This window comes from Eretmochelys imbricata, chromosome 4 (assembly GCF_965152235.1).
Source record: "Eretmochelys imbricata isolate rEreImb1 chromosome 4, rEreImb1.hap1, whole genome shotgun sequence".
Classification (NCBI taxonomy): domain Eukaryota; kingdom Metazoa; phylum Chordata; order Testudines; family Cheloniidae; genus Eretmochelys; species Eretmochelys imbricata.
In genome coordinates, this window is record NC_135575.1 from 116,831,643 (window position 1) to 116,903,731 (window position 72,089).

The following is a 72,089-nucleotide window of genomic DNA, read 5'->3' on the forward strand; positions in this document are numbered from 1 at the left end:
CACTTTCAACCTTTAAAAATCTGACCTGCAGAGACTGTTTGCAAATCAAATTCTACACATAAGTGGTAACGTGACAAAGGAGGAGGGTGCCGGATAACAAGACAAAATAATGGTTGACAAAAGCAATCCTGACTGGTGGATTAAAGGAAACTTAAATTTGACATCAACCCCGGAAATCAGTCAGCTTTGATGTGATATGATCCCAAAGAATAAACTGGTGTATTAAAAAAAATAAAATTAAAAACTAATGTCACGATACAAACAGGAAGTGCTACATTAGAAACACTGAGCTGTGATTGCTGAACCTACTAGCAACTATGAATATTTAAAAATGATTATTACTCCTAAAATATCATCTAAACGGCACAATGACATTCATCTGCCATGGATTAATGAAGGTGAAGGATGAAGTGCTAAGAGTAATAAAAATAACATTTTAAAAAGTAAAGAATTTAACAGGTGGGAAACTTGACTTCCAGGTGATCACAAGAAAAAGGGCAGGCCAGTTCAGGGAGTGAGAACTGCAGCTCAGCCACATTTTGTGAAGTGCGATGAGGCTTTGTACAGACACAGAAACTGACAAGGGGTGCGTTTAAACACTGACCAGTCTCGTTTTCGGAGGGAGGGAGGGTACTAGGATATGCCACTGAATCACGTCTCCCTGAGCCGCTCAGTAGAGGATATCAGAGAGGGCAGAGCTGCCTGGGCCAGGCATGGGGATGCGCTGTGCTTTGGAGAAGAGGGCCCTGGGGGGCGGGAGCTAAGACATACTGGCCTGCGATGGGGGGGGTGGGATGAGGGGGAAGCCCCTCTGCCCCGCCTGGACCCCGTTCTCAACCCCAGCTCCGAACCCCCCCCATCCCGGATGGTGCCCCTCAGCCCTTCCCCTGCCTCCAGGGGCCTGGCCAGCCGGGACCACCCCTTCGGGTCCCTCCCCAGATCCTGCCCCCGCCCCCAGAGACCTGCCTCTTCAGGTTCCGGCGAGCGCCAATACCCAGCTCAGGGCAGCGGCTTCAGCGGCTGTTACTGAGCATGCTCACTTCATGTGCGCATGCTCAGAACCGGCCGGCCGGCCGTCCCTCCCCCTCTCCTCTCTCTCTCCGGTGCTTGCGGTCAGGAAATCTGGGCGACCCGCGTCGCGGCAGGCAGAGGCGGGGCAAGGATCGGAAGCGCCGCTCGCTCCGCCGGCTGGTCGAGGCGGCGCTGCTGGGCGCAGCAATGGGGCCGCGCCAGGGGAGGCCGGAGCCGGAGAGCTCGGCTCGGATGTTCCCGCCGTGGGAGCAGGGGCAACGGCCGCTCCTCCCCGTGGTCCCGTTAAAGGGCTGGTAGCAGCGCCCCTTTCCCGGTGCGAATCAGCCCTTCCCCGCAGCCGTGGCGCCGCTCCCGCTCGCTGCACCTCCCTGCTCGTTGTCTCTCGCTTCCTCCCTCCGTTCCCTTTCACTTCCGGGGTCAGAGTTGCCGCGGCTGCTACTCGGTAACCAGCTTTTGCCTGGAGCCGGGGCAGCGGAGCCGGGAGCCGGCAGCGGCCCGCGCTCTCTGAAGGCCCTCCTCCCGCCATGGCCAGTAACCCGCAGCCCCAGCCCCCTCCGCCGCCGCCCCCTCCGCCGCCCCCACAGCAGCAGCCGCCGCTGCCCGGGGCCTCTGGAGGGGGCGGCGCGGTGGAGCCGGAGCTGGTGTCCGTGATCGTTAATCACCTGAAGAGCCAGGGGCTGTTCGACCAGTTCCGCCGCGACTGCCTGGCCGACGTGGACACCAAGGTAGGGGGCGGAGGACGGGCAGGTCCGAGGAGGGAGTGAGGGACACAGACCTGCCCCGGCTCTGCGGGAACATCCCCCTCCGCTGGCTGGGCTGGTGCCGCCGCGGCTGGGGGCTGGCTCTCTCGCCGAGATGCTCACCCTGGTGAGCGGCGAGTGTTGCCGGAGGCGAGGCAGGGCTGCCCAGGGCACAGCGCCGGCGGGTGCTCGCAGCGTTGCGGAGACTCTTGCCTGGCTAGAGGGTCCGGGGAATATCGCTCCCCATGGGCAGGGGGCACATCGCAGCAACACATCAGCGCTTTGTCTCTCGCACTAGACCCCTGACATCCTCGTTAGCGACAGAACCGTGGCGGTTCCTTGTTCTACCTGCCTAAGGAATGAGCTCTCCAGTGTGCTCCCCTTAAAATCAGTTGTCAGTGACTGACTTCGGCAGGATCCTGTCATTTGTTTAGAGAGGCCAGCCAGTGGTCAGTGGTTTTAGAAGAACATGCCTCCAATATGGGTCATAAAACTGTTTTAGGTAAATAGGTTTTGGTAAATGGTCTTTGCCCATCAGAGGATGGCAGGCTGTGTCCTGGTATTTGTATTGACTCAGCAGTTAAGATCTAGGGTTTTTTAAGTTTCTCAGCTCTTGTCATTAGGAAAATGAGTTTCAAGCAGCATTTTTAATATCTGATCTCACTTTTTTTTTTTTTGCCCTTTTAGCCTGCCTATCAAAACCTAAGACAACGTGTTGACAACTTTGTTTCCAACCACCTAGCAACTCATACCTGGAGTCCTCATCTCAACAAGAATCAGCTGAGAAATAATATTAGGCAGCAGGTTCTCAAGTAAGTCACAAGTTGAGTTAATATTCTGCTGTTTTAAAAGATATTCATCCCCTAAATGAATGGAAACCTAAATAGACAAAGAAGTTCCAAAACTTCTATGAAGAGAGAATATGTGAAAAAACTTTTTCACTAGGAGGGTGGTGAAACACTGGAATGTGTTACCTAGGGAGGTGGTGGAATCTCCTTCCTTAGAAGTTTTTAAGGTCATGGCTTGACAAAGCCCTGGCTGGGATGATTTAATTGGGGATCGATCCTGCTTTGAGCAGGGGGTTGGACTAGATGACCTCCTGAGGTCCCCTCCAGCCCTGATATACTATGATTCTATGTGATATGTTGTAATATCCTCAAATGTAGGGATTCTAGCACTACTGCTACCTCATAAGTGGGTGATTCAGCAAATTACTAGTTGTCATTAGGTTTTGTGGGTTAAATCCTGGGTTATTAATAGGATTGTGAATATGATAATCCACGTATGTTAAAGCACAAGTAAGTTACTCAAAGTCATGTTCACAAAACGAGAATCCTTGAACAGCCATGATTTCTGTAGACAGCTAAAAAGTTTTGTAAGACTGCTGGTAAACGATCATATCAAAATAACTTAGAATAAGCATTTACAGTGCCACAATTTGTGTCATAAACGCATTTACCTCATTGTCCTCGGCCTGGTGTTGCCAGATACACTAATATGAGAAGCAGCCTAATGTTGCTCCAAATTAACATGTGTAGATTAGGGATGTCTTCCTGTCAACTTTAGTGACAGATGAGAAACTTGAGAACAAAAGTACTGGCTGTGTGAATAGTGAGCCTTTGCCACCTGTTGCACAAGTTAGTTGTAGGAATCAGCACTTGAGGATAGGGCAAAGACAAGTGTTTTGTAGTTAAGACTTGATAACACCGTAAATGGAAATAGGGTCTCAAGTCAAGTGTAGCCATAAACAACCTATGCAGTTTCTAGAGTATGATGAACAAAAGGTAGGCCATTAGGAAGCTAACTGGTTCAACACTTAACCTTTCCATTATATACAGGTAAGTTAATTATCTGAACTCCACTGTTTAGTAGCTGTCACCTAATGCCATACTGAGAAATCCTGGCATTGGAATTATAAAGACAATTGATATAATGCTGCCGACACATTCCAGGCTGCCCCTTCTGCATGGAAAACCCTCCTCAGACTGATTCATAAAGATAAATACCCTCTTGTCTAAGTCCCTCCCCAAAACCCACTATTACTGCAGTGCTTACAAGAAGTTAGCTAGTAATGGCATGGTAAAAGGGCTGCTGGTATAGTTTTTATTACTATCTTTCATATGCTGCAAAATTTTTTTTGGATAGGAACGGTTTATTCCTATGTGTGTTGATAGAACGTTTTGAGTACTACCTAGACACAAGTCCGCTATGGGTGTTCCTGAAGCAAGTGAAAACAATTACTTTCTGATAACTTAGTGCTTTATTGGAAGTTGTGTATGTGGAAGGAACACCCTTTAAATAAACCAGATCTGTTTAAGGTAGCTTGTGGAAATAAATTTCCATATATTTAAGTATTACAATTATTTTGTTTCAGGTCTGGAATGTTGGAGTCTGGAATTGACAGAATTATTTCTCAGGTTGTGGATCCAAAGATCAACCACACATTCAGACCTCAGGTGGAAAAAGCTGTTCATGAGTTTTTAGCCACATTAAATCACAAAGAGGAAGCAAGCCCCAGTACAGCCCCTAGTGAGGAAAAAGCAGATGCTTCCATCACACTACAAGGTATTTTGCCGTTACTCTATGTTGTCTGTTTTCTACCTGGTTTTCGCCTCTTGACAAGTGGTATTATTGATCATCCCTAGTTCTGCTGTTAACACTAAATATTTGAAGTGTCAGCAAGATGAGCTCTGTGAGAGACAACAGCCCAGGATAATGATTTGTTGCTGCTGTGAGGGGTGGGAAGGAGAGACGAACACTTATCACAATTTCGCCTCTACTTGAAGTTGCCAGGAAATCAGTCTGTCCTAGAAGTTACAGTCTCAGAGTTAAATACTGACTTTCACACCAGGATCAAGTAGGATCTAGGCTATAAAAGATGAATAGCCAGTTATGTACAAGAGATGTAACTGTCTTAATGCAGTTCTTTTGTTTGGAAAGATTTTGGGCATTTAGGCTGTCCTTAAGATACATATGCAGAAGGGACAGAATTAAGGTATTGTAATAGTCTAATTATTCAGTTTTTCCCTTAACAGATTTCTGAGATTCAAGTTTCATTTGAAAAGTCCTTCCCCTTCAAAAATAATAACCAGTCAATGTAGAAATACATATTTCCTTTTAACAAATGTTATAGAAATCTTGGTTAGCTAAAATGTTTTCTTTCTTTTCTCATTCTTTAAGGTGTTTCTACTACTGCTCCTAGTGCTAATGTAGCTAGTGATGCCATGTCCATTTTGGAAACAATAACTTCTCTTAACCAGGAAGCAAGTGCTGCCAGGGCTTCAACAGAAAATACAAATTCCAAGAACAGTGACAGAACTTCAAAAAGACTCTCATCTCAACAGAGTGTTGATGGTAGCACAGAGAGAGAGCGAAACTCAGAAGACTTCCCAGACCAAGAGAAACCCATTTGTGATCCTTCAGAAGGGAGTGAAGCAGTTGCAAAGTGTGAAGATTTAAGTGAACTCCCCTGTCCAAGTGAAGAAATCAAAAATTCAACAAAAGATGTTAACAATTTAATTCATCCAAGCAAAGAAATTCTACAGGAAAGTGATGACCAGAAAAGTAAATTGACAGATAAAGGTGACAGGAAACCAGAGACCACTGAGAAAGGGGAAAGAAAAAAAGAGAAAAAAGAAAAGAATGACAAGAAGTTTGACCATTCAAAGAAGAATGATGATGCCCTAAAACCAAAAGAAGAGAAGCAAGTGAAAGAGAGAGAGTCAGAATCAGTAAAACAGTTGGCTACTGAGAAAAGCAGCAGTAAACACAAGATAACAGAAGGTGTAAAAGAAGGTATAGAAAAGGCAACTTAAAAAGTATTGTGGGATGGAGGGACATTTTGGGTTTTTGTGGAGGTTTTCAAAAGTGGATTTAGAAAGTGAAAAGATGTTGGGCCAACAATATTGGTAACTGTAGTCCTGTTTAACGAGCCATGTAACAGTATAAAGTCAACAGTAATGCTAGCATTCCCCCTCAAAGGCCAGAACCCTCCTCTGAAAAGGTGGACTTGTAACAGAAGCCTAAATCTTGCTTGCCGTACGCACACAACGTGAATAGCTCCATTGTAGTCAGTGGGGTTATACTTGTGGTTAAAGAAAACTTTTGTCTATAATTCAGACTGTGTTCAGAGATCATGTATCGCCTCTGTGTATCAGAGTTTTTAAAATAACAATAGACTTTTCTTAGGAAATGAGCTAAACACATTGGTTTGATAAGTTGCATGATATAACTTTTTTGTTTCTTTTTTTTAAAGAACTTATTTTGGAGGATTCAGACGTGGATGTACTCAGTGATATTACTGTTAGCTCTGTCCATACTAGTGACCTCTCTTCCTTTGAAGAAGAAAGTGAAGAGGAAGCTGTGGTTTCCGATAGCACTGAAGAAGGAGAGATCACATCAGATGGTAAAAATAATATAAAAAGAATACATTTGTTAGTAATATCCTGGCTGGTGTATTTCCTGCCATTTGAATACATAATACCTTACAAAGTGATTATTTTGAAGTATATTTTATCATATATGTGTAGTGTGATAATAGAGAGAGAATATTTCTTTTGGGGGTGGAATTCATAGCATTTCTGCTGTTAGTAAATAATAATAAAAATAGATAATTTGGCATTTTAAAATAAAAAGTATTTATGTAGTCCAGTACTTTAAAATTATTTTATTTGTGTGTATTATTTCAGGATGTAGTGGTGACGCTTCATAAAAATGCCTTCTGCTTTTTGTGCTGTTTTTAATTTTTTTCTTTTATGTGAAGTTAATGTAAATGTACATCTGCACTGCATTCTTTTTTCAGCAGCATGGGGAGTGCATATATGGGTTGCTCCCCTTAGTATGGATGTAAATAGCAGTGTAGATGGTGAGGCACAACTTAGGCTAATTGAGTAGAGCAGTGGTTCCCAAACTTGTTCCACCGCTTGTGCGGGAAAAGCCCCTGGCAGGCCAGGCCGGTTTGTTTACCTGCCGCGTCCGCAGGTTCGGCCAATCGCAGCTCCCAGGGGCCGCGGTTCGCTGCTCCAGGCCAATGGGAGCCGCTGGAAGCGGCGCGGGCCAAGCAGCAGCCAGTACGTCTCTCGGCCCGCGCCGCTTCCAGCGGCTCCCATTGGCCTGGAGCAGCGAACCGCGGCCCCTGGGAGCTGCGATTGGCCGAACCTGCGGACGCGGCAGGTAGACAAACCGGCCTGGCCTGCCAGGGGCTTTTCCCGCACAAGCGGTGGAACAAGTTTGGGAACCTCTGGAATAGAGACATGCCTGAAGGGTGTGGGTATGTACCCGAGTACATATCTTAGAAGACTGTCTAAGTGCTCAAGTCCGGGTCTCCCTTATCTACACTGTTTGTTGTTTTTAGCAGTGTAGTGTCCTGCTATCTCCCTGCTGCCAGAGCCTTTCCCTGCTTTAGGAAAAGATTCTGGCAGGGTAAGGCAGCAAGGAATGACTCTGCCAGAACCCCACTGCTGGAGCTTTTCCTTGCTTCAGTGAAAGGCTCTGGGAGCTGTTGAAGCCTTTCCCTGATGCCTCCCCCCTGGTAGAGCCTTTCACTAGCATGTAACTACACACCACTGTGTGGACTCAGCCTGCTTTTCACTGCAGCGTGTAGCTGCACATACATTATGTGGCGCTGCCAGTGCTGTGTATTGTAGACGTAGCCTTAGACTGATATTCTGACTTGAACCCAGGTGTAGTGTAAGCGGAGCATTTGGGGATCAGGGAGTTGTTACAGCCCTAGGATTGCAGGAATTCCCAAAGGCTATGTGATTTTGGTGGAAAAGATAGTGGTAGGTCCAGATTTAGGATTAGTGGATGTGGGGGGGTCTTCATTTGTGGTCTTTTTCCTTTCTGTCCTCTCCTAGTCCTGGGCATCTCTCAAATTCTTTGATACGTTGAGGCTTTAGGGAATATGGAGGCTTCTGTAGTCAACAGAATTTTCTCCTGGATAGGATTGACTGCTTTGGAACCAGGAACCATTTCTGTAGTCTTCTGTAAGCCTGTCATCACTGTAAAATTTCACTGGGCCCAGAAATGAGTGGGAAGAATTGAGTTAACTAACATGACGTTGACTGCACAGTTACTGACAATGTAAACAATGACAAATTGTGTTTGGTATTGACAGTTATGGCTACATTTTGTAATGTATTTCAGGGATGCAGCTCTGTTGCATTGATAAAGTTCAAACATACTGTATGTATGTTTACTGAATAAACCTGACAAAACAAAATGATAGATTTGCTTGTGTTATTTCAACCAGAATAATACCTCAGCATTTACTGATCCATAGATGAATTTAGGTCGCTTGTATAGTTCCTATACAGAAAAAATCTGTGATTTCTAAGTCCGCAAATATTGTGCTGATTTTTTGGTATGTGAACAATGTTTGATTTTTACAGACGAGGCTTTACCAATGCAGTGTATCTGCATCCCAAAAATACATGTGGGGATTGTCTTCGTTACAAAATTTAGCCATAGCTGATGTAATGCTGTACACAATTTGTCATGGCTAAAATGATATATAAAATGTCTTTAACTATGTTAAATGACTCCTTTGTAGTATCACAATGGAATGAATTTTTAAATCTAATTTCTTCTCGCAGTTTGTTTATATTTTGCGTTTTCATCTGGACAATGAGAATGGATTGATCACTTCTCATACTTTAGTAACATTTGGCTGTAAACATTGAATTGGAATCTCTTTGAAACCATTTTTTTTAACAGAAACATTTCTGTTGGTCTTAGATTTTATGGAAGTTTGTTTTTACAACACTTAAATTTTACCATAACAATGTCACTTTAATTTATGTCCACTTTTTTACTGATTAGATGAAGAAGAGAAGAACAATCAGAGTAAAACAAAGCCTCAGACTAATGAGATTTGTGATGGAAAAGCCAAACCTGTGCGTCACGCATACGTTCACAAGCCTTTTCTGTACTCCAAGTACTACAGTGATTCTGATGATGAACGGACTGTAGAGCAACACCGTCAGTCTATTGTAAGTTTTAATACATTCACTATTAACATTCTAACTCCATCTGATTGTTTTCTCAATACAAAAATTATTCCCTTTATTTAGTTGTTTTTTCCTGGAAGCCGCTGATACTTCTATAGACTGTCTCCAGCACCATGTGATCTGTCAACATTTCATGGCAGTGATCCATTGACAGTCATTTGAGAACTACTGGCTTACCGAACTATCCAGGTCCTACTGTTTTACAACCATCTCTGGCTGATAATGTCAGGTGAAGCACTGAGTGTGGATGGTGTCTTCCCAACATCTCAGCAAAGGATGGGTTCTTTCTTGGTTAACAGTAATTTGGAGAAGAATGAAGTGAAAGAGACTGCACAGATGTGGGAGTCTGGGGCTAGCAAGCTGAGTGTACTCTGCCAGTTGAGGGAAGGGGAAAGAGAAGAAATCCCATATCTACCTACCACCACCTATCAAGGTGGATTGCACATTTCTTTAATATAACAAGAACTGGTACCTGTTTGGCCCCAACCATCTTCCTCGCTCCTCTTCCATGTAATGCGGTTAGTACAGCCATTCAGCTGCAGTAATTCCTGCTGTCTCTGACTAGCATGAAGGGGAAGAGATGTTCAGGTGTACATGTTGGCCTGGTTGGAGGGCTGGGATCTTCTTTTTATGTTTTGGACATATACTTGAAGCAAGTCTCATAGTCTTTGTGCCTGTTTCTTCACCTGTAGAATGGAGTAACACCTTTCCATCTCAGCCAGCAAATCTACTGAGTTTCTCATCCACTCCCATCCCCTAACTTTTCCAGGATAGATTGGCTTGCTGGAGTTTCATTTTATGCAGCTTGCCTGGGTTTGTGCACCACAATACCGCTGGGTTAAACTGGGCTCTAGGTGTGGCCATGTAATTCTTATGTACAACAGAGTTGAGGGACGAAAGAAAACAAGTGTAAAGCTCTTTGAAAGTGGAGGTAGCCTTGTCTGGTGGACTGAAATTGGGGTTGGGAACCAGGAACATCCTAATTCTAATGCTGGCTCTGACATGGGCTCATAACATCTGTGCCTGCCCATTCTCCATCTGTAGAATGGGGATAAAAGCTTATAGGCTCGGGAAGGGGTTAATATAATCTCATAGAAGGATTTTATGAGGTTTACTTTTAATTAAAGTTTGTACAGTGCTTTGTAAACTATAAACAGCCTATTTGAGTACTTATTGATTGATTATTTTTGCTCTTATACTGAAACGCTGAATTCTGCAGAAGTGTAGAAATTTACTGGTATAACATTTGATTTTTTTTAACATAACTTTCATCATTCTTCATTTGATTTAAAGATACAAATAAATCACCTTTTTCATTGTTTTTCTGTCTTCAGGCCAGAGAAAAAGAAGAGAGACTCTTAAGGAGGCAGATTAATAGAGAGAGACTTGAAGAGAAGCGTAAACAGAAAGCTGCAGAGAAAACAAAGTCTCTGAAAAGTGGGAGTCAGGGTGCTGAAGGTGATGTTAAAATTACAAGTTAGAATTGGTTGTTTTAACCAAATAAGGTGAAATTCTAGTTCCATTGAAGTCATTGGGAGTTTTGCAGTTGACTTCAATATGGCCAGGATTTCACTCATTATAACTAAATACTGTAGTAACTAAAATATTGTGAAAAATTCCATTTGTAACTTTTTCATGTCCACAGTGACGTTCCTGAAATCTAACAAAAAACAGGATTAGTAATTCCCAAACTGTTTACAATGTCCCTTACAAAAATAATAAAAAGACATGCTTCTCAAACACTGTAACTGTTTGTTGTATATTTTAGGTAAAAGTGGCCTGAACTTGGAAGAGTCTTCGACAAAAGATTTTGAACTGAAAGTTACCGGTACCAGCATTAAGGATGTTCTTAAAGAACAAAAGTTTTTAGAAAAAAAGGTAGCCCTGAGCAGGAAAAGAAAAAGAGATTCCAGGTATTCCTTATATTTGTTTTTAAAGAAATTCGATTAATACGTACTCACTTTTGCTTATAAAAAAAACTTCTCTTCACTTTTGCAGTCACCACATACCCGTTATAACAATTTCCCCTTAAAGCATGCAAAAATATTTGTGGGAAGCAAGCTTTATTTGAGAAAATAATGATTGATTTTTTTTTAAAGATCTTTATTTTAATTTAACATGGGTTTTCCCATTTATCTACTATACTCCTAGTTTACTGTATTGATAACACCCTGGCAGCCAGCTCCTGCTATGTTACAATATAATTAAAGTGTGTATTCTGAATGCGTCTGATCACCTTTCTCTTATGTGCACTTAAGTGTGCATTTTTGTGATCCTCCTAATGTCAGACTTCCAGTCCCCAGCTCACCACCTCTCTCTCTTGGTTTCTCTCTCCAGTCCTAGGTGCCTCTGAGCACCGTGGATGTGGGTAGAGTGAAGTATGCTGAAGTGAATTAATGGCCTTCCGCTGTCAATTCAATTGATAATGCAACCAAACTAATTCATTGCCTGATTGTGAAAGGTTAAAGAAATATACATAAACTTTCAATTTAAAACTTTCAATGAAAATAAAAGTGTGGGTGTAATTGAGGTTGAGAGATTCACCACTTGATAATCATGAAGTGGAGATTGAAGCCTGAGATTTGTACTTTAATTCTTTCCCCTTGGTCTTTTGCCTTACTAATTGTTTTAATATAACTTATTTGTCTATTAATATAGTCATAGAACTATAGAAATGTAGGACTGGAAGAGACCTTAAGAGGTCATCTAGTCCAGTGGTTCTCAACCAGGGGGCCACGAGCGGGTTTCAGGGGAGCCACCAAGCAGGGCCAGTATTCAATTTTCTGGGGCCCAGGGCAGAAAGCTGAAGCCCAATCCCATGGGCCTGCAACCTGGGGCCCTGAACCCCACCACCCAGGGCTGAAGCCTGAGCAACTTAGCTTCGTGGGTACCGGGAAGTTGCCTTGATTGCTACCCTCTAATGCTGGCCCTGGCTTTTATATGCCGAAAAACAATGGCAGAGGTGGGCCATGGAGTTTTTATGGTATGTTGGAGGGGGCCTCAGAGAGAAAAAGGTTGATCTAGTTTAGCCCCCTGTGCCAAGACAGGACCAAGGATTCTTAGACCATCCCTTATGAGTGTTTGTCTAAAACCTCCAATGATGAGGATTCCACAACCTCTCATAGAAGCCCGTTCTAAAACATAACTACCCTTATAGTTATAAAGTTTTTCCTGATATCTAACCTAAATCTCCCTTGCTGCAGATTAAGCCCACTACTTCTTGTCCTATTTTCAGTGGATGTGAAGACCAGTTGATCACAGTTCTCTTTATAATAGCTCTTAACACATTTGAAGACTATTAGCAGTTCCCTCCTCAGCTGTCTTTTCTCAAGCCTAAACATGCCCAGTTATTTTAACGCTTCCTCATGGGTAAAGTTTTCTAAATCTTTTATTGTTTTTGTTGCTCTCCTATGAACTCTCTAATCTGTCCACATCTTTCTTTAAGTTTAGCACCCAGAACTGAACACAGTATTCCAGCTGAGGCCTCACCAGTACCAAGCAGAGTGGGACAACTACCTCCTGTGTCTTACATATAAACCTCCTGTTTTAATACACCCCAGAATTATATTAGCCCTTTTCGCAACTGCATTGCATTGTTGGTTTATATTCAATTTGTGCTCCACTATAACCCCCAGATCCTTTGCAACAAAACCACACCTAGCAAGTTTATTCCCCATTTTGTAGTTGTGCATTGGAATTCTTTCCTTCTTAAGTGTCTTTATTGAATTTCACCTTGTTGGTTTCAGACTAATTCTCCAACTTGTCAGGGTTGTTGTGAATTCTAATCCTGTCCTGTAAAGTGCTAGCAATCCCTTTCAGCTTGATTTCATCCACAGATTTTATAAAATTCCCTCCGCTCCACTATCCAGATAATTAAAATTTTAATAGTACTAAATCCAAGACAGACCCTTTTGGGATCCCACTAGATGCGTCCTCCCAGTTTGACAGAAAACCACTGAAAACACTCTTGAGTACACTTGAGTCTTTCAACCAGTTGTGCACCTGCAGTACGCTAATTTCATCTAGACCACATTTTCCTAGTTTGCTTATGAAAATGCGACTGTGTCAGAAGCCTTGCTAAAACCAAGATATATCATGTCCACAGCTCCCCCCCAGCTCTCCCCTATCCACTAGGCCGGTAACCCTGTCACAGAACAAATTAGGTCAGTTTGGCATGGTTATTTCTTGACTAATCTGTGTTGGCTATTACTTATTACCCTATCCTCTAGGTGTTTACAAATTGATTGTTTTATATTTGTTCCAGTATCTTTCCAGGTATTGAAGTTAGGCTGGCAAATATATAGTTCCCCGAGTCCTCTTTTGTCCTCATTTTTTAAGATAGGTACTTATGTTTTCCCTTCTCCTATTCCCGGGGACTTCACCCATCCTCCATGAATTCTAAAAGGTAATTGCTAAGGATTCTGAGATTGGTTCAGCTAGTTCCTTAAGGTGTATTTCATCAGCCCCTGCTGACTGAAATACTGACTCACAACCTCCGGGATAGCTCAGTGGTTTGAGCATTGGCCTGCTAAACCCAGGGTTGTGAGTTCAATCCTGAGGGGGCCATTTAGGGATCTGGGGCAAAAATTGGGGATTGGGCCTGCTTTGAGCAGGAGGTTGTACTAGATGACCTCCTGAGGTCCCTTCCAATCCTGATATTCTATGATTCTATGACTTGAATGCATTTAACTTATCTAAATATTCTTTAACATGTTCTTTCCCTATTTTGGCTTGCATTCCTCCCCCCCAATATATGGTGCAGTGCAAACTGGAATGTGTTATGCATCCTTGCAAAGAGTATCAGGACAGTCTCCAGACTTGCCTTGATTTTTAAGTCTTGAGACATACATAAGAAGCCAAGTTTGTGGAAGATCAATTCAGTATTTTAAAAATTCTTTTCTGTAGAAAGCAGTAGAGTAAGGATACAGAGAGGACATTTGTTTTCGCCTGTGCTATGGTTCTCTTTGCTCATCTGAGTTACAGGGGACACGTAGTCATACTTAACAGTACTAATACTTGTGTAGTACTTTACATTTCAAAGCACTGCACAGACATTAATTAATCTTCACAGCACATCTGTGAAGTAGGTAAGTATTGTCCACATTTTGCATATGGAGAAATAGAAGCTTACTGTGTTAAATGACTTGCCCAAGGTTATGCAACAAGTTCTTGTTAGATGCTTTGGTGTGCAAATGTCTATTTTCTCTTAGTTCAAAACTGATAGACTAAATTGTTACGACATTTTTCTAATGCTTTGACTGACTATTTTAGGTATGTTGAAGATAGTTGGCAAAAGAAATATGAGCATCCTGAAGAAGATTCCAAAGAAACACAAAAGACAAATGAGGTTTGTGTCATAGATCAGCTAGTAAACTTTATTTTAAATTTCATATCAAAACATTTGTTTTACTATACAGAAATTATCAGATGTCTCTCTTCTGTTCATTTTTAATTGGAAAAATGATTATCTGTATATACTAAACTTCCCTACTACTAGATTAATCTTTATGAATTATTTTTCCCTCTAATTCTTTCTCTTGGTTTAATTTTCTAGCCTTGTTGTTTTAGTAATGCTGCTTCTTGGCTTTTTAGAAAAGCTAGTGTAGAAAACCTTTGTAGTGTTACAATAGGTAGGAGTTAGGTAGGTTATATTATCTCTGTATTTGACATTGATGGAATACTGTGTCCAGCTCTTGCATTCATACTTCAAGAAAGACATTGAAAAATTGGAGAGGGTTCAAAGAAGAGCTATGAGAATTATAAAAGATTTGGTAAGCGTGCCTTATAGGAGAAACTCAAGAACTTTAATTTGTTTAGCTTATCAAAGAGAGGGTTAAGGGGTGATTTTTTTGATCAGTTAATGGGTGGGGAACAGAAATTTGATAACAGGGCTCTTCTTCTAGCAGACACAAATACAGTAAAAGCTGTGTTCTCTTTACCAACTGGAAAGCTCTCTAAACCAGCATTTCTGATCTTCAATAGGGTTGCCGGGTGTCCAGTTTTCGATCGGAATACCTAGTCAAAAAGGGACCCTGGCAGTTTCTATCAGCACCGCGGACCGGGCTATTAAAAGTCCAGTTGGTGCGGGGCCGGCAGGCTCCCTGTACGGCTCTGAATGGCTGCCCAGAAGTGGCGACATGTCCCTGCTGCAGCCATGGGGGCTCTGTGCGCTGCCCCCGTCCCAAGTGCTGGCTCCGCAGCTCTCACTGGCCACGAATTGTGGCCAATGGTTGCTGCGGGGGCTGCGCACAGAGTCACCTGGCCGCGCCTCCACCTAGGAGCAGCAGAGACATGCTACTACTTCTAGGGAGCCACCGAGGTGAGCACTGCCTGGATCCAGCATCCCAAAACCCCTCCCACACCACAACCCCCTGCCCCGTGCCCCCTCCTTCACCTAAACTCCCTCCCAGAGCCCGCACCCCCTCCCACTGCCCAGCCCTGAGCCCCCTCCCATGCCCAAATTTCCTCCCTTTTAGTTTACTAGAATTTTTGACTTCCCAGCACCCCCATTCCGCCAACATGTTGGATAACAGCGCTTTTACTGTAACAAGATTTACAGTAAATTGAAGCTTGACAAAATCAGACTGGAAATAAGGTACAGTTTTTAATAGTGAGAGTGATTAACTGTTGGAACAATTTACCAAAGGTTGTGAGATTCTTCATCACTAGAAATTTTTAAATCAAGATTGGATTTATTTTAAAGATAAGCTCTAGTTCAAACTGGAATTAATTCAGGGATGCCTGCTAATTCTGATTATTATTTCATATTTTTACCTATTGGGAGGGGGAAATTAATTTGGGGTTCTTACAAGGAATATTGTGTAACTAATTATTTCAAAGATCTAAATTAAGGTGATAAATGATTCCTCAGTGTAGTAAATGTACTGGTGATTTTTTTTTGTTGTTGTTTTAGACCTGTGAAAAAATCCCTTCAAAGGAGCTGAAGCATAATCATGGAAAAAGCGAAGTGACTAAGCCTGTTAGAAGAGTTTCAGAGTCAGTACATTCAACTGAGGAAAGCAAAAATGATCCTAAAGTGGAAAGAGAACATAAAAGAAAAACATCTACCTCTCTTCAGATAGAAGGAACGCAGCAGGACACAGAAACAAAGGATCCCAAAAAGCAGCTGGACAGAGCTGAGATTAATACTGATGAACTGCAGAGGCAGAAATATGCCTTTAAAAATGAAAAACATCTTAAAAAAGATGATACAGAAATTCAAAATTTGAGAAGTGTTCCAAAGAAAGAACTGAAATCATTTAAAGATAAAAATGAAAAAGAAAGAACTCTTTCAGAAGATAAATTGTTAGTAAAACATAAATATAAAGGAGACGGTGTACATAAAATAAGTGATGATATTGACCTTCATTCTTTTGAGAGAAGCTTGAAAGGTGAGGATAGTGTTCAAAAACATAATCAACAAACAAAGGTTCCATCAGATGATAAATTTGAAAAAAAAAGTAAACACAGAAGTGAAAGGAAAATATCAACGACTAGCAAAGATGGAAAAAATGTTTCTGAATACACGTTAAAAAATGAAGAAATGTTGCGTAAAGAAAATAACAAAAAAGACAGACACATTTCAATAGAAAAGTCAAGAGTGGAATACAAGTCCAAAAGGTCATCAAGTGATTCTAGGCCACAGAAGGATTCTCAGGGTAATTCTAAGCAACTTGTTTCTTCATCACAGAGAAGGAGTGAAAGCTATTCAGAAGATAAAAATGAAATAGAATCAACTAATTCAGATAGTAATTTAAGGCAAGAAGATAGTATTCACAGAGATAGACGAAGATCGAAGAGTTTCTTAGAAGACAAGTTTTTGTTAAAGTCTAAATCTAAGAGTCACAGTAAACAATCCAAACCAATTGAAACAGAATTACAAGAAAGTTTTACAAAACACGAGACTGTTCAGAAACCAGACAGAGATAAGAACATGGAAGAGAATGACACAGATAAACAATGCAAATCCAAGAACGAAGATAAAGTTTTTGAAGAAAGCATTGTTGATTTTGAGCTAGAAAGTGGGATGCATTCAATTTATAGTTCACAAAAAGACTTTAGCCACAGAGTTAAGTTACAAGCAGGAGAAAAGATATCTGTAAAAGAGAAAAATAAGAGTGATAAAGACTTAAGTTATTCTAAATTAGAAAGAAAGCTGTCAGTAGAAGGTCACAAAAGCAGAAACTTAAAGCATAGCAATAAGGAAATGAAGAAGAAGGAAGAGAGTAACAAATTGGAGGACAAAGATACTAAAGAAATGGACGGTAGCCATGAAAAGGTGCAAGGGATTATGATTATGGATAAAAAGTCAAGTAAGAAATTGTCTTGTGAAAATAAAAAAGGAAGCTTGTCAGCCCATGAAATGACAATGGAAGAGGAAAAATTAGCAACTGATATATTTGTAACCAGTCATATTCCGTCCACTCAAAAACCAATCAGGACTAGTGATGACTCATTACATTCTGAACAAGGAGAAGAGCCAATGGAAGTTGATTCAGAACAGACATATGCAAAGGTACATGAAGCATCTAAAATTGAAGAAAAAAGCAGTAGTAATTCACTACTAGACATGGACTCTGAAAATACTGCAAAAGAAAATACGAACCTACAGAGTTCAAAAAATGAATTAAGAAACAGGTTGGCAGATTTCGAAGCATGTGTATCAGAGTTTCCAGCTGACAGAAATTCTGAACAAACCATTGAACATGAAAAAAATCCTGTTAAAGGAGTAGATGCACTAGATACTGTGTCCAAACAAGCTTCTGAGGAGCAGGGACCCATTAAACAGGGGGCATATCAAATGAACATTGTGTATGAAACAAGTGGTAGAATTTTACTTAATGCTCCTATTAAGGAGCAGACTTCAGAAGATGCCAGAAAACCAAAAAATTTAAACAATAATGTCAATCCCATTGAAGAAAGTGTTTCTTTAGCAATTAATTCATCCAGACAAGATGCTTCCCATAAAAAGTCCATGGATATATGTATCTCAGACTTCACAGACTCTTTGCCTAATGTAGCTAAAGAGGAATCTCATACTTTAGATAAGATTTGTTTAAATAAAGACTCCTTTATTTTAGACAAAACTGAAACACAAACTGCAAACATGAAACAACAGGGTAGCCCTGTGCTAGGTTGTGTTATGAAAGAAGGTGAGGTCACCATGATAGACACTGAAAAAAAAGATGGTGAGACTCCTCTAGTTGGTGAAGAAGCAGTAGGAGAGAACATGGGTGATGTAAGTATACAAGAAGGTTATGATCAAGTGACTATGGTAGATAGTGTGCAAGGAAGAAATGCATATAATGTAACTGGTGGAATAGAAGGCTTGATGACTGACCAAGCTGCAGATCATGGAGGTATAAGCATGAAAAAATCTGTCTTAATGAACCTGGGGAAAAAAGAAAATGATGAAAACGTAAATATAGGCCCTGCTGCAAAGGAAGAAAAGGGTACCATGGTGGACGTGGTCAAAAAGAGTGATGGACACAATATGGGTGACGTTGTAGAATCTTCTTTGTTGCTAGTGCCAATGAATGTTATAAGAGTTCCAGAAGAAATAATTAAAGACTCTTTTATAGTTAGTGGAGCAGAAGAAGGTGATGGCATAATAACTGACACTGAAGATAAAAATGAAAACAATGTAGTGGGCACCAGTGCAGGAAGTGTTGATCACATATACAACCGGCTAGAAACAACTGAGGCCACTGCAATAGGAACTAGCACAGAGAAAATGATTGCGAGCACTGTAATGTCCACCAGTAGAGGAGACGGGAAAGGTGAGGGTGCTGTAATACATTCTGAAAAGGAAAGTGATGCCACAACTACTTGCTCAGAAAAAGAAAGTGAGGTTACTTTAATCTGCACAAGCATAGAAGCAGATGAAGGTTTCACGACAAGTATATGGGCGAAAAGTAATGAAGGTGTCAGTTTCAGCACAGAAGCAGATGGTGAGTGTACTGTTGCAGCAGCTGAAGAAGGTGGCGGTGTTGTCACTGGAGGATTTGCAGAAACGGAAAGTTTTCTGACTAGTACAAAGGAAGGAGAAAGTGGTGAGTGCAGCATGATTTATACAGAAGAAAATGGTAGAGATTCAGTGAATGCAGGCAGAATGGAAATTGAGGATAACGTGAACGGTGCTGGGACAGAAGAAAAAGATGACGCTGTAACTAGTGCAGGCTCAGAAGAGAAGTGCAAGACTTCAACTTGCAGACGTATAGGCAAATTTGAAGGTTCTGTTACCTGTATAAGTGAAACTGAAAGTGACGGTGCTGTAACCAGTGCAGGCACAGAAGCAGGTGAAGGATCCATGAGCAGCAACAATTCAGATGAATGCCAGAGCAATGTAACTGGTGCTGGCCAGTTAAAAGACAGTGAGGGTGCTGTGACTTGTACTGGTGCAGAAGAAAGAGGTCTTGGCTTCATAATTGGCTCAGTGACTGGTGTAGATGCACAAGAAGACAGTGCTGTAACTGGTGCAGATGTCGAAATGGTCATGAACAACAATACCATGACAGGAACAAGTCCTGACAAAGGTGAAGATCCTGTAAATGGTGAAAGTACAGTGACCAGCACAGGCATAACAGCAGAAGATGATGCTGAGACTGCAGCAGTCTGCACAGGACTGGAAGATAGCAATGAAGGTTTTGCAGTTGGCTTAGATATAGAAAAATGTGAAAGTGCAATGGACAGTACAGGAGCAAAAGAAGAAGCTACTATCGCTATGATCAGCATAGGGCCGTGTGACGATGAAGGCTTTGTGACTAGCACAGGTGCAAAAGAAGAGGATGAAGAAGGTGAGGGTATTGTGACCAGTACAGGAAGAGGAAATGAAGAAATAGAGCATTCTTCAACTTGTGCAGGAATAGAAGGTGAAAGTGCACTCATTTGTATAGGGTCAGAAGAAGGTGAAAGCTCCATTATCTGCATCGTTGCAGAACAAGTAGAAGCTGAGTCAGGTATGGCTGCCACAAATATAAATAAAGATGGGGTTGACAGCAATACTGGTGCAAAGAAAGAAGCTAATAGTGGCATAATCTGCGAAAGTGCAAAGGGGATAGTTGAGAGCAGCGTGACAAGTGCAAGTGTAGCAGATGAAGACGCTTTGACCCCAAATACAGAAAAAGATGAGGATGCCATGATGTCTATAGATGTTGAAGAGTATGAGGGTCTGATGACTAGTGCAGTGACAGAGAAAGATAAGGGTCAGTCTGCTGCCGCAGCTGAAGAAAAGAATGACAACAGTGCCAATGGAAATCATGGCAGAGAATGTGAGGGTCCGATAACCAGTGCAGTCACAAAGAAAGATGAGAGTCCTGCTGCTTCTACTGATGAAGAAAAAGCTAAAGGTGACGTGATCTCTACCAGTACCGTAGAAGAAGGTGATGCTCCTATGCCATGTTCAGCCACAGAAATTGAAGAAGGTTCCCTCACTGTTGCAAGAACAGATGAAAATGAAAGCACTGTGACCTTAATAGAGAAGGAAGAATTTGAGGCTCCCATGCCTAGTACAGCCACAGAATTCAAAGAGAATACATACACTGCCAGCAGTAAACAAGCAAAAGATGAGTGTACAATGATTTCCACCAGTATTGTGGAAGAATTTGAAGCTCCCATGCCCAGTGCAGCTATGGAATATAACAGTCAGGTCACTGCTGCAAGAACAGAAGAAGTGAATGAGAGTACTGTGTTTTGTATAGATATGGAGATATATGAGGTTGCCATTCCCAGTGCATCCAGTGCTAGAGATGATGATGAAAATCATCCAACTGCAAGTGGCAAAGAAGAAAAAGATGAGTGTGCTATGATTTCCACAAGTATAATGGAAGAACAAGTGATCCTCATGTCCAGTGAAGCCTCAGAGGATAGGATTCAGCATGTTGCTGCAGGCACAGAAACAAAAACTGACTCTGCCATGATCTCCACAAGTAGGGAATATTTTGAGGCTCCTGTGCCCAGTGCAGCCACACAAGATGAGGATCAACTCAGTGCTTCAGGAACAGAAGGAAGACTGGAGGCTGCCATGATCACCAGAAGTGGGACAGAAGAATGTGCGATAGTCCTGATCAGTGCAGCCACTCAAGCTGAAAGTCAACTCATTGCAGCAGAAACAGAAGAAAAAGATGAGGGTTCCATGATCTCCCCAAATGCAGCAGAAGAATGTAAGGTTGTTGAGACCAGTGCAGCGAGAGATGAGCAGCGTGAGCTAACTGCTCTAAACACAGAAGGAAAAAGTGGTGGTTCTATGATTTTTGTTAGAAAGGTGGTAGAATGTGAGGCTCCAATGCTGAGAGTTGCCAGCAGCAATGAAGATCAACACATTGCTTCAAGTATAGAAGATAAAGAGGAAGGTGCTGTGATCACTCTCAGTACTATGGAAGAATGTGACAGTCTTTTCACCTTCTCAGTCATAGAAGAAAGTCAGCTCGTTGCAGCAAACACAGAAGTAAAAGATGAAAATGATGTCATCTTTAATAGTACCAAAGAAGTTGAATGCATCCTGTCATCTACAGACCCAGAAAAAAGTGATAGTTCTTTGCCTGTGGGTGGTAGAGAAGGAGATGAATGCATATTTAGGGGAGAAGAGGAGATTCATGAGGATGTTGTGATGGGAGAATCAGCAGTAGGTAGGATCACAGTAGACACTGAAGTTGCAGAAACAGCTGAGACTACAGTGAACTTCATAAGTGTAGATGAAGCCCTCTGTATGGAGATTAGTACAGAGTCTACAGTCATTGTTGGCCCTTCTACAGAGATAGATGCAAGTGATGAAAGAGCTGAAGAGTATATTCCATATGTGGAAGTTACATCAGAACCTTGTATTCCTTCAGAAGAAGCAAAAAGGAATGATGATTTTAAAAACATAGATTATAATGTTAACAGTAGCTTATTAGAAAATGACTTTTCTGAAGCAAGGACTTCACCTCCTAGAGCACAAACGCTTCCACTAGTTTCTAAATATGAAAGCAAATTGACTGTAAATACCAAGCAGGGTGAAATAACTGTAGAAGCAAAACTGGGAGAAAAGAGTGACTTCCCCGTGTCTCATATGGATAAACAATTTGAGAATGATGGCAAAAGGAACACCGTGGAAGTAGATGATTCTTTTCAACAAAATACAAGCATCAATTCAGGTAAGGTTTTCTCTTTCTCTTCCCTTCCCCACCCCCTCTGATTTATAAACTGTATGCACCTAACATACTTTTGCAGTTCCTGAATCTACATATGTAGGGGAAATTCTGTTGAAACGCCTTATAATGGTCTGTCTGCCTCTCACATTAAGTAATGTCTCTTTCCTGTCTGCTGACTTACACAGTCACAGAGGCTCACAATACAACCGCTCAAATATTACCTTTCAATATGGGATTACAGATGTTATGAATGAGATTAATGCATGCAGCAACTGACAAGCATTCAATAAAGTCTCAGCACATTCTTATAATTCATACTTTTAACAATGGTAACACACATCTGATTCCAGCTATGTATTTGTCAGTGGTCAGTTGAGACATTGTGACCTTGACATGAACTGTCACCTGGTCTACCAGCATCACAATTACTTCATTGCAGACCCAGAAGAAATTGGGCTGTAAAAGAAAGAAAGCTCTCAGATATACTGTATCTTCATTAATAGTAAAGGAAACAGAAAATACTGGTCAAGTAATTTTTTTATAAATGCTTTCTTCTTCTCTGTCAGGTTTTCTCACTAATGAAGACAGAAGAAATACATTAAACATTGTAAGACAAATTTAGTTTCCAGAAAATATGTCAAATTGACAAACCTGAAGACTGAAGTTCACTATGTATAGAATAGGGACAAGCATGGGCCATGACAATGCAAACTTCCACTCACTGCCCTGCAGATCTTCCTCAACCCTGTCTCCTCTGGGGAATACTGGGTAGTTCAATCTTCCTATTCAATTTTTGTTCTCCTCTGAAACAGCCTACATTGATGCCATTTGTACTCATTTTATTTGGTGGACTGTAACCAGTGAGTCATTTCACATAGATCATCAAGCAGCCTTCAGGTGGTAATGACTTTTGGTTAATAAGATTTTCAAAAAAGGAGTGCCTGAAGACTTCAGAATCCATATTTAAATATCTAATTAATTGACCTGATTTTCAGAGGTGTGGAGACCCTGTGGCTCCTATTTAAAGAGTGTGTCGGAGGGGAGAATCTTCAGGATATTACAAAAAGACAATCATTGCATAAATTGGAGCTATTGAATGGTAAACCTCTCTGAAAATCTGGTCATTTATTTGGGTGCCTAATTGTGGACTCAAACTCTTAACTTTAGGCATCCTTTTTTTTTTTTTTTTAAATAAAACCTTGATTTACATCCCTTAGTGCATCTCCTGAGCTATCTAGTGACTCATACAGTTTTAATGTTCTATTTAGATTTTTACATAATGAAGTCTGTTGATATTACTAACAGTATATTTAAAATAAAATGTTCAATATCTTCCATAATTTTCAAAATCAAGCAGAGAGAAACCTGGGATCCAGTGTTCTCCACCCCCAACTCTACCATCAAAATGTAAAAAAGTGGATGGGAGAGTGAACTGTATTTTGTGGGGGACAGATTATTTTCAAAATGATTAATTCATTTCATCACTGGGGTAGCTACATCCAAATACATCAAGTTTATATGATGTTCCTGGGGAACAGCAGTCCTATTGCAGTTCTATACAAATTAATAAAATAATTGTTAATCTACTTATATTTCATCAGGCAAGAAAGAAACTTTACCAATCTTAACTGAAGATCTGGAACTGAAAACGAACTTGAAAACTGAAGAGGTATTTCTGGTATTTTGTAGCGATAACGTTCTCTCCTGTGTAGTTGTCCACAATCTTAAATTGAAATTTTCTTTTTTATATTTATTACTATTTACATAGAATGTGTGTGCAACTAAAACTGAATTTTAATCTTGCAAGCTTTTAAAGGGACATTCTCCAGATATTTAGCTGCAGCCTTTCAAATGACTCGTATTTAAATTGCACACATGCACCTTCCACATTATTCAGCAGTAGAATCTGTTGCCTGTCCCAATGGTGTACTTCCCCCTTTTAAATGGCTACATAATGTCTCAATCTGTGCTTGGTTGTTTTTTTTTTTAAGGGTTGGAGTCCTATTGTGAATATGCTTATTATGATAAATAGTTCTCCTGAAAATACTTATGCATACATAAATTTTATGATCCTTAATATCCATTAGTTAAGTATTTTGAAATGAACAGATGCTACTGATGTTCATTTTCTCTTCTCCACCTTTTTGCGCTGAGCTGCAAAATCACTTGTTTTAAGAGAAATCCAGGGAAGACTGGAAAAATTGACTGTCTAAGGAAGATATTTTTTACTGCCACAACAGCTACATACTCTGGTGATAGCTACTTTAGTGGTGTATCTTCATCTATAAATTTTTCTAATCTAGATTTATACTAAAGTACCTTCAGAGAACTTCACTTACAGGGAGAATAATCCCTAGAAACTGTATCTGGAGTTCAAGTGATTTCTCTTGAGATCTCTACATTACAATAATCCATTATTTCTGTGGCAGATTTAACAGTTAAGTAGAATTTATGGTGCTGTGCTTTTGGGTGATATAATACTGCTAATCCCCACTACTAAACTAATATGCTGTATCAATATTTGATTGAAAAGCTGTTTAAAATCTTGTAATTCAAAGATCCCTTGACTGCTTTGCTGAGGCTATACGGTGATACCTGTTACTATGGATACGAGACAGTTTTTTCCCCATAGACCTGAAGTATTTTGTTTCCGTTGTATTCTGGTTTTAGCCACAAAAGTCTAGAAGTCCAACAAGGCAAGAACTGCATGAGGAGCCCCATATTGAAGAGCGTCTAAAAGGTAGATTTATTTTGTTGTGGCTTAGTACGCCTGTTTGGTCAGTAGTGCAACCACTCTTGAAATATTTTGTCCAGTTCTCAGGTCCACAATTCAAGGAGGATATTGACAAATAGGAGCGGCTTGAGAGAAGAATCATGAGAATGAGTAAAGGATTGGAAAACATGCCTTAGTGATATACTCTCTGTTTAGCTTAACAAAAAGAAGATTAAGAAGGTGACTTGGTTACAGTCTGTTGATACCTATATTGGGAACAAAAATTTGATAATGAGCCCTTCAGTCTAGCAGACAAAAGTGTTTGTGGGAATGGTTGGAGCTGAAGCTAGATAAATTCAGACTGGAAATAAGGTGTAAATAAGATAATTAGCCTTTGGAACAATTTACTAGGGATTGTGGTAGAATGTTCATCTCTGGCAATTTTTAGAAAAAACACTCCATCTTAGAATCATAGAATATCAGGGTTGGAAGGGACCTCAGGAGGTCATCTAGTCCAACCCCCTGCTCAAAGCAGGACCAATCTCCACTTAAATCATCCCAGCCAGGGCTTTGTCAAGCCTGACCTTAAAAACTTCTAAGGAAGGAGATTCTACCACCTCCCTAGGTAACGCATTCCAGTGTTTCACCACCCTCCTAGTGAAAAAGTTTTTCCTAATATCCAACCTAAACCTCCCCCACTGCAACTTGAGACCATTACTCCTTGTCCTGTCCTCTTCTACCACTGAGACTAGTCTAGAACCATCCTCTCTGGAACCACCTCTCAGGTAGTTGAAAGCAGCTATCAAATCCCCCCCCCCCCCCATTCTTCTCTTCTGTAGACTAAACAATCCCAGTTCCCTCAGCCTCTCCTCATAAGTCATGTGTTTCAGACCCCTAATCATTTTTGTTGCCCTTCGCTGGACTCTCTCCAGTTTATCCACATCCTTCTTGTAGTGTGGGGCCCAAAACTGGACACAGTACTCCAGATGAGGCCTCACCAATGTCAAATAGAGGGAAATGATCACGTCCCTCGATCTGCTGGCTATGCCCTTACTTATACATCCCAAAATGCCATTGGCCTTCTTGGCAACAAGGGCACGCTGCTGACTCATATCCAGCTTCTCGTCCACTGTCACCCCCAGGTCCTTTTCCGCAGAACTGCTGCCTAGCCATTCGGTCCCTAGTCTGTAGCTGTGCATTGGGTTCTTCCGTCCTAAGTGCACGACCCTGCACTTATCCATATTGAACCTCATCAGATTTCTTTTCGGCCAATCCTCCAATTTGTCTAGGTCCCTCTGTATCCTATCCCTGCCCTCCAGCTTATATACCACTCCTCCTAGTTTAGTATCATCCGCAAATTTGCTGAGGGTGCAATCCACACCATCCTCCAGATCATTTATGAAGATATTGAACAAAACCGTTCCCAGGACCGACCCCTGGGGTATTCCACTGGACACCGGCTGCCAACTAGACACGGAACCATTGATCACTACCCGTTGAGCCCGACAATCTAGCCAGCTTTCTACCCACCTTATAGTGCATTCATCCAGCCCATACTTCTTTAACTTGCTGACAAGAATACTGTGGGAGACCGTGTCAAAAGCTTTGCTAAAGTCAAGAAACAATACATCCACTGCTTTCCCTTCATCCACAGAACCAGTAATCTCATCATAGAAGGCGATTAGATTAGTCAGGCATGAGCTTCCCTTGGTGAATCCATGCTGACTGTTCCTGATCACTTTCCTCTCATGTAAGTGCTTCAGGATTGATTATTTGAGAACCTGCTCCATGATTTTTCCGGGGACTGAGGTGAGGCTGACTGGCCTGTAGTTCCCAGGATCCTCCTTCTTCCCTTTTTTAAAGATTGGCACTACATTAGCCTTTTTCCAGTCATCTGGGACTTCCCCCGTTTCCACGAGTTTTCAAAGATAATGGCCAATGGCTCTGCAATCACAGCCGCCAATTCCTTTAGCACTCTCGGATGCAACTTGTCCGGCCCCGTGGACTTGTGCACGTCCAGCTTTTCTAAATAGTCCCTAACCACCTCTTTCTCCACAGAGGGCTGGCCATCTACTCCCCATGTTGTGATGCCCAGCACAGCAGTCTGGGAGCTGTCCTTGTTAGTGAAGACAGAGGCAAAAAAAGCATTGAGTACATTAGCTTTTTCCACATCCTCTGTCACTAGGTTGCCTCCCTCATTCAGTAAGGGGCCCACACTTTCCTTGGCTTTCTTCTTGTTGCCAATATACCTGAAGAAATCCTTCTTGTTACTCTTGACATCTCTTGCTAGCTGCAGCTCCAGGTGCGATTTGGCCCTCCTGATTTCATTCCTACATGCCCGAGCAATATTTTTATACTCTTCCCTGGTCATATATCCAACCTTCCACTTCTTGTAAGCTTCTTTTTTATGTTTAAGATCCGCTAGGATTTCACCGTTAAGCCAAGCTGGTCGCCTGCCATATTTACTATTCTTTCGACTCATCGGGATGGTTTGTCCCTGTAACCTCAACAGGGATTCCTTGAAATACAGCCAGCTCTCCTGGACTCCTTTCCCCTTCATGTTAGTCCCCTAGGGGATCCTACCCATCCGTTCCCTGAGGGAGTCGAAGTCTGCTTTCCTGAAGTCCAGGGGCCGTATCCTGCTGCTTACCTTTCTTCCCTGTGTCAGGATCCTGAACTCAACCAACTCATGGTCACTGCCTCCCAGATTCCCATCCACTTTTGCTTCCCCTACTAATTCTTCCCGGTTTGTGAGCAGCAGGTCAAGAAAAGCTCCCCCCCAGTTGGCTCCTCTAGCACTTGCACCAGGAAATTGTCCCCTATGCTTTCCAAAAACTTCCTGGATTGTCTATGCACCGCTGTATTGCTCTCCCAGCAGATATCAGGAAAATTAAAGTCACCCATGAGAACCAGGGCGTGCGATCTAGTAGCTTCTGCGAGTTGCCGGAAGAAAGCCTCATCCACCTCATCCGCCTGGTCCGGTGGTCTATCGCAGACTCCCACCACTATATCACTCTTGTTGCTCACACTTCTAAACTTAATCCAGAGACACTCAGGTTTTTCTGCAGTTTCGTACCGGAGCTCTGAGCAGTCATACTGCTCCCTTACATACAATGCTACTCCCCTACCTTTTCTGCCCTGCCCGTCCTTCCTGAACAGTTCATAACCATCCATGACAATACTCCAGTCATGTGAGTTATCCCACCAAGTCTCTGTTATTCCAATCACGTCATAATTCCTTGACATCACCAGGACCTCCAGTTCTCCCTGCTTGTTTCCAAGGCTTTGTGCATTCGTATATAAGCACTTGAGATAACCTGCTGATCGCCCCTCATTCTCAATATGAGGCAGGAGCCCTCCCCTCACAGACGTTCCTGCCTGTGCTTCCTCCCGGTATCCCGCTTTCCCACTTACCTCAGGGCTTTGGTCTCCCTCCCCCGGTGAACCTAGTTTAAAGCCCTCCTCACTAGGTTAGCCAGCCTGCTCGCAAAGATGCTCTTCCCTCTCTTCGTAAGATGGAGCCCGTCTCTGCCCAGCACCTCTCCTTCATGGAACACCATCCCATGGTCAAAGAATCCAAAGCCTTCTCTCCGACACCACCTGCGTAGCCATTCGTTGACTTCCACGATTCGATGGTCCCTACCCAGGCCTTTTCCTTCCACGGGGAGGATGGACGAGAACACCACTTGCGCCTCAAACTCCTTTATCCTTCTTCCCAGAGCCATGTAGTCCGCAGTGATCCGCTCAAGATCATTCTTGGCAGTATCATTGGTGCCCACGTGGAGTAGCAGGATGGGGTAGCGATCCGAGGGCTTGATGAGTCTCGGCAGTCTCTCCGTCACATCGTGAATCTTAGCCCCTGGCAAGCAGCAGACTTCTCGGTTTTCCCAGTCAGGGCAGCAGATAGATGACTCAGTCCCCCGGAGGAGAGAGTCCCCGACCACCACCACCCGCCTCCTTCTCTTGGGAGTGGTGGTCGTGGAACCCCCAATCTCAGGACAGTGCATCTCATGCCTTCCAACCAGCGGAGTCTCCTTCTGCTTTCTCCCCCCAGACATATCATCTGGTCCACTCTCTGCAATGGTACCTGTGGAGAGAGCATGAAAGCGGTTAGTTACCTGTGTCTGTGTTGCTGGAACCCGGACATTCCCCCTTCTTCTTCTTAATTTAAAAGATCTGTGCTCTACTTCAAATAGGAATTCATTCAGAGAAGTCCTATGGCCTGTGTTCTGCAGCTGGACAAACTAGATTATAAGAGTGGTCATTCCTGTCCTTAGTTATGCGTCTCTACGTTTTTATGATGACTGGTTTACATTTTCATATTTGTGAATTTAAGTACTATCTATTAATTCCTACACAGATGAAACGTTTTAATTGAGACTATGCACAGAGAGCTTGAACCAAAGGCCCCTGAAACCCATTTGAAGTCTTTCCATTGATTTTTTTTTTTTTTGCATCAGTCAGAGAAACTAGTCAACCTAAAACTGCCTTATGTCAATCATCTTGACCCATTGCTTTAGAAATAATACCCAAGGAAAAGCAGTTTAAGTTAATAAATAAATTTTAAAAAATCAGTAATATCACAGGGGGTTAAAGATCCCAAGCTCTGCCCTGTGGTGAAGTCAGGTGATCAAGGATCACATGACACTGCAGAACCTCCTATAAGCGTCACTTCTGTTCACTTACTGGAAGAGACATGTGAGGAGCAGGAAGGCTCTGGTAATAGAGCAAGGATTGTGGCAAGCTAGGGAAGCTTGCCAGAATTTAGGCATAGGCCCTAGAAGGAAGACACTGGAGGAACCTGCACAGCTTGGTTTGGGAAGAATTGCAGTCTCTTGAAGCGTGGCTGCAAAGAATCCTGCTGACCAGGTGAGGAACGATTTGAACCTGGAAGGGCCAAGAAAACTTGCTTTTATTATGTAACTAGAATGGTTCAATAAAGCAGACCCCAAGAGGAGAAGTTAATGGAAACTTCTGGGTGTGAATTAACTGAAGAGTGAAGGGGGGAAACTGAGCCTGGGGTGACTGTATTGCCATATCGTTTGGTGGCCAGCTCTGAGCCACACTTTTCAGTGGAATAGAATAAATACATTGGGTTGGGGGTTGGAAACATGCTATTGTAACATGACAAAAGTGGCTTATCCTATTCATTTGTACTGAATGGAAATAGCCTTTCTAAAAGGTTAAATCAGAGCATCAAAGTACATCAGTAATACACTAGAAATTTGCTTCATAAATCTTCAGACTTCTATTAATGCTTCTATTAATTGCTTGAGACAACCATTTCAGAGGTGGTTTTTCTCTCTCTCATTTCCACCCCCTTATTTCCCATGTTGGCCTCTACGGAAGATTTCTAATTGCATGCAGGTTACAAACTGTTAATGTTCTCAAAATGTTGTCAGTATTCAGGTAAAATACAGCGACCTTCCCAAAGGGATGTAGGACTAAACTTAGAATGTCCTTGTTTTTAGTGTTTTAACAAGTCCTTTGCAGAGATGGTACTAGTAATTGCATTTCTATTTTGGCTGAGTCACAGTGTCTTGTTAGTACTGGCTTCAGAGGAAGATTTCATGTGTCTTCCCTACTAGCCAGAAGATACCAAGTTCATATCCATTTGCCATAGTTTGAAGAGCATTCATAAGTTGAATGATGGGAAAACTGTATTTTCTCAAGTTAAAGGCTGAGTTATTTTTAGGACTATGTGACTTGTTAGAAATCTCTTCCACTGCAAATGTTTCTGCACTCACTTAATTCCTTCTCCAAGCATTATTTTCAAATATTTATTGCAGTTGTTTTGTTATGCCTATAAGGCTGAAAAAGAACAGTACTACCTAGAATGTTTTTATATTTTTCCTGTCTTTTTGTTGGGGTTTGTGCTCCAGGTAGTTTTGTAAGGACATTTGCCACATGACTTAGAAACGGAGATCATCTTCAATTATTGCAACAACTAGATAACAAGACTAAGTTGAATTACAAAAGATAACAGGGATAACACTGTGCATGGCACTGTCCAAGGAAATTAAAGACACAGTCCCTTCCCCTAATAGTTTAGAGTTGAAGGCCTAGAGTCAGTGAAGTGTTATGGCTAGGTATACAGTTACCCCCTCCCATGTTGATTTTGAAGCCAGCTGGACCCGTAGGTAGGATTAGAACTCAGGTGAGTTAGGAGAGGTTAGACTAGATAACCTTTGCGGTCCTTTCTAACCCTATGATTCTATACTTCTACGTGAGGTAGGGAAGGATAACTTGACAAGGGGAGCAGAGAGGTACATTTACCTAAAATAGAATATGGGGGTTTAAGTCAATTCTAAATATAGGTAAGTAGGTAGATATAGACTTTAATATCTATCTGCTTCCATGGTGTTGAGTAACATGGCAGAGCCTTTAAGCCCTCAGCTAACCTACTCCTATAGCTGAATTTTTTTCTGCTTCTATTTGTGTTCTTCCACCACTTACCAAAAAAAAAAAAAAAAAAAGCCCTTCCTCAAAAACAGAATAAAAGTAGCCATAATTATTAACATGATTCAGGCCTAAAGATCCCAATCCTACCAGGATCTCTGCAGGGGCATACCCACTACGCCTATGTGGATCCCCATCAAAGTCAGTGAGACTCCTCATAGGACAGAAGTCTGCCTCCTTGGAACTCATTACAAGGGTTAGAAGGAAATTAGAAATACTTTTTTTTTTTTTTTAATTACCAGTACTTATTTTGAAAAATCATCATCAGGCCTCACATGACATTTGATTTGTCCAGGAAGAGTTTTTTATCTGCTGATCCTAAATTCTTAAAAATTGTTTATTTTGAAAATAAAATGATCAAAGGAGAAATGGAACACTTCACAAGTGTGTATGAAAGTCTGATTATGTGGTGCTGGTTAATATAAAAAAATGTGCAATCGTGGTATTGAAGGTTTTGACCAGTGCTTCATAGAGACCATCATGTCTACTACTTAGATGGCAAGGTCACAGTGTACACTGGGTGATTGCCACTCATGCAGTGCTTAAATTTTGTGTAGACCTGTAAGGTTCTAAATTACAAGATCTGCAAATTCCTGCTGACATGAGATTAGGTATAAATGGAATTATAGTTTTAGTCTTCAGGGGATCAGATTTACCCAGACAGCTTTAAGGATGTAAAAACTTTTGCTTCATAAATGCATATAAGGAAATAGGCATTGTTCAAATATGCATTTACACAAAGGTTTTTAAACCGTGAATACTGGCTGCAAGGTATTATCTTCAGAGGACCAATTTTTCTTTCGGTGTTTTTCGGGTTTTTGTTAGAATAAATGGACACAAATCAGATGTCAAGAATTATAACATTCATAAACCAGTCGGAGAACACTTCAATCTCTCTGGTCACGCAATTACAGACATGAAGGTCGCTATCTTAAAACAAAAAAACTTCAAATCCAGACTCCAGCGAGAAACTGCTGAATTGGAATTCATTTGCAAATTGGATACTATTAATTTAGGCTTAAATAGAGACTGGGAGTGGCTAAGTCATTATGCAAGGTAGCCTATTTCCCCTTGTTTTTTCCTACACCCCCCCCCCCCCCCCGACGTTCTGGTTAAACTTGGATTTATGCTGGAAATGGCCCACCTTGATTATCATACACATTGTAAAGAGTGTGGTCACTTTAGATAAGCTATTACCAGCAGGAGAGTGGGGTGGGAGGAGGTATTGTTTCATGGGCTCTGTGTATATAATGTCTTCTGCAGTTTCCACAGTATGCATCCGATGAAGTGAGCTGTAGCTCACGAAAGCTTATGCTCAAATAAATTGGTTCGTCTCTAAGGTGCCACAAGTACTGCTTTTCTTTTTGGGTTTTTGTTTGTTTTTACTGGTCTCAGGCTACCACGCTAATTTGTCCTTTGAGATTGCTGTACTTTTTAACATGCACTTCAAAACACTTAGTTACTCAGTCATCCAGACACACAGTACTTAGTTTAAAATGTGTGGACTGAACTGGCTAAAGTAGTCTTTCATAATGTAAAATGTTTCACAAAAGAATCCCTTTGTTGTGTAAATCATGTTAGATATGACACATATGCAAGATTTTAATGCTTTGTTGTTCTGGGTAGAGTTTTTTTTAAATAATCTCTTTGCTGTGTTTGGTATAGTTCAACATACGTAAAAGGAAGTTGTTTAAAAGACAAATGTGTATTCTGTCACTGTTGAGTATGAACAGCAGACACAGTAGTTTAGTAGTCCAAGATTCCAAGGAATGTAAACATATCATTGCTGTTTGAGTGGCTAGGATCTAACTCTTCAATTGACAGTGCTTTTAAAAATTGAAAAATACCATTTTGCAATCTAAGGGTGTAACCGTATAAAGTTTGACTGTGGAATACTTTTAAACAGATTAACAGTGTTGCCACCACAGATCATTTAAATTATGCTGGATACTGGCTCTTGTATCCTAAATGTAGGATAGGAAACTTAAATTGCGTGGAATGCTCTTAGTTGTTTTAAACTTTTAATATGAAAATATGAAGTCGGTGCTTCAGGGACCAGATTTTCAAAAGTGCTCAGCACCTACAGATGGTAACAGCTTTCAAAAAGATTTCAGCTCTCATTTACACATCTGTTCAAAATGGCCAGATTTTAAAAAATGCTCTAGACCCCAGCCACTCCTATAGTTCCCTGTCAGGAAGCAGAGGGTCAGTGACTTGTACAAGAGCACAGAGTGAGCTTTATCTGATCCAGAATTAGCACACCAGCCTTTCTGGCTTCTAGTCTTGTGCTCTGATTTCTAAACTATGCTTTTCTCTCTTTAGTATATTACAGAAGTGACACAGTTGGATCTTGGTACTGGAATTATGTAAGCTTAGGTTCCCCTACTGAGCCTGATGCTGCAGCATGTGTTATGTACTATCCCATGATCCAGCATCCAGCTTTGTGATTTTAAATATATGGCGTGAAATCCTGATCCCATTGAAGTAAATAGCATTGCACCCATTGATTTCAAAAGGGCCAGGATTTCATCCATTAATATCTAAATTATATGTAGCCATAAAACACTAATGATTTTAAACTACCTTACCCTTTAGAAATCAAAATTATATTTTTCATTTTTTTAAAAAAAACCATTGCATTAGATAGTACATGAACTTCACATATTCTGGAACCTTTTTGGATACATCATGAGGCGACACGAAGCTTCTTCTGGACTTTTTGATTTCCATAAAATCGGTATTCTGTTTTATTTTAACAGATTTGCCCCTGAAGAATGCTGCTTTGAAGAAAGACCCTATAGATGTAAGATCTTGTTACGTTTGCTTTGTTTTACGTTTTGGATTTACATTGAGCAGTCTCTGAAGGGAAATAAGAGAGACGGGGTGCCTTTTATTGGACCAGTTTCAATAATACCTTTTATTGGACCAGTTTCAACAGAAGTTCAACCTCACGCATCTTGTCTTTCTAATATCCTGGGACGACAAAATTGCATACCGCAATGTAAAGGGAAATGTTATTTCTAGTATATACAAGGTCTGTGTATAATTAAGTTATGCAGCTATGCAAATTGATGCATAATTGCTATTTTTCAATTTGCCACATAATTGTGCTTAGAGTACCTCAGCTCTTCTTTTCTTACCTTCACCATCCAGAGCTTGGTTCTTATCTCTGAACCTGTGCACTCAACCTGATAGGTGTTGAGAGCATTGCAGATGCAAGCACACTGAACTTTTCAGGAAAGAGGTTTTGTTACATTACTTTGCAACAGTCTGTGGCCATTTCAGGACCAGTGTTGACAGATTGAAATGAGAAACTTCATTAAATCTCCTCAGCAGGAGGAACAGAGAGGAAAAATGGGGATGATAATTGAAACTTTAAGAAGGCCGGGCTTTCTGATAATACTATGTGTTGTGATCATACAAGGATTTGTAGGTTGATAAATATAATAGGGTGTAGTTGAAAACATTGCAGATGTAAAATGTCATAGGGTATTAAAGGCATGTACTTTATAACACAAAGCTGCTAATCCAGATGACAAAGTAATTTATTAAAGTATAAAAATTAATAATCTATAATGTACTTAAAAATGTTAGAATCACTAAGCATTTACCTGTCTGAGCTATTACTAGAGAATGGTTCTTTCTGTAAGAATTATTTCCCAGTCCTGAATTATTATGGTGATTTACTGCATTTATGGTCATCCTAAAACTGCTATTTATAAATTTAGTATCTGCACCTGTAGCTGTGTGCTCTCCCATTAATGCCGATTAGTATGTAGTCCATTCTATTACATCCTTTTCAAAACCTATAAAAATATGTTTTAATTGAAGCTTGAAGGAAAGCTCTCATTAAAAATATGGTAAGTAGAAATTCTGGAAATACTAATAGTTATTACAGAGCTAGACTGGTCTTCCATCATGTTGCTGTTCTATGTTAGTGTAGGTATTAGAGCTCTGAGAACAAACTTGTTTGTGTTCATTCAGTTCTTTCCTTCTACGGCATATTCTATTTTGAGAGTAGCAATTGGGGAAAACTTTCTCTTCTTTCAGCCTTCATAACTTCAATGAATAAAATAAGTGTATTAACTTTGCAATTGTGATTTACGCTTAGGTGGAAAACTCTGACACACAAAGAGTTGAAGAGTGTAGCTACAAAGAAAGGAAATCTAAATCTCCAGTAACCACAGATAAAGAAACAGGTAAGTAAGTATATTCTTACGTATACTGTACACCAGAGCTGGTTAGAAAAACACTGACAGAACCATTTTCAGTTGGAAAGTGTAGTTCCGTGAAAATTGAAAAGTGTCAATTTTGCCAAAATTTCCTTTCAAAGTAAAAATGAGCGGGAGGGAGTGTCTCAGCCTTTCTGGGACAAACATTTTTCCTTTCGAAATGACTTTTTGCTTAATATTTTTTTTTATTTTGTATTCTATATTATTTCAGTCAAAGTTGAAATAAAAGTTTCAATTGACCAAAAACAATTTTTTCCTGGAATTTTCTTTCATGGAGGATTTCAGTGTTTTCAGGTTTTGTTCTTAATTAGAACAAAAACAAATTTTCAAAATCTTGCTCAAAATGGAATTTCCATTCTCCACACAGCTCTATTGTATACACATGCAGCTAAACAAAAAGGGAAGTTCCATGCTAAATGTGTTTGTGAAATATATTTCTCTTGCTGATTGTTTCACCATGGAATTACTTAAACCATGACTTAATTTTTAATTTTTGACTTTGGGATATACCAGCAAAGGGTAATTGTATGATGCTGTTTGGGACCAATAGTTCAGACTAATATACACTGTTTATTTCTTTATAACTTTCAGCTCTCAGTTGCACGAGAGTGGCTCAAAAATCACTGTCCTACCCTCATTTTTCTCTTCAGAGATATTACTGAATTATCTGATCAGATAGGTATTTCAGTTGTTTTTACTATTGGACATTTTGAATCCAAAAAAGTTAGGCCTAAATTTTCAGGAAGTTTCATCATGCAGTTACCATAGTGTATACTGAAGTTGGGTAATTCTTTGCATTCACAGAACTTTTATGCATGCAAATCCCCCAAAATAAAGCAGGAACAGCACAACAGCAGTGTACTGCTGTAAGCGAAGAAGATTTTACAAATCTCTTTTCATTCCCATATATTGCATTGAACCGTTTTCTTATAATTGGCCCACAGGTGATTAGAATTCCCTGCACACCCAGATATCTCAATGTTAATCACCTCTCTGCCCCCTTTTTTGTTTAGCTCCCTCCCACGATGCCATAGGTGGTACTAGTGACCATTAAACTTTGGTCAGAGAAATCAAACTCGACTTCACATCCCTTCAAAGCCCTATTGAAGGCAAAGCTGTTATTGAGTTATCCAGTGTAACTTCTACAGTACAATGGCAGTCTGTAATGAAAAAAATCTCTCACACAAGAGTATTGTACAACTGTTAATTTTGTGGTCAAACTAAGGTCAAACATACTTTTTTGGCATAAGAATTATTCTTTACATACTCTTGCTTTTTTACATAATATAAGGGAAGAACATATAGGTGAAATACTGAACACCAGAAAAAAAAACCTTACCTTTCCTCTAGATTTTCCTTACTGCTAGAATAGGGAGACAAAAATAAGTCTAAATGTACCCTTTATTTTCCTTCTTGTGTGTGAATGTTAGTGATCATAAAAGGCACCTCTCTGATATCCCCACAGAGTGAAGTCCTCTGTATATTCACAGAACAGGTATAGTAAACGCAGCTACAGTGCCTTAGAACCCTGATTTGGAGGGATTATCATTAGCAGGATAGTTCAGTCTCAGTGCCCAATCACTAGACCTGTCCCCTGGGACTGCCAACAGATGTACTGCGTCCACTGGGAATTGGACTGAGGAAAATCAATCACAGTGTAACTTCAGAATGAAGATTTAAATACTTAATTCTGTTCTACTCAGTCCAGCTCCAGGCAAGATGCAACATACAGTGCATAAATGCTCTTCATCGCTACACTTTTCTCTGAGCATTTTATATCCAATATATGCAGTGTATACTAATAACTTGATCATTTATATATTTATACCTTTGTGTTTCAGCACAGGAAACTTCAAATACTATAGACATGACAGCAGCAGCAAAAATCCAGATTGAAGTAAAAGATCAAGAGGTAAGCATGCTTATTATATTCACCTTTTACAGACTGAAGCAAAACATACATAATCATTTTACTTCAAGACCTTGGGTTTCCTGACCCAGCATTCTAAATGGAACATGAAGTTGGTACATATACAGATACTTTTGAACTACCAGTGCCTGGGAACAGGATTGCCTCTTCTGTTCTCTCATGTGGCAAATCTGACATACTCCCACTTTTTAATTACAGATAGAAATACCTGATCAGGAAAAAGTAAGCAGCATGCCAGGAATGGAAAAAAACCAATCGCCTACTCGAGAGGGTGAATCAGGTAGCTAAAACAACTGTAGACACACTCATATTTATCTTCATAAATCTTGAGGGCTTTTTATACTTGTGTGTTCAAATTTGTGTCTATAACCTGTGGCTCATGGGCCAGTTTGGTAACTTAATGACAGTGCTCTGCACAGCCATGCATAAGGCTCAGGTCTGATTTCCAGTCCTAGTCTCTACCTTCAAAGGTTGATTTGGTTCCAAGAAATTTGTGGGAGTACCTGGCACTGATCATTGATGAACTCTCTCATTAGGGAGTAGCACAGGCAGATTAGAGACACCTGATTCCTGCAGGAGCAGAGACCTCCAGCCAGGACTTTGTTTTGTCCAGCCAGGACTGGAGCCTTCCCTTCACATTGCCTCTGCAGGAATTGGGTGTCACTGGTCCTGAGGCAGCGCAGGGAGCCCTCTGCAGCTGCGTTATCATGGTCCCCCACACTCCCATGACAGCAGGGCCACAGAGGGCTCCCTGTGCTGCTGCAGAAGCCATTCATCAGCATGTAGCATCCCCTGGAGCTGGGGGCTCATCTTTCTCAACAGCTGTTTGGATAATAGGGTTTCAGATAAACAGGAGAATAATGTATATTTTTATTTATTTATTTATTTATTTTTATTTATTGAGACTACCTTCTTGTTCTCCAATATCTCCATTTTTCATTTAAACAAAAAAGTCAAATATAGCCCTTATGGTTGAGAAAATAACCTTGAAAACATGCACATGACCCATGCAGTACTGTCTGCTTGAGTTTGCAGAGAGTCAAAAACAATTACTCTGACAAGTGGGCATCGCTCCTGTTCATCTCCATGGACTGTTAACTCAGATGTTAAATGTCAACATCGTTACGTATTTCACTGATGTTAAAAGCAGTTGAGAAAGCAGAGGGATGTATTAGGAAGACCTGCATAATCTGTTGAGTGGCATTTCTTTTTGGTGTTACGAGTGGATGGCGCATAGGGGAGTACCACTGCCTCTTTGTCCCCAATCTGATCAGTGGAGTTGAAAGGCCAGAGTGGAGGAACAGAGCCAGAGTGCATCCTCATCAAATGGCAGCCACTCCCATAGAATCCAGCAAGGAATCCCCATTTCCATCAAGGGAGAGCCCAGTCCAGCAGTACCCATAGATATAGGTGCATCGTACTGAGAGGGAACCAACTCCTGCAAGCCTCAGGATCCCAGCAGAATAAACACGATCATATTTTGAACATCACAAAATCTACTGCGAGTGGTGTCTCATTTTGGCATCTGAAGTAGGTGGAGCTTAGCTTGTTGGTAAAGCTTGAGAGAATATCACTATTTTTTTTTTCCCAGTTCAAGCCCCGATGGACAGGGCATAGGGGCTTGATCTGGGAGGTGAAGTTGGGGGGAGACAAAGAGGGAATAGGCACTCCACTCTAATAATATCCCCCCAAATGTTTCACCTGTTCAGTCAGAGCATCTACTGTCAGAATCTATATGGGAATATCCATCTAAGAACTGTGATCTGCCCTGGGTAATATTGATTAAGCCCTGCCTCAATTACCACTGAAGAGTTTTACAAAAAGAAGATATTGCACCTCTTAACCATAATTATTTTATATACGCTACATATTAATGACATTAGAAGAGTAAAAATATGTGAATGATATTGGACTAATGGAAATTTTCACTTCCTCTCTTGATGACACTAAACTGGGAGGAGAGGTAGATAGGATACAGAGGGACCTAGACAAATTAGAGGATCAGGCCAAAATAAATCTGATGAGGTTCAACAAAGACAAGTGTAGAGTCCTGCACTTAGGACAGAAGAATCCCATGCACTGCTACAGACTAGGAACCGAATGGCTACACAGCAGTTCTGCAGAAAAAGACCTAGGGGTTACAGTGGACGAGAAGCTGGATATGAATCGACAGTATACCCTTGTTGCCAAAAAGGCCAATGGCATTTTGGGTTGTATAAGTAGGGGCATTGCCAGCAGATCGAGGGACGTGATCGTTCCCCTCTATTCGACATTGGTGAGGCCTCATCTGGAGTACTGTGTGCAGTTATGGGCCCCACACTACAAGAAGGATGTGGAAAAATTGGAAAGTGACCAGTGGAGGGCAACAAAAATGATTAGGGGACTGGAACACATGACTTATGAGGAGAGGCTGAGGGAACTGGGATTGTTTAGTCTGCAGAAGAGAAGAATGAGGGGGGATTTGATAGCTGCTTTCAACTACCTGAAAGGGTTCCAAAGAGGATGGATCTAGACTGTTCTCAGTGGTAGCAGATGACAGAACAAGGAGTAATGGTCTCAAGTTGCAGTGGGGGAGCTTTAGGTTGGATATTAGGAAAAAACTTTTTCACTAGGAGGGTGGTGAAGCACTGGAATGCATTACGTAGGGAGGTGGTGGAATCTCCTTCCTTTGAGGTTTTTAAGGTCAGGCTTGACAAAGCCCTGGCTGGGATGATTTAGTTGGGGATTGGTCCTGCTATGAGCAGGGGGTTGGGCTAGATGACCTCCTGAGGTCCCTTCCAACCCTGATATTCTGTGATTCTATGATGACTGCTTTTCTTCTATTGCTCCAGAGAATAAATGAATTTGTCAACATGATTCATTATAAATATATTTGAATGCAAACATATGGCATGTAAAATAGTTTTGCTGTTTAATCTGGTTGGAGTGCAGTTGAGGTCCATGTTTAATTTAGTGTGTCACATCTATGAAATTGAGGTTGTTTTTTATGCTTTTTAAAAAAAACTATGAAGTAATATGGAACTGAAAGTCTCTTTTCATTGTTTCATGTATTTGCTCCTTCAAAGAGAAGGGCTTGATTTTTTTTATTTCCCCCTTCCCCCCCCCCCCCCCCCCGATTTACATTTTTGTAAATCAGGGACAACTTGGCTGACATCAGTGGAATTACACTGATGCAAAACGGGTGTAAAGAAGAAGAGGATCAGGCTCTCATAAGCATAGACAGGAGCATTTCAGTTAAACATTTAAACTGTTTTGCAGATGATTATCCAGTTACTCAAGATTTGAGAAAAGGAAACAAACAGAGTCAGTGCTCCAAAATAAAAGATAACAAGGTATTTTTATCCATTTTCACTGTTTTAGTCAAAAAGATATTGAGAGAATTTGGTGTCTGATGCTGTAGATATGTGTTTGATTTTTGGAGGGGAGTGGTTTTCATAATTACAGTAATTGTAAATGCTTACAATAATATTTTAACGGTTAAATTTTACTACGTAAAGATTCAAACTGTTCAAGCCTCAATTTTGAACTCTTCCAAAATTTTGAAGCTGCTAAGTGTCACGCATCAGATGTGACATTCACACATTTGGCAGCTCTTCGCACCTTCCTTCATTTCAATATAATCTGCCTGCAGCAGAATCTTGTACATCTGGCTGGTCAGCAGACATACAACCTCAGTTCCCTCTCAACCATTGCAGGCAGCTGCTGCTACCAAAGATTCTGCTTCCCCTCTCTCTGCTCCTCTTGTTGGTGCCCTGCCAACTTGGGTCTCTGGAATTGGGGGAAGGGGAAGAAGAGGAGGAGGCTGGTGCTATATATTGCAGGCAGAGACATGAGGAAATGAGGGAGAAGGGGCAGAATGGAGGAATACTGAAAGGGAGGAACAGAAAGGTGGGTTAGAATGGGGAGTAGGGACAGAGATTGGCAGGAGCTGAAAATGAGCAGGATTTAAAGGCTGAAAGAGGATTGGGACATAATTGTGGGGTGACTGGAGAGGGACAGCTTGGTGAAGCCTATTTCAGGTTCACTGCCCCCTAAAATCTTCTTCCTATACAACACTCCTAGGCTGTGCCAGCCTCTTCTACAGTCCCACCCACAGTCCAGGCTATCTCAGCTTATCCCCCTGAAGAAAACACCCCTTCTAAACTCTCCTTCCAACATCCCATTGTCCATTGGTTGCCCCAGTCCCCTGCTTTTGAGGTTTAATGGGAATAGGCTCCTGTCTCCCTTGCATGTATGGCTATGAAGGACCCTGAAGGGGAAACCACTAGCTATTTTTCATCATCAAGAAATGTCACACACAGAGCTGAACACCACCTGGTTACTGTGAAATTTGTATAGTCAGTAGGGAAAATACCAGGTTATTTTTTCTTTCCCGTGCATCTGATAGAAAAATAGCCATTATCTGAGTGTGTCTGAGTATATTCTGTGTGACCAGATTGCCCCACTACTTGGTACCAGCATTCAACTGATGCTCTGTGTTTGGTAAGAAAAAAAAAAAGATAGCATGTACAGCAGAGGTCCCACAGTAGTACGTCTTCTATTGACCTTTCATTAATCTGCAAATATTAAGACAAAATTGGAGGGATAAAATGCTCTATAGAGGAATGAGCCCATGAGATTTTGTTTGTTTTCTCCCCCATTGACTTTAGTACTAAAGTTTTAATAAGGAATTAAATAGCCATGAAGAATAAAAATAGTATTTTACATTCATATTTTTTAAGAGTAGCTGGCAGTGACCTTATAGTTGTAATAAAATACCTCTTTTTATTATTATTTTTTCAAAATAATTAAGGACGTGACCTCTGGAGATACAGCTGAGGTATCCAAAGAAATCATTAGGAAACACATACCTCTTTCAAGTGCTGTGGAAGAAAAAGGTAATGTAAATATAAATTCAGGGCAATTTACTGAAACTGTACACAGTTAATTTTTTTAATTAGAATATGTCTCTGAGAATGAGAATCTTTATTTCATAATTAAATATTTGCTTATCTTCTCCATTAATAGAGTTGTCTATAAAAATGTTAAGTGTAGCAGCCATTGAAAAACACATGGTTGGCTTCTGAAACTCCCAAAGAGTTGATTTGGGGCCCCTGGAAGACCTGTCCAGAGAAGGTGCACAGGAATGTAAGCCAGCCACTGCTTCTGCTCCATTGCATGACCTGGAGTCAGAAAATGGGCAGTTTGCCAGAGAGATGGGAGGGTCAGGGCACTTCACTAGTGAGGCTCTGTGTAAATCTGGCCATAAATTAAAGCTGCCTTTCCTTGACAGAACCACAACCTGCTCTCCCAGAGAGGAACTCCCCTTTCCAATACAGCTGCCTGTAGGAGTAAAGTGTATAAATTGCATTGACTGTGGGTGACTTAGCCCTATTAATTAATTTATACACTGTACTAAAAAAAATGATATAGTGTCCTATGAATTAATGTTGGCTTTGACTTCCTCATCTACCTTCCTTTGCATAGTGTCTATACACTAACAAGGGATTGATCTGTTTAATGGCTTCAATTCTCAATACCAACAAACCTGCTGACAAATCTGAGTTTGTTTTGCAATTAACCACCTATTCAGCTCACCTCCCTACTTTCTGGTTGGTGGGTGTGGGGAAAAAATTAATAGTAGTATCAATAAATGAGTTGACTTTGGGGTTCTTGTTATAATAATATGGGTCACCCTCTCAAACATTGTAATTCCATTACTTTAAAATCCAAAATCCTGTACAGTAACTCCCACTTGTCTAATGAAGCAGCCTAAACAACATAATACAGCAAAAATTGTAAGACAAATACTACCTGATGTATTAATAATATTTTTACTGACGTTTAATTTATAGTACCCCCAGGCATATAAAGTAGTTTTGAGACAGTACAGAGACTGTGGCCAGTACTTTTTGTTTCTAAAGCAAAGATACGCAGTGAAGTTGTGTCTTTGACTTTGTATTTTGTGCAGATGAGTTAACCAGCAAGCAGGATACTTGTGAAAAAGCAAAGCAGAGTCTGGAGTCTAATTTAAGTTCTGTAGAGGCAAGTAGTCTTATCCATCTTAATTCATTGCCATTTGAAAGTTTAGCATTAAAACAAAATTACATTTTGTCTTTTACTTTCTGACTGCAGCAATAAAAATAATATTGACTTCACCACAGCCATAGAAGAAAACAATGATTTGATCACCTGGAGCATCGTAGAGTGACTGACTAAATAGCCACACCATAATGTCCAATCCAGAATATAAGCCATAAGTAGTGCTGTCATCACCTAGAGTAAAAAATGCAGGAGAGAAGTCATATGACTTGTGAGGTTTTCTGGGGTTTTTTTTGAAGAGAGTAATCTAAAGAGAGACATGGTATGTGCTGGTGCTGTATGTGTAACAAATTGCATTTAGCATGCAACCTTGACCACTTCATTTGCATTCCTCCAAATTAATCCATCTCTACCAAGATTACTCCCAAAAGGCAAAACAGCCACGGGTGTTTTTTTTGTTTTTTGTTTTTTTTAAACATAATCTGGCAGAACATTTTTCTTTACTTCCCAGACCCCAGCCTCACAAAGGCTGGATTTCTCCCTCCAAACTACAGTGGCCTGAAATATACACAAAAGTAAATTCTGGACCAGTGACAGGTTTGAGATCTGATATCTCATGACTCTTCAGAACTATAAATCACAGTAATTGTTGCTATTTACTGTTAAAAGCCAAGAACTGTCCCTTTCCAATGGTATAAAGACTCTATTTCTAGTCAGGTATCAGGGCACAATATCTTGACATATTGATATATGGAAAAGCTATTGTAGGCAATTTTCAGAAGTTTAAATATATTTGTATTTTTCCCCTTCAGAGAGATGTATAGTTGAATTTATGTTTGTTAAGGCAGCAGCCTGGCTTTACAAACCGAGGGGTGTGAAAAATAGTACTTGTCTGCAAAGTATGTGGCTGAGAAATGTAAGTTAATTTACTGTATGTGAAAGGTGCATTGATTGACTGTCCTGGAGACTGCAATCACTACCTAGACACAGCACAGGTAGTGACAGTGCAAATTTACCCTACAACACTCCTATTGTATCAAAACCCAAAATTGGAAGAAGCATCTCTATACCTGTGTCTACGCTATGAGTTAGAGGTGGGATTCCGAACTCCTGTGCACACATTTGTGCTAGCCTGGGAAAAGCGAAAGTGAGTATAAATAGTGTGGCCACAGTAGTAGCAAGACAGCTATTTCTATTTGCACTAGCTCTTATCAGACTAGTGCACGTATGCATACACAAGCTGAGTAGCACACCTCTAGCTCGTAGTATGGATGTAGCCTAAGAGTACATCTGCATTGCAGCTGGCGATGTGAATTGCAGCTTGTGTAGACACATCTGTGCTGTCTGTACTCTTGCTAACTTGCTAAAAGGAAAAGTGAAGAAACTGCAGCGCGGGCATAAGTGTGGGCTGCATGAGCAAATACGGACCCAGAAATGTCGAGTGGGCTTGTGAAGCTTGCACTGCAGCATCCTCTTTCTTTTCCTTTTAGTGAGGTAGCTAGGCTATAGCTAGCATGGGTACATCTGCACAGGCTCCATTCAAACCCTCAGCTGCAAGGGTACCATGCATACCCTAGAGCTGAGAGGGAAGTAGGTTTCTTTGCTCATTCACAGCTTGATCTAAAGTCCACTGAAATCAGAGGAAAGACCATCTTCGGCTTCAATGAGCTTTGGATCTGGTCCTCAGTCTTTGGTCTCTCTCCTGGAACTAGCAGCGAGGTGCCAGTTGTGGTGGTGGTTTTGGGGATCTGGCCATCTGTCCAGTAAAAATTAGACTGACCTGCACTAACTTATTTCACAGAGGCTACAATACAGCAATCAGATGATGATTTTTGTTACTTACAACCTGGGCTAGATTCAAGCCAATAACCTAGAGGTAAAAGATTGCATTCTTTACCAAAGCTTTGAAATATGTAGACCCCAACTAGTGCTGAAGTGTAAGTTACATCGGCAGCAATTCTTACTCAAGACATATGTCTTTAAATAATAGAAAAAAAAAATCTTATTTTGATCATCTGAATGGCTCAGCTGTTTGCAGACTTTTTTGGCTATTATGATTTGAAGGCCGTTCTGTATGTCATTGGAAAGATACTTTGTACTAGAAAAGGTCTCAGATTTCTCTTGAAACCATGATAGTATGGTCATTCTTAATATTGAATGAATACCTGCACTACTTTAAAACCTGATGTTACAGTAACTAAAGCCTGCTTCTCCCCCCACCCTTTTTTTTTTTTTTTTTTTTTTTTTTTAGGAAAATCAACCTGTAATAGTTAAGCGGAAAAGAGGAAGGCCTCGTAAATACCCTGTTGAAGCAGTACAGAGTAGTAAGTACTATGCGATATCTTCATGGAAAATGTGAAAACGTTAATGATTTTTCTGAATCTACTTTTTTTTTCTCCGTCAGGAGTGGATTCAGAAGCTGACACGAACACTGGGAATGTGAGTGTCTGAATATTTTATTTGGATTTACACATTTTGGTCATTTTAAAACTAATTTTTTTATGTAACTTACCATGTAAAAAACAAATCAATAAATATATAAACTAGAAATTATTGGTTGAGGGTATGGTCCTGAAAATATAATCCAATATAGTAGTTGATTTCTGTGAGCAAAAAGGTATTCTAACCAATTGACCGCAGTAGTAGTGTCCAGCAGTTTAGCAGTGCTTTTTTTGAATCCAGCATTGTAGATGTAAATTCTCGTTCAAAAATTGTAGCAGCAATGAAAATATCAAACTTTTTACAGATAATTTTACACACCGACTCAAATACTGATTGCAGACATTTGTATGCTGTTATTACCTATGGTGGGGTTATTTTGGTCTAAGTATAAGGAAAGGGGGAAAAGACTTAGACAGTTTTGCCCCCTTTCCCACCCTATTAGTTCCAGCAGTGAGCTCAACGTATATAAGTATTAAGTGCCTAATATGTAGGAGAGATGATCCAGTAAAAAAACTGGTTGTATGATCCCTGTATTTTGTCGGGAGTTTCAACATTTGTTTGTATTTAAGGCCGTTCTGTATGTCATTGGAAAGATACTTTGTACTAGAAAAGGTCTCAGATTTCTCTTGAAACCATGATAGTATGGTCATTCTTAATATTGAATGAATATCTGCACTACTTTAAAACCTGATGTTACAGTAACTAAAGCCAGTTTGTATTTAAGCTAATAGGCCTAGTCAGAAGACAGATATATGTAAATAGTAAATTAATAGCTCCCTAGGTAACCCTCTAACTTCAAAGAGTCTTTGCTGTCAATTTTATGAATATTCTAACCCGTACAACAGCTGCTAAAGAAGATACCTGTTCTGTTGAAAGCATTTTTGCTCAGTACAGTCCAGTCAAATTATAGTGTGGTGTGATGTTGAATCAGAACTTTTACTCCAAGTGTAGCTGATTGGAAATTTTCTGACTCGGAATTTCCCAAAGGTAAATGCCAAGTCACCAAATCTGAAATGGTCCACAGGAGTCAGGCAGCCTGAGGAGCCAGTTGGCCCGGGAGCCATGTGAAACCCAAATCCCAATCTTCCTGGCTTCTTAGCAGTCCGACAAGCAGGCTGCTGAAGAGGCTGAGAACCCCAGCTCCTGAGCTTTGAGGCTGCCTGCTTAGCCAAGGTTTCTGGGCTCCCAAATGCCCTTCAGCCTGCCTGGCAGAATTGTATCAAAGCAATTTTTCAATAAAGCCCTTTTTGGATTTGTTTTGCTGAGCGTCTTTCATTGTTTTGTTTTCGTTCCGAATCAGAATGAAAACAAATTTGGAAATCCTCCATGAAACAGAATTACTGTTCTTCATCTAGCTCTAATCGCACTCAACATTTGTTATTAGATGACAATTTCTAACAGCCCCTTTATAAGGGAATGTCCTGCATCTTTGTGTAGTGACTCACATTGGCAGATTTATCAATCAACATAAATTGGGTCCAGAAGGAGCTGGGTCTACCCTCCACCAGAAAGTGTGTCCCTATAACGTGAAGCCTTAGTGGTTGGAGATAAGAAAGGGGAGATTGCTTCTCATCCATTAATGCTACTGGGGATAAATGCATACTTCAAAGGGAACTTTAGACTCCTTATTGCAGACTCTTAAATCCAGTGGTGAAAGCAACTGTTTTTGTATTCTTAGCATAGCAGATTGTAGTTATGCAGTTTTTCCTCTATCCAGAGTGAACACTAATTTGTGGCTGTAGTGATTTTGTGAGTTTCTTTAGTAGTGTAGATTTACATAAAATTACTGTACTACACCTTCCTTTCCTACATATCATTATATATTAAATTGCCTTGATTGTGCAAAGTTAGTTTTCAGAAATGTGTGTAATCTCGGTTGTTTTCAGTAAGCAGTAGCATTCCAAGGTGTGAAATACATGTTTCAATAATTGACGTAAATTGATTTGTCCATGAACTAAGCTCACAAAAAATTGTTCCAAACTCTGTTGTCCAGTCATGCATAGAATAAATGCAGACCAGTGTCACTACAAGAAATTAGATATAAAATATTCTGAATGTCAGTCAGACTTTTCTGTTGTTTCCGGTTCTGGAAACATGTTTTTATATCAATGGAAGTAAATCTTAGTGCTTGCTAATCCATTGCTAGGTTTATCTAGTTCTATTTTAAGAAATGTTTGGGGCTTTTTTAATTTTAGGTTCAATTGTCTCCAACTCTTGCTACTAGAGGAAAGTTTTCTCAAACAGGTAAGCAAATAAATCATCCATCTCCCTTAACAGATCAGCAGGAAAGAGAAGGGGGGAACCTATAAAAGCTTACCTTCCAAAAAGTTCTAAAGTGTCCTTCCTGAGCTTTGCCTCTGCATTCAACCGTCTCTCCTCTCTGTAGAAACTAAGTAAATGAATTGGTAGAAACATGATGTCCATCCCTAACACGAGTTTTAGATAGAACAGAAAGATAGCAACTAGGTTATTCTCTTTTGATCCTGGTAGGACTTATTTCAACAGTGCTGCTCCTGGCGTTAAGTAAGAAATAATACACAACAGAAGATGTTGTTATGCTATATGTACATACACTGTGTTGGGGGGCACAGGGCAGAACTTCACAGAAGCAGTGACTACTATAGTAAAACTGACTCTCAACTGCTAGTTTCCATTTTTGCTTCCATCTCTTTCCATGAATCAGATACCAAAATTGCAAATATTAAGGTAAGGAGGTTAAAATATAAATAGAAAAATATGTACTTACCCTATCTTTGCTCAACTAACTTCACTTTCTATGGAAATTGGATCAAAAGATGGGTACAGATAGACCAAGGGAGGTATACAAAGCAACATTGGGATGGTATTGGTCAGTATGATAGGCTGTTGTCTCAGCACACTAGGAGCCTGACCACTGTCTAGTTTTTTGTAGGCTTCAGAGCCAAGAAGAGTTTTTATGAAGTGATTTTTGTTTTACTTCCCTTGGCCCAAGTAGTATTTTCAAACATGTATAACTATTAAATAAAAACGGGTTTTTTTTTTTTTCCAAACCTAACCAAGGCATTACACTTCAGTGAGGCTAGTTCCATGCTATGTTTGAAACATCAAAGTCTGGCTTAAAAATAGCTATCTCATGGGGGTTCATTGTGGGGAGAAACTTAGCGTTCAGAATAGGAAATAGGGTTTGGGGGCTTTTCTGTACAACAGAAGAAAGAGAAACACGGTTGATTCAAATTTCCCTTAACCCTCCCAAAAATAATCTTCTTTGGGCAAAACTTTAAGCATGGAAAATGTCTCAAGAATTTTTCAGAAATTTATGAGCACATGATACTGGATTTATAACTGAAACTGTTTTGCACAAATTACTATAGTGGTTGTTACTGGATCAAGATTTTTTGGGGATTATTACACAGGTTCAGGGTAGAACTTGTTTATATACTTTTATTGAAGCTTTATAGCAAAGCTATAGTATCCATACTATATGGACTAGATGACCTCTCGAGGTCCCTTCCAGTCCTATGATTCTACCATTCTGTATTTTAAAGAGAGGTTATATGTCTTGTGGGGTACTTTTTAACACATCTGTGTTTTTGTAAGAGGTTTTACGAAATGTTAATGTATTCATAGTTTAACATAGCAAAATGAATGAACTCTGTTCACATTTTATTATTCATTTGTTCATTAGAAGTTTTATTTTGCATGAAATACTTTTCTTAATGGAAGGACTAATCTCATACATTTTTACCTGCATAATTATATTTAATATAGGTATGTATGTGAATGTTAATAGTTTTCATTCACAATTCGAGCTTTTTCATTAATTTTATTAACTTAACTCCAACACACTTAAATGTGTGTTTTATTACACGTTTCTGCTCATACGAACTGATAATTTGGATAGTTAGATGTCCTTTCTACATATGCTATGACAAATAAGCAGATGGACTAATAGGATGATCAAGCTTTGTCCAACCAAATTGGCAGAGTCGAGGCTTGGGAGTGGGATTTTCTCATGCCGTGCAGACAGCAAAGAGAACTAGTAGTTCTATAGAGGGGGAAAGAAAGACAAGAATTTGCTTTTGTTATGAGCCTCCTTCTTCTTTCTGTTATGAGGGATTTCTATCTGCACCATTATTCAGATGATGCCAACTGGCAAAATTATCAGCCAGGAATGGAGTAGACTTTGTTCCAACACAGAGCTGAGCAGGCCAAAGTTAGAGGTTGTAAGCACCCACTACAGTGACAGCAGATATATAGTTTCCCTTTCAGGCCTGGGAGCTGCTTCTTAGGACAGTTTGCATGATGGAGATTGTATATGCATTTTTGAAACATGCACCACAGTCCTTCAGAAGTATTAAATGAAGGATCCAGTCTACCTTTACATGAATAGTCCCTTTTGATTAATGCAAGAGTTGCAGTCAGACCCTAAAACTCTATCCTTTTCTGTTGCTGCCATCCTCCTCTGTTAGATTGCAATTGAAATATTTAAATAACTTTGCTTTTTCATTAAAGTGGAATGGCATTTACTACTGATTTTAAATCAATAATTGCAGTAAATACAGTGTCATGTGACCTAAAAGTCTTAATTTTAAAGACCTGAATATTTTTAATGAATAGATCATCTCTTTTCAAAAACAAAAAAACCTGTCTTTTGTTTGCAGTTGGTTGGCATCCCTGCTGGAAAGAGCACTTTTAAATGTGTTTCTGACTACTTTGGTGATGTTTATACAAAGCCAACAAACTGAGTTTGGAAACTTTTTTTAAAAAAGATTGATTAGTAAAGGGATTTGAAGTTCAGTTTTACATTTAGGTAGAGTTCTTACAGTGTTTCTTCTTTTTAGCTAAAGACACGTCTAATAAGAAAGAAACAGCAAATGTAAGTTCAAGCATTTTTACTGAAAGCCTCTAAGCAGTATACTGAAAAATGGCCCGCTTTCTCACATTTCATTAGTCCTGTTTGCTTTCATTTCATTACCTCAGGAGGGTGAGGCAGGGAAAGCAGAGATGATTGTGCGTCGAAGAGGAAGAAAGCCCAGATGTTCTGTGATTCCATCAGAGGAAACTGGTAAGACATGAAATTGTGCTGCTCTTAACAGACTGAAGAGTTTATTGTGCTTAGGTGTACATAAAGTTGTAACAAGATCAACTTTATTATGTTTTCCTTTCATTGGGGAAAAAATCATTGGGTTACAGCTAGTGTAAATATTATGTAAATTGATGTAATCTCCTGTCAGAATTGGTACATCCCAGATGCTTCTATAAACCCCGATGAATTTTGTATGAATTCTGGCTGTGAACTGCAAAAGTAAACTATTGAGAATGTGTGTTTTGAGAGATTAAGTCAAACAAGTGTGAATTAAGTGTTGAAGGATGAAGGAAACGGAAAATTACTTATTCTACTACAAGTCCCATTTTAAATGCCTTTTCTAAACTAAGTGTCTTTTGAAGGGCCTTTCATGAAATTATAACACATGTAAAATTTTTCATGGACAGAAATACTGGAGCCGGAAAGAAAACGTCGGAAGTTGGCATCTGCTGCTGAAGAGGAAACAAAAGAACAGGAGGAAGACGAAGATGATGATGAAGATGATGATGATGATGAAGATGATGAAACGCATTCTGGAGCCACAACTAGATCAGCCACGAGATTAGAGGCTCAAAAGTAATATTCAGCTAGCTAGTATTTTTAAAAGACATTGCCTCCAATGTTCTATGACACACACAGTTAACTAACCTCTCTTTTTAAAAATAAGAGTCTGATATTGAAAAATCTGTCAGCCCTACAAAACAGGACAGTAACATTAGTGTTAAAAATCCCAGCTCCTCAACAGGTTGACCTACAAAGTGCAACTCCAAGGTTGCCTCTATTCTACACAACCTATGTCACCATTGCTATGCCAGCATCGCCCCCAGCATAGACACAGCCTACACTGACTGTTTTTTCTGTTGCTGTAGTAACATCGCCTCCCCAAACACCATTAGTTATGTTAACAGAAGCACTCTTCCATCCACATAGTTGCATGTATACTGGCAATTCACACCCTGACCAATGTAGCTATGCCAATATAATTTTTCCATGTAGACCAAGCACAAAGCAATGGCTTTCTTTGCAATTGAACTCTTAGTATTTTGTGCCATCCTCCACTCACTCTGGAAATTGACATGCTTTTCACTTCTCACAGGAATGAAACTGGCAGGGAGAATGATGGGAGTGGTAAAGCATGTTTACCAGTAACTGGAACAAAGATGATGTTGGGTTGCATGTATTAAGAGCTGAGATTTTAATATTTTAAAGTTTATCTTTTTAGCTACAACACTTAAAGTTGTGTGTGCGTGGTGTGGGGACTTATCCCTTATAAATATTGTACCTCATGTCATCATAACGTGAGCTCTGGTATCATCTCTAGCCCTTGTAGATGTCCTGAAGTTGACATTAGTTTAGTCCTCTCAAATTTTCATGGTATCTAGTGACCTTTTGCTTTATGAAGTCGGAGACTCTGAATCACAGTGCCTGGCTTTTTTCTGTCATGTGCTGTCATATTACTCAATGGTAGTCAAGTTAAGAAAATGCAATAGAGGAGAGAATATTAGTTCCTATCAGATATAACTACTATCTAAAAACTACATATTCAACCACCATAAGATGTAAAGCCCTACCCCTTCTAGAGGAGAGCAGCTAGACATGTGCTGATTCACATGCATAATGGCTGCATCCCATCTGTTTGTTACATCTTGGATTTCTGATAAGGAATTGGTTCTAGCAATGAGTGAGCTGTTACCTTTTGAACTGGCACCCATGCAGTATGTGTCCCTGAGATGTTTAGTGGTCATAGAAGGATCTGTTCTTGCCAATATTAGGGTGCTGCAGTTAATAAGTTCATAGATCTAAAATCCCCTTTTATCCTTGTGTAATAATGTAGTGTATAGGTATACTGATAAACATGGCTCATCTAAAAGCTTTAATTCACCCTGAAAAAAGTGAATCATGAAGTGAAAAAATGACATCATGGAGGTGACAAGAAGAATTTACCTGAGTCAGCAAATTTCTGCAAGGACCATGCTATGGATGTAGAACTTGATGGCTACTATAGTGGTCATAATACCACACACACCCCAGTGTATTCTTAAACTAGCTGCTTCCAAGATACTGTGTGTTGTGGCAGTGCAAAGAAAATTTTCAGTATGGAAAGGCCTGCCAAACTACTCCAATCCAAATTGTAGTAACCCTGTTCTTGGGATAAGGAGCCCAAATAAAGGGAATGGTACTTGGTCTCTCCAGAAGTCCAACTTTATATAAAAGTCCTGCAGATGCGGTCATGTCCAAAATTGGAGTATTCCAAAAGGTAGTTCTGATTCAAGCAGACAATTACAGTCTATTATTACATCAGCAAACTCGGATGGACAGTCTCTCTTCTCAAGAATCAAGAAGACCTGAAGATTCCTAAAAGACACTTATTTGTATCAGGCATGTAAGAACTAATTCCAGGCCCTTCTTCCTAGCCCTCCTGATAGGGATTTCTCCCAAGTTTGGAGCCAAGAGAATCTGGGTGATCTAGCAGGCAAACAAGAGGCCTCTAACTCCGTTCCATGCCATTTTTCTTTTGTATTTTCTTTTGTACTTCGAGAACATGAGAAGAAAAGGAGACAGCACCACAATTGTCAACTGCCATTTCTCTTCTAAGAATTATAGGAAAAAATGAGGACACAGCACCAATCTGCAGTGCTAAAGCAAGAAGTTTTCATTCTAGTGACCCCTTGAGATTAGAGAGAAATCTTATTTCTTGATGCCAAAAGTTAAATGGTACCAAGAGTACTGCCCGAGAGACCAACCTCAGTCTCTGTCAGTGCTGATGGATGATCTGGTGCATTCTAGGGGCTGTTCTCAGTGCAGTGAAACAAAAGTTCATTTCTAGTCTTTCTTATGTTGATGCTGAGCATAGGATTCCCATGGAACCATAGAATCAGATGTCAGGATCTTCTGAGTTAGTCAAGCCCAATCTTGGTTCCATTTTCAGTGACAACGTACTTTGACACCACCATCTTCATTGGGATTCTAGTAATCACTATCTTGGCTTCATTTCTGAGGACATCTAATTTTTACCTTTAGGGGACTCAACTGGTGCTCAGACCACACCTTTAACAGCGGTATTCTCTGGCCCTCAAGATCTTGTATGCAGAACAAAAGAACAGTCATACAATTGTTTGTCTGTGAATCCCCCAAGAGGAGTTATCTATACTGCCAACATCAACACACCCAAGACCAGATACTTGCTTGTAACTAAGATCTTCAGGTGTTTGTTCGTGTCCATTCCACATTAGGTGTGTGCACACTGTGTCCACCATTGCCAGAGATTTTCCCTCAGTGGTATCCATTGGGCCAGCTCCAGTGCCTTCTGGAGCCACGTGCTCATGCACTGGTATAAGGGGCACTGCCGGCCACTCATCTTCTTCTCAGTTTTCCTTCTTACCGCCCATGACATTGCTGGAACTATCTCTCTTGCTTCAACAAGGCTTCTTCCCTGGGGATTTTGGTCTCTGATTCCTAGTTGTTGTTTTAAACATAGCTTTAGTGTATATAGAAATTGTAGTTTAGAGGTAGTGTAAATAGCGTAGCTAGGGACTAACTATCATCGAGGGGCTTTGTTCGTCCAATTGGCGGGGTATGTCCCAGTCCCCAGGCTTCAAACCTTGTGCCTCCTGCAGCAAACCTATGCCCATGAGCGACCCACACTCAAGTTCTTTGAAGTGCTTGGGAGAAACTCACATGAGGGAAAAGTGCCAGATTTGTCAGGACTTTAGACCCCACACTAAAAAGGACAGAGAAATAAGACTCAAGGTTATCCTAATGGAAGCTACTCTCAGACCAGCCTCAGAGCAAAGCTGCTCCGATTCTGCACAGAGTACTTCGGCTTCTATGCGAAGCGCTCTGCTGGCACTGTGCTCTTCCCCACACCGTTCACCATCTCCCAGTGCAAAGGAAGAAGCACAAAAAGCAGCGCACTGACAGCGGGTGCTCGCCAGTGCAGAAAAAGGACAAGCATGGGGAAGGCAGCACAGTGTGACCCGCGCCATGGTCACCGAAGGAGAACTCTTCGTCTGAGTTGGAAGGGGAACCCCATGTACAGCCTAAGGGCTTGTCTACACTACCCGCCGGATCAGCGGGCAGTGATTGATCCAGCAGGGATTGATTTATCGCATCTAGTATAGACGCAGTAAATCGACCACTGAGCGCTCTCCCAGACTCCGGTACTGCATCAGAACGAGCAGCACAAGCAGAGTCGACGGGAGAGCGTCAGCTGCTGACTTACCGCAGTGAAGACACCGCAATAAGTAGATATAAATATATTGACTTCAGCTACTCTGTTCAAGTAGCTGAAGTTGCATATCTTAGATTGACGCCCACGGGGTAGTGTAGACAAGCCCTAAGAGTCACCCCCCCATACCCTGTGCATAATTTAATATTAAAGATAAGCACAACAATAATAAAGGACAAATCTCAATTCTGGGTTTCTTAAGATGTATTCTTCTTTACTCCCAAACTTGCAGATGTCATTTTGCATTGACAGTATTGAGCCACTTGTGGCAAATGCCATATAGTTTAATTTCCTGTACTTATTACATATGCATGCTGAATATGATTTGATTATTTTGCTGTATTCATTCATCATTTTTACAGAAAGTTTTCTGTTAACGTTTCAGAAAGCAGCCAAGCAAACCAACCACCCGTGCTGCTTCTAAAGGAAACAGCCCAAGTCCAGTTTCTCCTAAAAAACAGCAAAATTCAGCAGTGAAAAAGAGGTCGCCTAGTGAAGCAAAAGTTAGCAAGTCTCCTCCGTTGGCACAGTAAGTATGAAAATGGAGGCATCTTTTACTGTTTGTTTTGGATGTCATTAAATGGATCCTTTTTTCTGCATCTATAATTTACTACAGCACTGAACTGCAAAGCAAAAAGAAAAGTGGTTTTTGCCTTTCTCTGATATCCCAAAACTGTTTCAAAGGACTCTTCCCCATTTTTTTTCCTGTGTATTCTTTTACATTTGAAATATCAGGTCTTTACTTCCCATTCTGTGCTGGAGGATCTTGGAAAGTACTTAAGAGAGCCTGAGCAACAATGTCACACAAGGCTTTAATCTGAGCTGCAATTCTTTCTGGAATGGAGAAGATGCTGGGGCCAGGACAACTGCAATTTAGGTTTCAGTAGCATGTGACGTAATCAGGTTCTCCAAAGATATTCCCTCTTTCTGTCTGACGAACTTAGGAAGGGAGCCTTTGAGATTCCTAATATTTCAAGTTTTAAAAAATAGCACTGGAAGGGGAGGGAAGGAAAGCATTTTTTCCCTTTTTAAGTTTGAGGCTATCTCTATGTATGATACGGGAGCAATAAAGGGCACAAATAATTATTTACCTCTACAGAAACCCGCTACGGTATTGTTTACCTCTACAGTATTCCTCCATCCAATGTGTGGCATTGGGAGCACGTACGCTGCTTAAATAACTTTGCAGCAATAGTGGCAAGCACATATTGGATACTGACAGTTAGAGGCTGCATTTCAGTTTATATTAAGTACTTTGTGATGGCCAGTAGTTCAGACTGTGGTCATGTGTGGTTAGGGCTAGGGCATGATTGGCCTACACGTGCATGCACAAAGGGGAGTGGGTAAGGTGCCTTCCCATTATGCCCTTTTCTGCACAAGAGACACGAGTCAGTTGCTGTTCTTTTACTGTCTTGAGTGAAGGAACTTGAACCCTGCTTATGTCCTCCTGGGGCACAAGCCACGCCCGCCCCCGCCCCCTTCCCCCCAAACAGTGGGGAAGAGGTGGTGGAACCATGTCCCTTTCTATCTTCTCTGCAGCAGCCAATAGAACTGGCTGGCTATTGAGGGTGAGTATATGTAGCATCCTTCTAAGGTCTGGTGAAGTGGGGTATACTCCCCCTACATGCTGTGCAACTGAGGCAGGTGGTGTACACTGGGGAATTGAGACAGTATCTCCTGGCATTTCCCCTTGGGATGGAAGAATGTGACTCTAAGTGTGCCTAAAACCCCTTTGAAAATATAAACTATTTTAAAAATTCTAAGCATAATTAATAATTGTTACAACTTCTAGGTTAAAGATGCAGGCTAGCAAGCGTAAAAGGGAAGCCAGCCCACCAGCGGTACGCAGAAAAGGGCAGCCTAAAGTGGACGAAACACCATTAAAGAAAACAAAGCGATAATTGTTACCATCTGATAATATTCATGGAAAAGTTGAAAGAAAAGAGAGTGGTCTCTGCTTCTGTGTTTTTGTTTTGTTGTGTAAAAGCAAAGGGATTTGCATGTGCTCATTTCTGAGCTCTAAGTTAATAGATGCAGAACTTAAGTTACATTTTAAACAATTTTATAAACTATTGTTTATACAGAATATTATACAGATTAAAAAAATAAGTTTACTTTGTATCTGAAAGGAAAACAAAGTAATTACAGATTTTAACACTGACTCAGAAAGTTGGGATTTCCCAATGTGACATGCTAATGCAGATGCTTCCACTCCACCAGGCACCAAGGGCCTACTAATATTCTTTGTATATAAACTTGTAAAAATAGGTTGTATTTTACTCTGTGTATGAATCTAATCAATGATGAACACTTTATTTATTGTATGGAGGGGACTGGTCTGTAAACTTTAGTATATACCTTAGGTTTTATTAATGATTATTTTAAATTCTATGCAGCCATCAGTAGGAGTCTTTTTTTCAGGGCTGTCTAAAACCCGAAGTTCTCTGAAATATGCTCAGACAATTGGTAAAGTATTCTCTCGCATGTATTAAAGTAGATTAGCATAATAAAGGGGACTCTCTCTCCCTGTTCTGTTCACATTCATAACTATGTATAAAATAGGGAGTGTCATCTTTCCAGATTAACTTTCCATCTCTGAATTTTTGTACCAACCTTAAAGTAGTCAATAGTACTAGCTTAGGTTTACTCAGACCATTTCAGCCAAAGCTACTCTGAAGTACAACGAACTGCTATGTTTTATTTCACAACTTAACTGTTCTTTCAGTGTTTGTCTGTCAATGAGGAGGGACCCATAGAAGTGATATTTAACTTCAAATAACTATGGAGCTTCAGCATTTTATGTTACATTTTATACACAGGTATTAAAAAAGTAGAACTTGGTATTATTGCCAGAATCTTTTTTTAATGTATATTAATACTACCGTAAGAGCAAATGTTCAAGTTAAGTTTTACAGTTAAGCTTTTCTTAAGATCAAATTTGTCTCTTGCAATGATATGATGAGTTGCCAAATAATCTGAGATTATTTTAAAATGTTTTGTTCATATTCTTGTTTTATAATTAAAATTAGCATTCTGTTTTGTTTTTTTACTCGTTATTGTAAGGCGCATATTTGTCAGATATTCTACTTGATTTCTTACTGAGATTTTATATATAAATTATAAAATGTTTCCCAAAACCTGAGTTGCAATATTTGTTATATCTTTAAATTCCTTACTTGTGTCACTGTATTTGTTTGTATTGTATTTACAATTGACTTGGATGGACTTACTCACATGAGTAATGGTTTGCATAATCAGTCCCTTTTTATAAAGCCCCTGTATCACGCCATCTAGGTATCATATATTTACTACAAAAATAATTTGGATAGCTCATTAAGTGAATCCATGTCCTGAAATTAAAGAACTCCTCCAGTGAACTGATTATGTTATTCAGACTTACCAAATATCCTTAAACTTTTTAAGGTCTGTCTTAGGCCCCAGTTCAGGAAAGCATCGAAGCACATGCTTAAGTTGTACTGAAGCCAATGAGACTTAAATACCTGTTGAAAGTTAAGCACATGCTTAAGTGCTTTGCTGACTAGAGATTGATTGACTGACTGCAGAATGAGGGCCGTAGTGCCTTAAAGACTGATGCAGTGATGCTCTGGCACAGCAACAGAGGAAGCAAGTTCCAAAGGCAAGACTACCCTCTGCCAGTTCTGGCAAGACAAATTCCTAGTGTGGCTGAAGGGAATTTGCTGTGGAAGATCGTAATACAAATAAAAAGCTTCTAAATTCATACTTAGAACCCCTAATTGCCCTCAGTTTAGAACATTCAGACCTTGTCTTCATTAGCAATTTTAACAATCCCTACATTCCAAAGGGTTGTCAATAAAAGATCACTTGAAGCTGCCATTTCAACAATCCCATGTGAGCTGGTGGAGCAGCAGCTGGTGAAACCTGCTGTCTCTGCATAGCAGGATCCAACACAGGAGGAAGCAGCATAGATCACGTAGGTGATGCACAAAGCATCTAGAACGAAGTTCGTTGCTGCCACTGCAGTGTTTGAAAAAGCAGAACCTCCTCAGTTGCCGCTTTTCATGCCAGCAGCTTCTCCGGTAAGAACATATTTTCTTAGTGTGTGGGTTATTTTAAATAGCCTGTGAGATCCACTCCCATATGAAGATGTACACTTAATCCCATGTGGTGTGTGTTCAGAATTTTGTTTGACCAGTCTGAATGCCCCCATGCTCTCCTGACTTCCCTCAGAATTTCCCATAAATGTAATAAGAAGCTAGCCCGGAAGGCAAATGCCTCAAGCATCTAAGCTGGTCATGACTGTATCAACAAGTGCCCACTTGGGTGTGGGTGTCCACATAAAGACTTGTACTTTTCAGACCACTAATACTTCAGTAAGCTTTACACTCTTGCTACATTGATCTCCATCACTGAGGTCTGCATTAAGAAAAGACAACTTTACTCCCAAGCCATCTCATCTGTCCTTTGTTTCTGGAAGCAAACTGCTGGGCTCTCTACTTTCTCCAGACCACTTCATTAGTCACAGTCTTGAGTCCAGGATATATTGTATGGCCTGTTGTCTTCCTTCCAACACATGGCTTCGGCTGCATTGACTTCAGTGGAGTAATACCCACTTATACCAGCAGGAGTGAATTTGGCTGGTAGCTTTTAATTCTCTTCCTATCAGAGAGTATGTCTCCACTTTAGGTTTTTTCAATGCACATGTCTTTAAGTGAACAGACTGGGTCAGACCAATGGTCCATCTATCCTATCTTTTGGCAGTGGCTGGTGCCAGATGCTTCAGTGGGAGTGAACGGAGGAGGGCTATTTATTGATCCATCCCGTCATCCAATCCTAGCTTCTAGTAGTCAGAGGTTTAAGTATGGGGTTGCATCCCTGACATCTTGGCTAATAGCCATTGATGGAGCTCTCCTCCATGAATTTTATCTAATTCTTTTTTTACCAAGTTATACTCTTGGCCTTCACAACATCCCCTGGCAATGATTTCCATGGGTTGACTGTGTGTTGAGTAAAGAAGTACTTCCATATGTTTGTTTTAAACCTACTGCCTAGTAATTTCATTAGGTGACTCCCCACCACCACCACCTAGTTCTTGTATTACATGAAAGGGTAAATAACACTTCCTTATTCACTTTCTTCACACCACTGATGATTTTATAGACTATCTTCTCTCTTAAATCTTCCTTTCCAAGCTGAACGGTCCCAGTCTTTTTAATCTCTCCTCATATGGAAGCTCTTCCACACCCCTAATCATTTTTGTTGTCCTCTGCACCTTTTCCAATTCTGATATCTCTTTTGAAATGGGACAAACAGAACTGCTTAGTAGTCAAGGTGTGGGCATGCCATGGATTTATACAGTACATTGTGATATTTAATCATCTTATCTATCCCTTTGCTAATGGTTCCTAACACTGTTAGCTCTTTTGACTGCTGCTACACATTGAGCAGATGTTTTCAGAGAACTATCCAGGAGGACTCCAAGATCTTTCTGGAGCGGTAACAGCTAATTTAGACCATTCTCTGTGTATAATTGGGATAATGTTTTCCAGTGCGCATTACTTTGCATTAATCAAGATTGAATTTTATCTGACATTTTGTTGCTCAGTTGCCCAGTTTTGAGCCATCCCTTTGTAACTTTTTGCAGTCTGCTTTGGCCTTAACTATCGTGAGCATTTTATATTATGTGCAAACTTTTTCATAAGTGATCTGGAAAAAGTGGTAAATGTTGAACAGTACAGGTGCCAGTACAGATCCTTGGGGAACCTCGCTATTTACCTCTCTCCATTGTGAAAGCTGACTATTCCTATCCTTTGTTTCCTGTCTTTTAACCAGCTACTGATCCGTGAGAGAACCTTCCCTCTTATCCCATGTCTCCTTACTTTGCTTAAGAGCCTTTGGTGAGGGACCTTGTCAAAGGCTTTCTGAAAATCTAAGTGCATCATTATCCCTTGACTCTCCCTTGTGCACAATTGTTGGCTTTCCTGAAGCATTCTAATTAGGGCTGTCAAGTGATTTAAAAAATGAATTGCACTGTTAATAGTAGAATACTATTTATTTAAATATTTTTTGATTTCTACATTTTCAAATACATTGATTTCAATTACAACTCAGAATACAAAGTCTACAGTGCTCACTTTATATTTGTTTGATTTCAAATATTTGCACTGTAAAAAAAAATAGTATTTTCAATTCACCTAATAGAAGTACTGTAATGCAATCTCTTTAGCATGAAAGTTGAACTTACAAATGTCAAATTTATAATAAAAATAACTGCAAAAAAATAACTGCATTCAAAACCAAAACAATGTAAGACTTTAAAGCAGGGGTGGGCAAACTACAGCCCGCAAGCTGGGGATTGCCCCCTGTGGTGCCACAGGCCCCATGCTGCTCTCAGAAGCAGCCGGCACCATGTTCCTGGGGCCCAGGGGGCAGAGGGCTCCATGCGTTGCCCTCGCCTCCAGGCACCACGTGCCCCTCCTAGCTCCTATTGCCCGCGAACAGGGAACTGCAGCCAATGGGAGTTTCAGGGGAGGTACCTGGAGGTGTGGCAAGGGAAGCGCACAGAGCCCCGTCTCCCCCCACCCCAGGGGCCATGCACCCCAACTCCCTGCCCTAAGCCCCCTGCCACACCTTGCACCCCTCCTGCACCCCAACTTCCTGCCCTGAGCTTCTTCCTGCAGTCCACACCCCAACCCCCTTCCCTAAGCCCCCTCATGCACCCCTCCTCTGCCCCCATCCCTTGCCCTGAGCCTGTTCCTGCACACCACACCCCACCCCCCTGCCCTGGCCCTGCATACAGTTTCCCCACCCAGATGTGGCCCTCGACCCAAAAAGTTTGCCCACCCCTGCTTTAGAGCCTACAAGTCCACTCAGTCCTACTTCAGCCAATCGCTCAGACAAACAAGCCCGGTTATATTTGCAGGAGAAAATGCTGCCCGTTTCTTGTTTACAATGGCACCTGAAAGTGAGAACGGGCATTCGCATGGCACTGTTGTAACCAGCATCACAAGATATTTACATGCCAGATGAGCTAGATTCATATGTCTTCATGCTTCAACCACCCTTCCAGAGGACATGCATCCGTGCTGATGACTGGTTCTGCTCAATAACAATCCAAAGCAGTGTGGACCGATGCATGTTCATTTTCATCATCTAAGTCAGATTCCACCAGCTGAAGGTTGATTTTCTTTTTGGTGGTTCGGGTTCTGTAGTTTCCTCATCAGAATTTTGCTCTTTTCAGATTTTGGAAGGCACTTCAGATTCTTAAACCTTGGGGTGAGTGCTGTAGCTATTTTTAGAAATCTCACATTGGTACCTTCATTGCATTTTGTCAAATCTGTAGTGAGTGTTCGTAAATCAAATGTGCTGGGTCATTATCCAAGACTGGTATAACATGAAAGATATGGCAGAATGTGGGTAAAATGGAGCAGGGGACATACAATTCTCCCCCAAGGAGTTTAGTCACAAATTTAATTATTACTTTTTTCACGATCATCATCAGCATGGAAGCATGTATCTGGAATGGTAGCTGAAACATGAAGGGGTATATGAATGTTTACCATATCTGGCACATAAATACCTTGCAACGCCGGCTAGAAAGGTGCCATGCAAATGCCTGTTCTCACTTTCAGGTGACATTGTAAACAAGAATCAGGCGGCAGCATCTCCCATAAATGTAAACAAATGTGTTTGTCTTAGCAATTGGCTGAACAAGAAGTAGGACTGAGTGGACTTGTAAGCTCTGAAGTTTTACATTGTTTTGTTTTTGAGTGCAGTTATGTAACAAAAATCTACATTTGTAAGGTACACTTTCACAATAAAGAGATTGCACTACAGTACTTGTATGAGGTGAATTGAAAAATACTATTTGTTGTATTTATCATTTTTACAATGCAAATATTTGTAATAAAGAAAGTAAGCACTGTACACTTTGTATTCTGTGTTGTAATAGAAATCAATATATTTGAAAATGTAGAAAAACATCCAAAAATATTTAATACATTTCAGTTGGTATTCTATTGTTTAACAGTGTGATTAATTATGATTTTTTTTTTAGTTAATTGCATGAGTTAACTGTGATTAATCATCAGCCCTAATTCTAATAGACTGGTGAGGCAAGATTTCCCTTTACAAAAGCCTTGTTGATTCCTCCCCATCATATCTGATAATGTGATGATTCTGTTCTGTAGCTTCAACATAGACATAGTTTGACTGCTGTATTAGGGGGCACATGTTGAAACCTGTTTCACTGGCTCTCCCCCCACCTGGAGTGGTACCTGGACTGCTGGTGCCTGGAGGAGTGGGGGGAGAGGGAGGATGGGCAGGCTTAACGGGGGAGCCCCTGCTGCTCCTGCAGTGACCTGAGCGTGGGAGTTGTGGCACTCTGGCACCTCCTGGTGCTGCTATGGCAGCCTTCCTGCTGGAGCTCGCCACTATCCCCTGCCCCATTGAGCTCCCAGCTGTTCCCTGCCTCTCTTCCCCTGCCATATCCCATCCCCTAACCCCCCCACCCCACCTACTTCCACCATTTCCTGCCCCCCACCCCCACCATGGGCATTCACCATTGTACAGGAAACAGGACGGTGGCCATGCAGGGCGCCAGTAGACGGTGACAACAGGCCCTAGGACCTGGTGGGAGGTGCCATCCAGCTGCAGAGGCCACCATCAGCAGGAGAAGCAGCTCTGTCCTGACAGGGACAGGGACCGAATGAGACGGAAATGTGCTGGGGGGGAGGCGCAGGATGGAAAGGACAGAGCCCTCCGACAGGCCCAGCAGAGCAGCTCAGCACTAGCAGAAATCAGGGGGTAGGGGTGGACATTGACCTGTGACCCCAAGTGCATCCTGCCATACCTTTCCTCTGTTTGGGGGCAGGGGGAACAATGCCCCGCTGCACCTATAAGCTGCACCCATGAGCTTCAACCAATTGCCCGGTACTGAAATTAGATCCTGTAATTGCCAGGATCACCTTTGGAATTTTTTTTAAAAATTGGTGTCACATTAGCTCTCCACCAGCCATCTCAGAGAGAGGCTGATTTAAGCAATAGATTACATACTACACACAGTAGTTCTACAATTTCATATCTGAGTTCCTTCAGAACTCTTGGGTGAATACCGTCTGGTCCTGGTGACTTCTTATGGTTTAATTTAGAGTTTTTGGAACAAAGTGCCTCTATTGACATCTCAATCTGGGACGGTTTCTCAGATTTGTCCCCTAAAAAGAATGGCTCAGGTTTGGGAATCTCCCTCAATCCTCTGCAATGTGAATACTAATGCAAATAATTCATTTAGCTTCTCTGCAACAGCCTTTCCTTCCTTGAGTGCTCCTGTAGCACCTTGATCATTCAGTGGCCTCACTGATTGTTTGGCAGGCTTCCTGCTTCTGATGGACTTAAAAAAAAATTGCTGTTTAGTTTGTGTTTCTTCTGCTAATTGCTCTTCACATTCTTTTTTGGCCAGAGCCTAATTATACTTTTACCCTTGACTTACCAGAATTTATGTTCCTTTATATTTTCCTCAGCAGGATTTAGCTTCCAGTTTTTAAAAGATGTCTTTTTTGTCTTTAACTGTCTTTTACTCTGTTAGGCCATGGTGGCATTTTTTCTTTGGTGGTCTTATTGCTTTTTTAAATTATTATTTGGGGTATGCCTGGTGTTTTTAAAACATTTCCATGCAGTTTGCAGCATTTCATTCTTGTGACTGTTCCTTTTCATTTCCATTTAACTACCCTCTTCATTTTTGTGTAGTTCTGCTTTTGGAAGTTCGATGCTACCGCGATGGGTTTACGTGATATTTTCCCCCCTACACGGGTGTTAAATTTAATTACATTGTGATTGCTATTATCGAACGGCTCTGCTATATTCACCCCTTGGACCAAATCCTGAGCTCCACTTCAGACTTAATCAAGAATTGCCTCTCCCCTTGTGGGTTCCAGGACTAGCTGTTCCAAGAAGCAGTCATTAATGGTGTCTAGAAATTTTATTTCTGCATCCCATCCTGAGGTGACATGTAATCACAGTAAGTGCTTATGCAGCTTCCATACTTCTGCTCTGTGCATCCATTCTAAGCTCTCCACAAATTTCTTTAGCATTGTTTTAGGGGGTGGACTTATTTTAATTGATTCTACACAGGCTACGGAGGCATTTCAGACAATTGCTGTAATGACAACCCCTCAGGTCTGTTTACAGTTCTTCAGCTATTCTGGCAGCTTGTACTTTAAATTCACAGGAAACATCCCTATCAGCTAGCCTGAGTTTCTGCAGCTCCTTGAAGTCCTAGCGCTTGCTTCCTCTGAGGAGTCCTAGGGTGTCCTTGTACCATCTGTTCACTTGACACTCCATCCACTCCTATAACATTCTGATTTTTTCCCAGTTCTAGCCACACACAGATTCACCCTTGAAACAACTTAACTAAAGGAGGAGATGGATTTCCCATCACTTTAAGTCATTAAACCAAAATTAGGGGTAACATTTTCAAAAGCTTTTAAGTGATTTTGGAGCCTAAGTCCCTTTTTAAAAAGTGATTTAGACACTTAGGAGCCAATGAGTCTTGGCTTTAGAAAAATTTACCTTAGATGGCTTTCTAAAAGATAAGCTCCAGCTCAGTTCACATTGGCAACCCTTGATTAGGGGGTCAAATATTTTGTGATCCCCTTACAGTTACCCTTCAAGGTCAAGAATTTTCTGTCAGCATCTCAAAACACCCACACATTAGACAGACTTTTATCCTTGTTACTATAAATTAAGAGTAAGGACGGGGGCAGGGGTTCAGGGAGCAAGATTTCCTTTGCTTTACATTGTAATACACATTTTAAACAGCTCATAACCTACCAGTTGAGTAACATTGCTCTAGCTCCGTCAGAGGTTATGGGCTTGATGCAGGAATTACTGGGTGAAATAATCTCTGATCTCCTGCATAGCTCCTATGTTATGCAGGAGATCAGACATCATCATCATCATAATGGTCCTTACCGGCCTGAACAGAATTTTAGATTTTTAAACATACAGCAAATCCCAGTCCCTGCCCAAGGAATTTACAATCTACAAGACAAGCTGTAATAGGCAGATATGACAGAGACAGGATAACAAAAACAATAGATAGATAGGATGTATATATTCTTAGCCAGTCAGGGGCAGGGATTGTAACTCACCCCCAGGCTTGCTATCATCAGATTGCATGCATATGCACTTTCTGTGATTACGCGTGCAGTTGTCATCCTCCAAATTTGGCTCTTCCAGGTGAGCTGAAATACTTCATTTTAAAAAAATACATAAAAAAATCTGTTAGAGAGCCCAAATCTCCAACCTATGTAACCCTTCTGCCAGGTACAGTCGACAGCAGTATTTAGGGGTTCCTCTTAGCAGTACAAAGCAGCACCAGCTCCAGCCAACACCACCCTGGGCACCTCTAAGAGACAGTACTTCCCCACTCACAAGCACCAAGTCTGTGTATTACTAAAGGGAAAGGAACCAGCATGAATTTGGGAATACACCACCAGCACGATTCAAAGTCACGGAACCGTCAGCAAACACCCAATCCACAGAAAACTGGGCCATGTCCTTTGCCTCAGTTTCCCACTTTGCAGTGTGAAAGTCCAGTGAACAAATAGCCCTTTCACACACCACTTCCCTTTCCCGCACCCCACTCGCAGCTGGTTGGCCTTGGTCAGCGCAGACCCAAAGTTTAGAGGCGTGTTTTGAGGGGTTCACACCCCACCCCGAAAAGGGGCAGGGAGCAACAAGCAACGAGGCTCCCCTGCTGCCACTATCTCTGCTGACCCTGGCCTCTTGCTGGTGCTGTTATCTCGGTCGCCACTGGCTACCCAGTGCCACCTTTGCTGCTTCTGCAATACTGTGTTCTGAGGTTCCTCCATTTAGTCCAGCTATCAGTGATTTCACTGGGTAGTGGAACTTCTCTGACGCTCCCTCTTCACTGTAACACTGTCCCCACAACACGTCTAACCCTTAGCTCACAGACCTGCTCATCAGCGAATTTAGCTCGAATAATCACGGAAAGGAAACTAGGGGGCTCAGTTAAGTCTCATCAGTTCTATCTTTAAACACAGGAAAGGGAAGGGTTACATAGTAGTTCTTCAGACACACTCCACAGCTTCTGAAAGAAACATCTCCGCCCACCTTACTTTCACCAGGATTTGGCTTCCCTACCCCCAGCTCAGCAAGTGCAATTCCATTTAGGGTGACCCCCTCAATCAGGGCATGGCAAGTACAATTCTGCTGCCCTTTACTCGTACAATAAGGATAACAAATTTCATTACCCCTGCCCTCGGTACTAAAGAGGATTATAACCCAAACCCAACCAAAACTGAACATTTTGGAAAGGCAGTTCCATCCGCTGGATACCTGGGCAGAGCAGGTGGGCCCCTGCAAGTACTGTCTGCTCCTCTTTCCCCCAGTTCATCACTAGAAGTCAGGGGAGAGCGCATTCAGAGCTGCTTACACATACATAACAAGTCAATACATTTTTCAATAGGGCACTGTATGGCTTTTTACCAACCTTGAGTCAGGTTCAGAGCTGTGTGCTCCCCTTGTAAAAGCTGATGACATCACTAGAGTCCTGAGGGGCTGGGGCTTCTAATACACTAAGGAACAGCATTTATACATGACTCCAGCTAAACCAAGTCCAAAGTGCGGTTCTTACCTGGTACAGCCCAGCCGTAGGAATGGGGGCCAAACTGAATTAGAACCACATTTTAAGACATTTTAACACTTGGTTTTAACATAGTTTGGCCCCTTCCACACTGGCTGGCCACACCATGGGAGGAACTGGTTTAGCTTGAACCATAGTAAATTCAATTTCTAAAAACACTGTGCAGGCCAGCTTATCACAGCGAGGGCTCATCATCAATCAGTGCGTGGAGCTGCAGCCCTCCTCTTGCTTCAGGTGTTAGGGATCTAATCAAGCATAGCAGGGGAATGGCAAATGTATTGCTTTTACTGCCAGTTGAGTAACGTAACTCTTTAATAATGGTTCAGTGCTGAAAGACCAGCATCTATTTTTCTAGATTTTTATTGTGACGGTCACATACATTATGCAATAATTTCTCTTTAAATGTCAAAGTTTATTAAAGTGAATGAAGAAGAAGAAATACAGGAAAGGGAAAATGGGTAACAATCACAGTCATAATAATCTGTCACCATTTCTAGTGAGTAAACTTAAAGATGTCAAAATTAAGTACTTGTTTCTTGTTCAAAGCCCAAAGCAAGCAGAGATCTGGAATGTGGTTTTCTTTTGAGACAATGATAGTCTCACTCTATTCTTTTAATATAAATAAAAGCTGAGAATTGCTTTATAACGGGTTTAACTCTATTCTGCAAGGATTCCTCAGACTAAGGAAACAGGTAATGTAAGGCCATCTTTAAAAAAAAAAAAATCCATTGAACTAGTGATAAAAATTCTTTCAACTGAATTTGAACTTAGCACTCTCTTCTGCCCCAAGTCTTGTATACGTATGAAACACACTTTACTAAGGCTGAATCAAAGTAAAGCGAGGATCTTGCATTCCTGGATACTGTGGAGAAGAGCCAGTGTTGCAATGGAGAGGCAAGGACCTACAGAGAAAGCAGAAGAGAGGGGCCTCTGAGGGTGGTCCGGCAGTGGTGGCTCACCACAACCATTAGGGCCTAGATAAGGGATTTGTAAACACTACCACTTCATGCTTTTTAATCTGGTAGGCCCGGTTGCCTCCCTCATGCACTTTTTCCTGCTTCTTGTGCTTCAATTTATTGTGGTCTTCTAGGGTTGTCTAAGATCCCATTCCATAATATTTAACTTGGTAGCACACTACAGAAAAATTCATATACAAGGGGAAACAGAGGAAAGCCAGGGCCAGTCCTCATCCCCACAAATCCTCAGTTCCTGTGCCTGCTAGACCCACTGATCGCCAGCATTGGCCCCCCAGATAGATTTGTAGAAATAAGTTATATTGGCAATGGGTGCCCTGACAGCCAGGATATAGACCCACCGGTCAATGGGATCTGTGGTTAATCTACCACTGTTTGGACGTGTTCTGAAATGTAAAGGGACTCATAGGCACTGACTCCATGGGTGCTCTGGGGCTGGAGCACCCACGGGGAAAAATTTGTGGATGCTCTGCACCCACCGGCAGCCAAGCTCGGGAACGTGGCATGCTCAGGGGAGGAGGCAGGGAAGGGGCGGGGCTGGGGCGGGGATTTGTTGAAGGAGTCGGAATAGGGGCAGGGAAGGGGCATAGACTTTGGGAAAGGGCTTGGAATGGGGGCGGGGCTTCATGGAAGGGGTGGAGTGAGGACGGGGCTGGGGGCAGAAGGAGGTTGAGCACCCAGGGGAAAAAGAGGGGAAGTCGGCGCCTATGAAGGGACTCCAGAGAATTTCTCTGTAGTCCTGGAGACCAGTTTGAAGCTGATCTTGGCAGCCCTGCTCAAGACAGCTGGAATCCCTGACATGGTAGGAAGTGAAGGCATCAAGGACTGGTTGAACTGGAGATGTGAATCTTCCTGGGCACTAAGTGAAGTGGATTGAAATAGTCAAGTAAAAAGGTTATATTCCAATCCAGAGCAATTAAACTGGAAGTTACAGGCTGGGTGGTTTAGGCAGTGTTCTTTAATGCTTGCTCTTATGCTGAAGTGAAGGAACACGATTATTTGAAAAGAGACTGATGTTACTTACCTTACAGGAAGAGTTTATGAAGGTTCCAAACTGATCCAACTGTATGTGTGTGTGTGCACAAGCCTGGATCCTTTAACCACAAATGTCCAGTGGGACTTCATCTGTGCCCTGCACCTCCTTGTATCCCCTAAAGCAAGAGTATAAAGCACAGAGCCACCCTAATCACCACTCAATTCCTTCACTAGTGCAGAAAATCCAGGAAAGGACTCCATATAGGTGAGGAAGGAAGGCTGGTCTGGGAGCCAGGTGGACAAAGGCATTTCGCAGACCTCCAGTTACTATGAGGTAAGTAGCCTCTCTTTCTCCTTTGAGAACTTGTTTGCCTATACTCTGCATTAACTCCTCATTGGTAACAGAATACTGGACATTTCATGTTCACATTGGTAGCAAACAAGTCTGACGAAGGAACTCCTCATTTTAGGAATACTTGCATAAGAATGTAACACAAGAATGGTCATACTGGGATGGGCCAATGGTCCAGCTAGCCCAGTATCCTGTCTTAGACAGCAGCCAGTGCCAGATGCTTCACAGAAAATGAAGAGAACAGGGCAATTTCAAGTGATCCATCCCCAGTTGTCCAGTCCCAGCTTCTGGCAATTGGAGGTTTAGGGAGACCCAGAGCTTGGGGGTTGCATTTATGATCATCTTGACTAATAGCCATTGAGGAACCTATCCTCCATGAACTTATCTAATTTTTTTTAACACAGTTATCTTTTGGGCTTCACAACATCCCCTGGCAATAAGTTCCACAGGTTAACTGTGCATTGTGTGAAAAAGTACTTCCTTATGTTTGGTTTAAACCTCCTGCCTAGTAATTTCATCAGGTGACCCCTGGTTCTTGTGATGTGTAAAAGATTAAATAGCACTTCCCTGTTCACTTTCTCCACACCAGTCATGATTTTATAGACCTCTACCATGTCACCACTCTTAGTTGTCTCTTTTCTAAGATGACCAGTCCCAGTCTTTTTAATCTCTCCTTGTAAGGAAGCTGTTCCATACCCTTCATCATTTTTGTTGCCCTTCTCTGCACGTTTTCAATTCTAATATATCTTTTTTGAGATGAGGTGACCAGAACTGCACACCGTATTCAAGGCATGGGTATACCATGGATTTATACAGTGGCATTATATTTTCTGTCTTCTTATCTCTTTCCTAATGGTTCCTACCATTCTGTAAGCTTTTTTGACTGCCGCTGTACTGCCACTGAGTGGATGTTTTCAGAGCATTATCCATGACGGCTCCAAGATCTCTTGCTCTAGCTAATTTAAATCCTATCATTTTGTATGTACAGTTAGGATTATGTTTTCCAAGGTGCATTACTTTGTACTAATCTAAGCTGAATTTCATTAGCCATTGTGTTGTTTAGTCACCCCATTTTGTGAGACTTGTTTGTAACTCTTCAGTGTCAGTTTTGGAATTAGCTATCTTGAGTAATTTTGTATCATCTGTAAATATTGCCACCTCATTGTTCAGGTCATTTATGAGTATGTTGAACAGAACAGGTCCCAGTACAGAAGACTGGGGAATCCCACTATTTATCTCTGTCCACTGGGAAAACTGACCATTTATTCTGGCCCTTTGTTTCCTACCTTTTCACCAGTTGATGTAAAGACCCCATTATTGAACCCAGGCCCACTGGCAGCATCCTTAGATGCTGTGCCACAGTTATACACTGCTGCCCCGACCAACAGCCCTAGTGCTAAAGGCCTACAGATCCACAGCAGTGACACTCCAGCCCCTGACTGGGTGGACAGGCAGCACGGCATTGAGTACCCGGACTATAAAAAGGCCCCAACTGGAAGAGGAAACTGTATGAGCAACAAACCATTGCCTGCTGCCTAGACCACCTTGCCTTGTCACTTTGCTACGTTGACACCATGCTGCCTCCCTTGACCCTGCCTTGTTTCCCTGCTGCCATGTCTGACCTAGCCTCCCCAACCCACTGACCCAGCCCTTTGGATTGGATCTTCCAGCTTGCAGGGATCAGCAGAACACTGACTTTTGCCCTGGACTGCCTCTGAGATAGACTGATCTGTCAGCAACCCAACCACCCAGGCACACTTGACTACATGCTTTAGACTGTCTTCTAGCCCATCAGGCATTACAGTTACTGATCCATGAGAGAAGCTTCCCACTTATCCTATGACTGCCTACTTTACTTAAGAGCCTTTGGTGAGAGACCTTATCAATGGCTTTCTGAAAGTCCAAGTATACTATATCTATTGGATCATCCTTGTCCACATGCTTGTGGACACCCTCTGAGAATTCCAATAGATTGGTGAGGTATGATTTCCCTTTACAAAAGCTATGTTGACTCTTTCCCCAACATATCATGTTCAGCTACTTGTCTGATAATTTTATTCTTTACTACAGTTTCAACCAACTTGCCTGGTACTGAAGTTAATCTTACTAGCCTGCAAATGTTATCTCTGAAACCATTTTTAAAAGT

General features: G+C 41.1%; 1 protein-coding gene across 4 annotated transcripts; it reads left to right on the forward strand.

Annotated features, from left to right (window-relative positions):
* Nucleotides 1–1,283: 1,283 nt before the first annotated feature.
* Nucleotides 1,284–58,136, forward strand: BOD1L1 (biorientation of chromosomes in cell division 1 like 1). 4 transcript variants are annotated; one of them, XM_077815841.1, is made up of 27 exons: nucleotides 1,284–1,757; nucleotides 2,460–2,584; nucleotides 4,147–4,337; nucleotides 4,953–5,567; nucleotides 6,028–6,177; nucleotides 8,592–8,761; nucleotides 10,114–10,237; nucleotides 10,548–10,692; nucleotides 14,051–14,126; nucleotides 15,693–21,912; nucleotides 23,511–23,578; nucleotides 24,580–24,649; nucleotides 33,841–33,884; nucleotides 35,193–35,280; nucleotides 37,155–37,225; nucleotides 37,442–37,523; nucleotides 40,502–40,575; nucleotides 42,036–42,120; nucleotides 43,194–43,267; nucleotides 45,516–45,588; nucleotides 45,669–45,703; nucleotides 47,902–47,950; nucleotides 50,527–50,561; nucleotides 50,666–50,750; nucleotides 51,179–51,347; nucleotides 55,385–55,528; nucleotides 56,792–58,136. In XM_077815841.1, exons 1-27 carry the CDS (start codon nucleotides 1,557–1,559, stop codon nucleotides 56,898–56,900), a joined length of 9,372 nt encoding a protein of 3,123 aa, XP_077671967.1. In that variant the 5' UTR covers nucleotides 1,284–1,556; the 3' UTR covers nucleotides 56,901–58,136. The 4 variants fall into 4 exon arrangements, 2 of the variants coding, with proteins under 2 accessions (XP_077671967.1, XP_077671968.1); XR_013346000.1 differs by lacking the exons at nucleotides 47,902–47,950; nucleotides 50,527–50,561; nucleotides 50,666–50,750; ... (1 more) ...; nucleotides 55,385–55,528; nucleotides 56,792–58,136 and adding an exon at nucleotides 45,066–45,140; XR_013346001.1 differs by lacking the exons at nucleotides 43,194–43,267; nucleotides 50,527–50,561; nucleotides 50,666–50,750; ... (1 more) ...; nucleotides 55,385–55,528; nucleotides 56,792–58,136.
* Nucleotides 58,137–72,089: the final 13,953 nt, after the last annotated feature.

Excerpts from the sequence above, each read along its gene's own strand:
- BOD1L1 (XM_077815841.1), top strand. The coding sequence starts at position 1,557 with ATGGCCAGTAACCCGCAGCCCCAGCCCCCTCCGCCGCCGCCCCCTCCG. Across the intron at positions 5,568-6,027 it reads AACAGAAGGTGTAAAAGAAG|AACTTATTTTGGAGGATTCA; the intron begins GTATAGAAAAGG and ends TTTTTTTTAAAG. Across the intron at positions 42,121-43,193 it reads AAGTGCTGTGGAAGAAAAAG|ATGAGTTAACCAGCAAGCAG; the intron begins GTAATGTAAATA and ends TATTTTGTGCAG.